Here is a 72,089-nt window from a genome sequence, read left to right as displayed (position 1 = left end):
CCATAACCCTAACCTTTACGCCAAGCCTAGCTAACGTTAGCCACCTAGCTAGCTTAGGTAACGTTAGCCACAACAAATTGGAATTTGTGTAATGTACACGAATGCGTTATGAAGAAAGAAAAAATGCTTTGTGATGAAAATAAATAGGATTTTTTTTTTGTGATAGAGTGTTGGGCTCCCCCTAACCAGACAGCAGATTACTGGACGGGAAGCAGCCACAAACTGAACGGTCCCATGACACGCACAGGCCGCTATCAGAACTCTCCCATTCCATATTTCACTAAATTGATCAATGCAAACACCATATAGTCCAGGGGCCTTAGAAATGCCTYCCTAAGAACTCTAAAGATGTATTTTCTAAAGCTGCCATCCCAACCTTGTAGTATTGTTGTTTTGCACAGTTGAAGTCAGAAGTTTACATACAATTAGGTTGGAGTCATTAAAACTAGTTTTTCAACCACTCCTCAAATTTTTTGTTAACAAACTATAGTTTTGGAAAGTTGGTTAGGACATCTACTTTGTGCATGACACAAGTCATTTTTCCAACAATTGTTTACAGACAGATTATTTCACTTATAATTCACTGTATCACAATTCCAGTGGGCCAGAAGTTTACATACACTAAGTTGACTGTGCCTTTAAACAGCTTGGAAAATTCCAGAAAATTATGTCTTGGCTTTAGAAGCTTCTGATAGGCTAATTGACATAATTTGAGTCAATTGGTGGTGTACCTGTGGATGTATTTCAAGGCCTACCTTCAAACTCAGTGCCTCTTTGCTTGACATCATGGGAAAATCAAAAGAAATCAGCCAAGACCTCAGAAAAAAATTGTAGCCCTTCACAAGTCTGGTTCATCCTTGGGAGCAATTTCCAAACGCCTGAAGGTATCACGTTCGTCTGTACAAACAAGAGTATGCAAGTATAAACACCATGGGACCACGCAGCCGTCATACCGCTCAGGAAGGAGACGCATTCGGTCTCCTAGAGATGAATGTACTTTGGTGCGAAGTGCAAATCAATCCCAGAACAACAGAAAAGGACCTTGTGAAGATGCTGGTGGAAACAGGCACAAAAGTATCTATATCCACACTAAAACGAGTCCTATATCGATCATAACCTGAAAGGCCGCTCAGCAAGGAAGAAGCCACTGCTAGCCACTGCTCCAAAACCGCCATAAAAAAGCCAGACTTCGGTTTGCAACTGCACATGGGGACAATGATCGTTCTTTTTGGAGAAATGTCCTCTGGTCTGATGAAACAAAAATAGAACTGTTTRGCCATAATGACCATCATTATGTTTGGAGGAAAAAGGGGGAGGCTTGCAAGCCGAAGAACACCATTCCAACCGTGAAGCACRGGGGTGGCAGCATCATGTTGTGGGGGTGCTTTGCTGCAGGAGGGACAGGTACACTTTACAAAATATATGGCATCATGAGGGAGTAAAATTATGTGGATATATTGAAGCAACATCAAGACATCAGTCAGGAAGTTAAAGCTTGGTCGCAAATGGGTCTTCCAAATGGACAATGACCCCAAGCATACTTCCAAATTTGTGGCAAAATGGCTTAAGGACAACAAAGTCAAGGTGTTGGAGTGGCCATCACAAAGCCCTGACCTCAATCCCATAGAAAATTTGTGGGCAAAACTGAAAAAGTGTGTGCGAGCAACGAGGTCTACAAACCTGACTCCGTTACACCAGCTCTGTCATGAGGAATGGGCCAAAATTCACCCAACTTATTGTGGGAAGCTTGTGTAAGGCTACCTGAAACATTTGACCAATGTTAAACAATTTAAAGGCAATGCTACCAAATACTAATTGAGTGTATGTTAACTTCTGACCCACTGGGAATGTGATGAAAGAAATAAAAACTGAAATAAATCATTATCTCTACTATTATTCTGACATTTCATTTTCTTAAAATAAAGTGGTGATCCTAATTGACCTAAGACAGGGAATTTTTACTAGGATTAAACGTCAGGAATTGTGAAAAATGAGTTTATGTATTTGGCTAAGGTGTATGTAAACTTCTGACTTCAACTGTATATATTGCATATTGCATATTTTAACATGATATTATATTAAGTGTTTTGTTAGTTGAAGATTTTACTATTTGATAATTACACTGAGTATACAGAACATTAGGAACACCTTCCTAATATTGAGTTGCACTCCCCCTTTTCCCTTAGAACAGCCTCAATTCTTCAGGGCATGGAATCTACAAGGTGTCAAAAGTGTTCCACAGGGATGCTGGCCCATGTTGACTCCAATGCTTCCCATAGTTGTGTCAAGTTGGCTGGATGTCCTTTGGATGGTGGACCATTCTTGATACACACAGAAAACTTTTGAGCGTGAAAAACCTCAGCAGCACTGCAATTCTTGACACACTCATACCGGTGTCCCTGGCACCTACTACCATAGCCTGTTCAAAGTCACTTCAATATTTTGTCTTGCCCATTCACCCTCTGAATGGCACACATACACAAGCCATGTCTCAATTGTCTCAAGGCTTAAAAATCCTTCTTTAACCTGTCTCCTCCTGTGTATTTACACTGATTAAAGTGGATTTAACAAGTGACATCAATAAGGGATCATAACTTTCACATGGATTCACCGAGTCAATCTATGTCATGGAAAGAACATATTTAGTACACTGTGTATATACAGTATGATTGATGTTATAGTTGTAAATTGGTTTCCAATTCAGTCTATGACTGAGGAACCAATAACCTACTACAAAACACAGCATATGAGTGGTCTGCTAATGTACCTTTCTTGAAAGATTAGTGGAATCTGTGTGGGTAGCTGGACAGGTAGGATGACTGACAGTGAAGGTGAACAGGTGGTCACGTGTCAGGTGACAGAGGAATGGATGAGACTGAGGCAGGAATTCCTTTAACCATAAAGTGGTATATTTACTGAGTAGTGTGGATTCATGGACCCACAGAACTTCTGGAGCAGACAGAGTTAAGGAGGAGACAGCAGCGAGATCAGGCGATGGCGTTTTCCTCCTTTTATGGGGATGAGATCTGTCGGTCATTGCCACCTGACCTAATTAAAGCGCCCCTGGCCCAGCTGAGTAAGTGGCCATGAATTAAAGGATTATTCTACCAACTCCATGGGCCTTTTCTAAATTTCTAGACCTTCAGAATTGTTAATAGACCCATAACTGATCCAAATGGTTGCATAATGAGGCCTAGGCTGTATGCAGTTATTTCGGCATGAAACAAAACAGGATATTTGAGCTGTTATTCAAATTAGCCTTCATCACTGCAGTTCACAGCCTATACACATTAATTGTGTACTCACTTGATAGCAATAATAAATTCCTCATTGCACTGTGTTGTTGCCTTAGGTCGTTTTTTTTTTTTTTTTAGGTAGTCATTTTCTTAAACGTTGGTCAATTCAATAGCCTAGTGGAACTGTGCGTGCCCGCAGAGTGCAGCTTGGAGGAGATCTGCAATTTCATAATCTGTTTTTTTCACTTTGACAAGTTAATATTTCTAGCCCTAATATATTGCTAGTGAATGGCCCAATATATAGCTAATAGCTTCTTACTACAGCTACACATAGGATATAGCCTCCCTCTTCCAGCTATTCCCGTGCGTAATAGGCTATTCCTCTTCTCGTGAAATCCCAGGAAAAGCTGTGCTGTTTGTGCGACGCGATACTGTCGTATATCACATAGACTGTTAGGAATGGTGTCACGGTTGTCGCAAGAACTGGACCAAGGCGCAGCGTCCGTAGAGTTCCACATCTTTATTTCCAAGTGCAAAACAAAAACAATAGACGAACAACGAAACGTGACTAAGTGTTGCACAAACACAAAACAATATCCCACAAACACAGGTGGGAGAAATATCTACTTAAATATGATCCCCAATTAGAGACAACGATTACCAGCTGCCTCTAATTGGGAATCATACAAAACACCAACATAGAAAATATAAACTAGAACACAACATAGAAATATTAAACTAGAATATCCCCTAGTCCCAAATGATGACAAATGATCTGAGCAAACTGAACAGAATTCATACATTTTGTGTTTACTTAGAGAGCATCATAAAAACTATAGGACATTTTTGTTAAAACAAATTATACTATGCCTAATAGCCTATTTGAGGAACGAAGCAGGCTTGCTCGTGCTTATTGGTGTATATAAAACAAGGCTACAGCATAGGCCATATTAAAGTTGAGGGGAGAAAGTGCATTGGTATTATGATCACTTTGGTCGGTTATGATAATATTGTTGCACTATTGAATTGCAAATAGTTGCAGACAGAGAGATGAGCACAGTGAAATAGTGAAATATAGTGAAATATAATAATTGACAACCATTAATAATAATAGTAATAATAATAATAGATGTAATATATGTAGTGCTTTTCATTACAAACTGAATCTCAGTCACTTAAAAAAAACACAAAAATAGATGCGCAGGCTAAATGGCGTTTGCTGTTGAATTGCTCCATTTAAATGCAAGTTTTTATATTATTATTCATTTAAAAAAGTATTCATACCCCTTGACTTATTCCACATTTCGTTGTTGCAGYCTGAATTCAAAATGGATTCAATTGATTTTTTCTCTTGTCCAGAGCAACTTACATTGAGTGCATACATTTTCATAAAACATTTTTTGTACCTACTTAAGTATTCACACACCTGAGTCACTACAAATTAATATCAACTTTGGCAGCGATTACAGCTGTTAGTCTTTCTGGATAAGTCTCTAAGAGCTTTGCACATCTGGATTGTACAATATTTGCACATTATTATTTTTTAAATCTTCAAGCTCTGTCAAGTTGGTTGTTGATCGTTGCTAGTCAGCCATTTTCAAGTCTTTCCATAGATTTTCATGTTGATTTAAGTCAAAACTGTAACTAGACCACTCAGGACCATTCAATGTCGTCTTGGTAAGTAACTCCAGGGTATATTTGTTTCAGCTTATTGTCCTGCTGAAAGGTGATCTTGTCTCCCAGAGTCTCTCTCTGAACCAGGTTTTCCTCTAGGATTTTGCCTGTGATTAGCTCTATACCGTTTATTTTAATTTTAACGTTTAAAAAACTCCCTAGTCCTTGCCGATGACAAACATACCCATAACCTGATGCAGCCACCACCATGCTTGAACATGTGAAGAGTGGTACTCAGTGATTTGTTGTGTTGGATTTGCCCCAAACATAATGTTTTTATTCAGGACATAAAGTTATTTTCTTTGCCAATTTCTTTTGCAGTTTTACTATAGTGCCTTACAGCAAACAGGATGCATGTTTTGCAATATTTTTTATTCTATACAGACATCCTTCTTTTCACTCTGTCATTTAGGTTAGCATTGTGGAGTAACTACAATGTTGTTGATCCATCCTCTGTTTTCTTCTATCACAGCCATTGTAACTGTTTAAAAGTCACCTTTGGCCTCATGGTGAAATCCTTGAGTGGTTTCCTTCCTCTCTGGCAACTGAGTTTGGAAGGACACCTGTATATTTGTAGTGACTGGGAGTATGCTCAAAGGGATATTCAATAGGTGTCCTTCTTTGAGAGGCATTAGCAAACCTCCCTGGTCTTTGTGGTTGATTCTGAGTTTGAAATTCACTGCTTGAATGAGGGACCTTACAGATAATTGTATGTGTGTGGWACAGAGATGAGGTAGTCATTCAAAAATCATGTTCAACACTATTATAGTACACATAGTTTTTATTGTACACAGTATTATGTGACTTGTTTAAAAAATGTTTACTCTTGAACTTATTTTAGGCTTGCCATAACAAAGGGGTTGAATACTTATTTCAGCTTACATTTTTTTTATTAGTTTGTATACATTTCTAAAAACATAATTCCACTTCAACATTATGGGGTATTGTGTTTAGGCCAATGACACAAAATCTCAATTGAATCCATTTTAAATTCAGGCTGTAACACTACAAAATGTGTAAAAAGTCAAGGGGTGTGAATACTTTCTTAAATATTTTTTGCAGTGAACACATGACAATGAACACACCCTGAAAGCACTGACTGATCTTGTGTTAACACCTTATTAATATGTCTACAACGTGTAGTAGTATGCGCTGATCAGTTGATTGACAGGTGTACTGTAGAATGATAAACGCTCTTATGGAAAAGTGTTTTTTTCACATCCATCTATGTCAACATTTGTAATTATCTGATGAAGAATTAGTTCCAGGATATAATCACTGCCACCTGTTGAGGTTAGCATAGGGCTAACATGTGCCATGGTATCTGATGGGACGAGCTACAATTTAGTGTTTTGTCACCAGCAAGTAAATTGACGATTTTAACTGGCTGATAAACATTTTGAGCCAGAGAAAATGGGTCCAGTGTGGCTCAGTTGGTAGAGCATGGAGCTTGCAACACCAGTGACGTGGGTTTGATTCCCATGGGGGATCTGTATGAAAATAGATGCATTCACTACTGAAAGTCACTTTGAATAAGAGCTTCTGGTAACTGTTTACATTTAAATGTTTGCAAGTATGGCCCCCTGGTGTGTTCTGCAGTGAGTTACTCACAAGGCACCGGTCTCTCATGTTTCATAATATAAAATAATGTGACAGGTGAAATAAAGAACGCAAKCTGCAGGTATTTACTTAAAAAGTAGCTACAAACATTCACCTTTATAAAAAATGTCATATAAATAGTCTCAAAGGTTTTGACGGTATTGAGAACCATCCCGTGGCTATTTTCAAATACCCCGGTATACAGTATATATGGTATACCGCCCAAGCCTACCAAGGTGCATTGAAGCTGTTCTGGCTCGTGGTGGTCCAACTCCCTATTAAGGCGCTTGATGTTAACGTTTCCTTTATTTTGGCATTACTTGGCAGTATTTTACTGTAGTTGCCAGCTTGCAATACAATATTTCAACCACTAGCAGATGTGGTATGCATGTTCTGCAGGGAGGTGAGCACATTCTCATGTCTACTTAAATATACATTTTAGAAATGCCCATTTTTGCGTGAAAACTGGCACACGCACATTTTGGGGTATATTTTGTACGTTCGCACAGTTTATAAATCAGGCCCCTGCACACTGACTATGGTAAATTTGGTTAGACTTTTGATATCCCGATGGGGCTAGTTAGGGACCATCAGTAAATTACGCAAAGTACATGGGACAATATAAAACAAATTAATTAGCTCCAAATTTAAATTAAATAAAAACCTCAAACCAACTATAAATTGCAGAAATTCATATAGCTAGCCTAGGCTATTTCCAGACATTAGATCTGGTTAGACTGTTTCAAGTTATCTAGAAGGGTGAGTGGCTGTAACTGCGTAATGTTTTGGCAGAGTGATTGTACAAACGCTTCCCACGTACAAACACACACAAACAAGAGACACCCACATCAAAGCACGCTTCCAAGACCCAAATCTCATTCTCAGTTGCACTTCCTAATGAGTTTGATTGAAACCCAGGCTAAATCAGTAAGTTAAGCCCCCCTTTAAGACAATACATTACATATATCGTAAGACCTTACTTTGAAGGCCTAGGTTTTCACATTACGCTAGCTTGCAAATATGTTTAAACCCTATAGGAATCCAGCCAGTGGGGATATCAGTTAGAACTTTTATTCACCCACAGCCTGAATTCAGAATGACTGCTAGGGCAAGAAAGATTACTAAATGAGACTACCACCGTCTAAACTGGAACAACCATTTCAGTAATGGGTGCAATAAGTCCAACTAACAGATTAGATTAGTTTAGAAAAATGTATGTTATTTATCTTTGTGTAGCCTAAGATTCATTAATCAATCAAAGCACAAAATAATGAAACCAACAATTCAAAAAATAGAACTGCAAAGAGCATGCTGGGAAATATGATAATGATTGGTGAAGTTTTTGCCAGCTAGACCATGCTGGTCAGACCAGCTTGACCAGCTAGAAAAGCATGGACCAGCTTGGTCACCAGCACCACCAGCTTGACCAGCTAGTCGACCAACATAACCAGCTAGACGATGCTGGTCAGACCAGCTAGATCATAATGGTTGGCCAACATATATAATAACAGTCAAAAGTTTGGACACACCTACTTATTCAAGGGTTTTTCTATATTTTTACTATTTTCTACATTGTAGAATAATAGTGAAAATATCAAAACTATRAAATAACACATATGGAATCATGTAGTAACCAAAAGTTATATATTTTAGATTCTTCAAAGTAGCTACCCTTTGCCTTGACAGATTTGAACACCTTTGGCATTCTCTCAACCAGCTTCATGGCGAATGATTTCCCAACAGTCTTGAAGGAGTTCCCACATATGCTGAGCACTTGTTAGCTGCTTTTCCTTCACTCTGTGGTCCAACTCATCCCAAACCATCTCAACCATCATCCCATCCCATCTCTGGGTTGAGGTTGGTTGATTGAGGAGCCCAGGTCATCTGATGCAGCACCATGACTCTCCTTCTTGGTCAAAAAGCTCTTACACAGCCTGGTGGTGTGTTTTGGGTCATTGTCCTGTTGAAAAACAAATGATAATCCCACTAAGCACTAACCAGATGGAATGGCGTATCGCTGCAGAATGCTGTGGTAGCCATGCTGGTTAAGTGTGCCTTGAATTCTAAATAAATCACAGACAGTGTCACCAGCAAAGCACCCCCACACCTCCTCCTCCATGCTTCACGGTGGGAACCACACATACGAAAGATCATCCGTTCCCCTTTTTAAACTTTTTTTTTCTTTTGATTCACAAAGACAAGGGGCGGTTGGAACACAAATCTCAAATTTGGACTCACCAGACAAAAGGACAGATCTCCACTGGTCTAATGTCCATTGCTCATGTTTCTGGCCCAAGCAAGTCTCTTCTTATTATTGGTGGTCTTTCGAGTGGTTTCCTGCAGAAATTCGACCATGAAGGCCTGATTCACGCAGTCTCTCTGAACAGTTTGATGTTGAGATGTTTCCGTAACTTGAACTCTGTGAAGCATATTTTGGGCTGAGGAGGCAGTTAACTGAGGAGCAGTTAACTCTAATGAACTTATCCTCTGCAGCAGAAGGTTAACTCTGGTTCTTCCTTTCCTGTGGCGGTACTGTATGTGATACAGTAGGTCAGAAGAGGAGTTTATTGCCTCTATATCTCTGTTTTGTCTCTCTCTCTCTCTCTCTGTATTTCTCTACTCTGTATCTACTGTCTTTCTCATACTGACACACAAGCACACGCACACGACACACCACACACGCAACACACACACACACACACACACACACACACACACACACACACACACACACACACACACACACACACACACACACACACACACGCACACACACACTCACTCTTTCCCTCTACCCATGTTAAATGCTATATTTCAGAGATTTATAACGGTCGTTGATTCCTGTAGCAATGAGAAGCAGAGTCGCTCCATGGCGTCTACTGTCTGTGGCTCTGTCTCTGATATATATTCCGTTGACAGGACCCAAACAGCCACTGTTGCTTAAAAAAAAAACATATGGTCATGCTTAAAATATCAATCCCACAGAGATAGAGGATTTTCTTTACCACAACAACAATTACATCCCAACATCTCTATACCAACACAGTGTGTATTGGTTAGGACACCCCAGGGTGGAGGACTGTGGAGAGACTAAGGTCCAGGGCTAAACAAATCCATTTCTGTTCCCTCAGCCTTCCTGCGTCCCCTTACAACCCTCATGCCTCCTACATCTGGAGTATGTGCAAGTTAGACTGTAGGCCTATCTCTTCGTTATAGCTGGTGTTGAAAGCTACAAGCGAAGATATGATAGCAGCATTGTTGGCGATTACAGATTTATTGCCCTGTTTTGTTTTCAGTGGCAGTTTCCTTTCGGTTGAGCTGGTTTCAGTGGCGTTAGAATGAAATTGGGTCCCTGGCATTGGTAGCAAGTGACCATGCTGGGTCTTACAGTACACTAGGTGCCTGTGGCCTCTCAGTCCCTTGCCCTCCCCTGTGCCTACACTAGCTAGCTATTCCAACACACACACTTAACACAGGGAGACGTTGCCCGGGCTACCATTTATTAATAGCAGGTAGGTAGGTTGATAGGTAGGTTGATAGGTAGCACCACCTACTGTTTTGATAGGTAGAGGCAGGTAAGTAGGTAGGTTAATATGTAGCACTCCCTACTTTTTTTAGGTAGAGGCAGGTCATTTCAACCTGTATCATAGTTTACATGAGTCTAACAACTAAGGCAGAGCTGACCGGTTGACGTTTGTGGAAATGCATTTTGCCCTYATTTACCATTAAACTTTTTTACTCCCTTTGCATTAAATACAAATTCATTATAACAAACGTAATAATGCAAGTAGGAGGAAACCTGTTATGCTTACTGTGTTTCTTTCCATGTGTGAAATAAGTATGGAGCAAATGTGCCCCCCTCTGGTCAGGTAATGTAATGGCTATAGGCATAACACAAATACTGCCATACATGTCCCATTCAATTGTTTATGGCTGATTATCACTGCAGGTAATAACTCTGGGAGAGGGGTTGTCTACATTACCTTGTCTTTGTATGTTTGACCTTTTTGGCTTGTAGGCCCTAAAAATTGTCAAAGACTCCAGCCACCCTAGTCATAGACTGGTTCTCCTGCCTACCGCACGGCAAGGTCCAAAAGGCTTCTTAAAACGCTTCTACCCCAAGCCATAAGACTCCTAAAACAGCAAATCAAATGGCTACTTGCATTGACCCCCCCCCCCCTTCCCGACACCGGTGCACCGCATATTGACTCTGTACCGGTACCCGCTGTATATAGCCCAGCTATTGTTATTTACTGCTGTTCTTTAATCATTGCATTCTTATCTCTTTTTTTTTTAAAATAATTTCTTAAAACTGCATTATTGGTCAAAGGCATATACAGTGAGGGAAAAGATACTTGATCCCCTGCTGATTTGTATGTTGCCCACTGACAAAGAAATGATCAGTCTATATTGTAATGGTAGTTTTTTGATACAGTGAGAGACAGAATAACAACAAAAAAATCCAGAAAAAGCATGTCAAAAATGTTATAAATTGATTTGCATTTTAATGAGGGAATAATTATTGAGCCCCTCTGCAAAACATGACTTAGTACCTGGTGGCAAAACCCTTGTTGGCAATCACAGAGGTCAGATGTTTCTTGTAGTTGGCCACCAGGTTTGCACACATCTCAGGAGGGATTTTGTTCCAGTCCTCTTTGCAGATCTTCTCCAAGTCATTAAGGTTTCGAGGCTGATGTTTGGCAACTCGAACCTTCAGCTCCCTCCACAGATTTTCTATGGGATTAAGGTCTGGAGACTGGCTAGGCCACTCCAGGACCTTAATGTGATTCTTCTTGAGCCACTCCTTTGTTGCCTTGGCCGTGTGTTTTGGGTCATTGTCAAGATGGAATACCCATCCACGACCCATTTTCAATRCCCTGGCTGAGGGAAGGAGGTTCTTACCCAAGATTTGACAGTACAAGGCCCYGTCCATCGTCCCTTTGATGAAGTTGTCCCGTCCCCTTAGCAGAAAAACACCCCCAAAGCATAATGTTTCCACCTCCATGTTTGACGGTGGGGATGGTGYTCTTGAGGTCATAGCAGCATTCCTCCTCCAAACACGGCGAGTTGAGTTGATGCCAAAGAGCTCCATTTTGGTCTCATCTGACCACAACACTTTCACCCAGTKGTCCTCTGGATCATTCAGATGTTCATTGGCAAACTTCAGACGGGCATGTATATGTGCTTTCTTGAGCAGGGGGACCTTGCGGGCGCTGCGGGATTTCAGTCCTTCACGGCRTAGTGTGTTACCAATTGTTTTCTTGGTGACTATGGTCCCAGCTGCCTTGAGATCATTGACAAGATCCTCCCGTGTAGTTCTGTGCTGATTCCTCACCGTTCTCATGATCATTGCAATTCCACGAGGTGAGATCTTGCATGGAGCCCCAGGCCGAGGGAGATTGACAGTTATTTTGTGTTTCCTCCATTTGCAAATAATCGCACCAACTGTTGTCACCTTCTCACCAAGCTGTTTGGCGATGGTCTTGTAGCCCATTCCAGCCTTGTGTAGGTCTACAATCTTGTCCCTGACATCCTTGGAGAGCTCTTTGGTCTTGGCCATGGTGGAGAGTTTGGAATCTGATTGATTGATTGCTTCTGTGGACAGGTGTCTTTTATACAGGTAACAAACTGAGATTAGGAGCACTCCCTTTAAGAGTGTGCTCCTAATCTCAGCTCGTTACCTGTATAAAAGTCACCTGGGAGTCAGAAATCTTTCTGATTGAGAGGGGGTCAAATACTTATTTCCCTCATTAAAATGCAAATCAATTTATAACATTTTTGACGTGTTTTTCTGGATTTTTTGTTGTTATTCTGTCTCTCACTGTTCAAATAAACCTACATTAAATTTATAGACTGATCATTTCTTTGTCAGTGGGCAAACGTACAAAATCAGCAGGGGATCAAGTACTTTTTTCCCTCACTGTAAGTGAGCATTTCACTGTAAGGTAACTCACCTGTTGTATTTCGGCGCATGTGACAAATAAAATGTCATTTGATTTGATTTGAACACCTCAAAACAAGACAACAAAGCTGAAACGAGCCACATACGATTCCCACTTGCAGAGGCTTCTTGTCATACAGAATCATGTAATGCACACCTTCCGGCCACATCATTGCATGCACATTTGTTTCGAACGGCCATGATGGTGACAACACACCACACACACACAACACACACCACACACACACACCACACACACACACACACACACACACACACACACACGCACGCGCACGCGCACGCACACGCACACGCACACACACACACACAGGCCCTGAGTGTAGTCTGCTCTGTTCAGATGGAAACACAAGGCTCCATGTTCCCTCTTTATAGACTAAGTCATCCACTGAGATGTGCTCTTATTAAGCCATAAAGTCTTACAACAGAGACGCTGGTGGCTCCAATAGCTCTGTCTGAGAGCAATCAGATGTCTTATCAGTTCATGGAAACGGCTGGACACGTCACAACACACATTATATAGGCATATAGGCTATTCACTGTAATACACTGCAAATAAAGACAACCCAGCCACCAATTAGAGAAAAGCATGCCAGCATAACATTAAATAGGCTATAAAGTTATATTTGTCATAACTTCATGAAGTAACAAGAAAAAAACGTTAGGTGATTTAGGTGCTCTACATGATACACTTACAGAGCAAATGTGCCCCCTCCTGGTAACTTCCTGGATCACTTGTCTCTCTGTGTTGATACACTTGTCATTAGCTAATATATATATATATATATATACACACACAGGCATTTATATATATTTATAAACTGGGTGGTTCGAGCCCTGAATGCTGATTGGCTGACAGCCATGGTATATCAGACCGTATACCACAGGTATGACAAAGCATTTACTTGTACTGCTCTAATTACGTTGGTAACCAGTTTATACTAGCAATAAGGCACCTCTGGGGTTTGTGGTGTATGGCCGATATACCACGGCTAAAGACTGTATCCAGGCACTCCACGTTGCGTCGTGCTTTAGAACAGGCTTAAATATATCATATTCAGTTTTCATCACAAATTGCATGATGCTACTGTGGGCAGGTTGATGTCTGCCTATGTTATTGTGTGTTTAACAGTTGAGCAATGGTAAAACTTCAGTGCTCTCTGTGTGTTTTTATTGGCCAGTAAGGATCTTGGCTCCTGAGTGGCACAGTGGTCTAAGCCACTGCATCTCAGTGCAAGAGGTGTCACTGCAGTACCTGTTTTGAATCCAGGGTGCATCACATCCGGCCGGGATTGAGAGTCCAATAGGGCGGCTCACAATTGGCCAAGCGTCGTCCGGGTTTGGCCGGGGTAGGCTGTCATTGTAAATAAGAATTTGTTCTTAACTGATTTGTCTAGTTAAGTAAAGGTTAAATAAATAAAACATATTAAAATCTTCCAGAGTACACAACARATGTTGGCCATTGGCCAAACATTAACAGCTGCGTTTCATAACTCCGCCTCCCTGCTCTGATAGAGGCTATTTTGATCAAAGGCTGAAGTGCAGCTGATCTTCACAAGTTCATCTTTAACCTAACGGTGCTCCATTAGCTACCTCACCYACAGTGTAGACCTAGTCACTCAAAGTGGACCGTAGATATGTGGTTCTCCAGGGTTATGTTCACTAGGCACCAAATGGAAGCAAGCGGCTGCATCAAGGCATACTATCTTAACGTGTCCAATAACAAGAAACTCTCGTTGATGTYGCAAAATGTTGTGCTACTGTTTGCTATGGTGTGTACTAATGAATACACCCCTGATTTCCATAACTTCAACAGCAGATCTTCCGTGTCGGCTTTTGAGGTGCCGCTGTTGCTAAGCAGTAATTGGCCGGGGAGCTGAGGAGTCTCCTGAATGGTTCTGTTCAGGCGATGGAATGGAACATTGTCTAATAGAGACTCCTCTCCTCTCTCCTATGCCCTCTGCTCACATCATAGTAGACACAAAGAGGTTGTATAAATCAAACACTGACTAGTAGTCTATGTTTTCCACTGAGACCTAGGAGGAATTACCTGAAGTGGTCTTGTATCTGTCAATCTGCACACATACTGCAGAAAGACGGACACACACATACACACTCATTATATTCTATGCACCTTAGACCATGTTTTTCATGGCATGTGTTGGCCGTGTACTGGAGGCTGGACTGAAAACAAGATAAAATGTCTGGGTGTGTGAGAGGTATACATCCAGGAGCCCTGTGCAGGATGACCACAGTGCTGCACTATTATATGCAGCAAGGCTTGGGTATCTCAGGCAGAACAGACCTCTATTACAAAATAGATTTTATTTCAAGAGAATAAATACCTGCGTTATCAGGTTCTTCGATTAATKATGTTATTTCTAACCAGGAAATGCAAATAAAAGGGAATCCTGAAGGGAATATTGTTTTATATGCCTCGGACTGCTAAGAGAGAAGGGCAACAAGCAGTGCAGCTGAGCGGCAACAGCAAAATGACACACTGGTTTTTATGGCATGGAGCAAAGAGAATTTATGGAATGGAGAAAAGAGATCCATACCTCATCCAAAGTTCCACCCTTTAAGCTGTTGTGGTTGATMTCTATCAGAAGAGGGGATAGTGCATGGTGTTTCATACAGACAAGAGGGAGGAGAAAGACGTGGCAACACACTCACTGACACACCGACACACGCACCTGTCTCACATACAGTACATTCATGCAGACATTACCGTCACTCTCTCTGTGGAATCGCTGGTGGCAGACAGTTTGTGCCAAGATGCCCTTTTCTGACTGGCTCCTGGTTGGCACTCTTCTGGCACTTGGAGGTAAAAGTTTAGTTCTAACTTCCTGTGATGATTGATGTATCCATATTAATAAGTGCACAGTGCATGATTTTTGTGCGAAAGGCTATGCGAGAGGCTCTTGGTTGGTATAGGGTACATTAGAATTTGCCATCTGCTGTTTGTTTCATSCCTGTTGGATTATTCATTGGAATAGCTTTGAATGTAATTTGCCTGAGAATGAATCTAATGAGAATGACACTCTTATCAAYGATGATGCATTCTGACATGTTGTTTAGAAGTCAATCTTTGGATTGCTTCTATTGTCTTGTTTGAGAGAACTATTGTGTTGCACTTGGATGTTATGAAAGGTATTATTATACACGATTTGTCTGGCTGCTCTCTTCTTTCTCTACTTGCAGAGATTCTATAATTTGTCATTTTCTCACCATTGCATTTAGTCCTCATTTGCCCCTGGATGAAGTTACATAGATTTTTGGGGACAAATCACAGCGCTTACTGTAATGTCTGATTAAAATCAGTAACTGAACAACAACATTGATCTAGGAATGTGCTTACACAGCACTTTAATTGTCACATTCCAAGGTCTCTTCCTCATTTGTTTTTTTTCCCATTTCAGGAAGCTGGAATGTCATTCATGCAGATGGTGGGTCTGAGAGGAACTGCTCTAAAATCCCGCCGGTATGATGATCTAGCCCAGATTTAGTGCTGTTATACCATGTGTCCTTGTATACCATGTCCCTTCTGGGGACTCAAATAAATGTGTAGTGAATGAGYGTCAGATCAGTCAATATGTAATCAGGTCAGACACACAGTATGCAGCCCTGTTTTTACAAATCTAAGGTTCACTCATTGGCATATTTAGCCTCGACCCATATTTATAAAGAGACCCAGAGCAGGCGTTCTGGTTAGTATCAGGTCCTYCCTGTCCATATCATTTGATGAATTAATATTATTATTATCGAAAAAGGAAAAACTGATCCTAGATCAGCACACAGGAATCTACACTAAATATCACTCAATTCCACTGTTGTTTTACTTCACTCATTCAGTGTGGACATATATTGGGGAACTTGAGTTTTGGATCCCAGGAAACTCTCTATTTTGAGAAATCCACCCATCGTGACTCTGACTATCACGTTAATCATGCATTCATGTCAGTAGGCGATTCACATTTTAAGGTTGGAATTCAGCCCTCTGACTCCCTCCACTGTTTGTTCCAGTACCTGCCCTCCACCGTGGTCAACACCACCCTACGGCTGCAGGCCTTGAGGGAGGCTATGAGTTCCTTCAATGTCTCTGCCTATATCATCCCTGGGACAGACGCTCACCTGGTAGGAGTGTGTGTATGTACGCATATGTGTGCGCTTGGTGACCAAGTGTGTGTGTGTGTGTGTGTTGTGTGTGGTGCTGACAACATGTGTATCTCCTACAGAGTGAGTACATCGCCCCACGTGATGCACGGATGGCTTTTATGACGGGTTTCACAGGCTCTGCAGGTAGATCTCTAGATGTCCTTTCCTCCCTTCTTTTTTCTCCCTTCCTTTCCTAATTCTCCTCCCCTCAGTTCTAAAATACCACACTCCCTTCCTCTCCTCCTGTCTCAGTTTTAGTCCTTCCCATTCATCTCACCGTTCTACTTCAGTTCATTTCTCACCCCCCTCCTCCTCTTCCCTCCTCCTCCTTAGCCTCTCCTACCTCCTAGTCCCACAATCATTCCACTCCCGTCCTCCTCTCCTGATACCCTCTCTTCCACTCCTCCATCTTCACCGCTTCTCCTTCGCACATCCATCAGCTCCCTGCCCCCTCCCCCACCCTCTCAGAGCCATTGCTGAGTGACAAATGAGCTGTGAATCAGGGAGCTTCCACAGACCGATCAGCCTGGTCTCATAGACTAGAAGTAACATAGTAAACTCAAATCTGGGACACTGAAATTAGTTTGAGATGTTACATTTGGTATGGTTACATAAGACAGAAGGTWACTTAAGGCAAAAATTAAAGGAGGGTGTTGGGTCAGGGTGGATAGGTGGGTATATAACGTGAACATCTAGAAACCCAAAGGTTGTCTGTTCAAATCCCATCAAGAACAACTTGAACAATTGAACAAATTAGCAAATTTTCAACTACTTACTTATTTTTAGCTACTTTGCAACTACTTAGCATGTTAGCTAACCCTTCCCCTGACCTCAACCCATTAACCTAACTCCTAACCTTAACCCTATCCTTAACCCCTAGCCTAGCTAACATTAGCAACCTAGCTAACGTTAGCTTTAGCCACCTAGCAAACATCAGCAACAACAACTTTGGAATTCGTAACATATCATATGTATTGCAAATTCGTAACATATTGTACAAATTGCAATTTATAACATATCATACGAATTGTAATTTGTAAAATATCAAATGAAATGGTTGATGGACATCCACAAATGAATACATATCATACTAAATGGAGGGAGACAGATTTAGGTACACTACGTTAAGTCTACCCTTGAGACCAGGTTGGACAGATTGATGGGGAGATCTATTCCTGCACTATTGCACGGAYATAAACGGATGATCAATGCCATTTCTGTACTAGAGCTCAGGCAGATGAATAGATCATTCCAAGCACAGTTAAAAGTTCTCCCCTGTGAATAAGAAAAKGTATTTTATAGTATCTTTTTTTTTTTATCCGGCAAATGTTCAGATTAGTCTGAGTCTGGCAGTTTGCGATATGTCAATAGAGGTCAACACCAGTATTACAAAGCTGTTATGATTGTGTTATGAAAATGCTTTGAATAATTTGGTACATTTTGTGATCATTGGTACTGTTGTACGTCCCTCTGGTATGTACTTGTCATATAAAGTGCCTTCGGAAAGTATTCAGACCCCTTGACTTTTTCCACATTTCGTTACGTTACAGCCTTATTCTAGAATTGATTAAATCGTTTTTTCCCCCCYCATCAATCTACAAACAACACCAAATAATGACAAAGCTAAAACAGTAAAAAAATATATATATTAGATTTACATAAGTAATCAGACCCTTTACTCAGTACTTTGTTGAAGCACCTTTGGCAGTTGATTACAGCATTGAGTCTTCTTAGGTATGCCACTACAAGCTTGGCACACCTATATTTGGGTAGTTTATCCCATTMTTTTCTGCAGATCCTCTCTAGCTCTGTCAGGTTGGATGGGGGAGTGTAGCTGCACAGCTATTTTCAGGTCTCTCCAAAGATGTTCGATCGGGTTCAAGTCCGAGCTCTGGCTGGGCCACTCAAGGACATTCAGAGACTTGTCGCGAAACCACTCCTGCGTTGTCTTGGCTGCGTGCTTAGGGTCGTTGTCCTGTTGGAAGGAGCACCTTCACCCCAGTATGAGGTCCTGAATGCTCTGGTGCAGGTTTTCATCAAAGATCTCTCTGTACTTTGCTCCGTTCATCTTGGCCTCGATCCTGACTAGTCTCCCAGTCCCTGCCGCTGAAAAACATTATGCCACAGCATAATGCTGCCACCACCATAATTCACTGTAAGGATGGTGCCAGGTTTCCTCCAGACGTGACGCTTCGCATTCATGCCAAAGAGTTCAATCTTGGTTTCATCAGACCAGAGAATCTTGTTTCTCATGGTCTGAGAGTCTTAAGGTGCCTTTTTGCCAAACTCCAAGCGTGCTGTCATGTGCCTTTCACTGAGGAGTGTCTTCTGTCTGGCCACTCTACTATAAAGGMCTGATTGGTGGAGTGCTGCAGAGATGGTTGTCCTTCTGGAAGGTTCTCCCATCTCCACAGAGGAACTCTAGAGTTCTGTCAGAGTAACCATAGGGTTCTTGGTCACCTCCCAAGGCCCTTCTCCCCCGATTGCTCAGTTTGTCCGGGCGGCTAGCTCTAGTAGGAGTCTTGGTGGTTTCAAACTTCTTCCATTTAAGAATGATGGAGGCCACTGTGTTCTTGAGGACCTTCAATGCTGCAGAAATGTTTTGGTATCCTTCCCCAGATTTGTGSCTTGACATAATCCTGTCTCGGAGCTCTACAGACAATTCTTTCGACCTCGTGGCTTCGTTTTTGCTCTGAAATGCACTGTCAACTGTGGGACCTTATATAGACAGGTGTGTGCCTTTCCAAATCATGTCCAATCAATTGAATCACCAGTCAAGTTGTAGAAACATCTCAAGGATGACAAATGGAAACAGGATGCACCTGAGCTCAATTTCGAGTCTCATAGCAAATGGTCTGAATAYGTATGTAAATATTGTAAGGTATTCTGTTTTTGAGGATTTAATACATTTGAAAACATTTCTAAAATAATGAGTGTGATAGGGACTGGGAGATTAGTCAAGATTCAGGGAAAGTTGAACGTAGCAAAGTACAGAGAGATCCTTGATCCAGAGCACTCAGGACGTTGTCCTGTTGGAAAGGTTCACTTTCCAACAGGACAACGACCATAAGCACATAGCCAAGACAATGCAGAAGTGGCTTCGGGACAAGTCTCTAAATGTCCTTGAGTGACCCAGCCAGGGGACAGAGCTTGAAAGGATCTGCAGAGAAGAATGGGAGAAACTCCCCAAATACAGGTGTGCCAAGCTTGTAGCGTCAAACCCAAGAAGACTCAAGGCTGTAATCGCTGCCAAAGGTGCTTCAACAAAGTAATGAGTAAAGGGTCTGAAAACATATGTAAATGTGATATTTCAGTTAGTTTTTTTATACATTTGCAAAAATTTCTAAAAACCWGTTTTTGCTTTGTCATTATGTGGTATTGGGTGAAGATGGTTAAGAAAAAATGTATATTTAATCAATTTTAGAACAAGGCTGTAACTTAACAAAATGTTGAAAAAGTCAAGGGGTCTCAATACTTTGTGAATGCACTGTACGTTGCCTATGCATAAAAGAGTACAATAACTCTGACATGACCACACATCATTGAAACTGAACACAACCCCCTCCATGATGTGTAATGTAACCCTCCCTCCCCAGGCACAGCAGTGGTGACCCTGAACAAGGCGGTCCTCTGGACAGACAGTCGCTACTGGGTCCAGGCTGAACGCCAAATGGACTGCAACTGGGAGCTGGAGAGAGATGGTAAGATGCTTTGATGTGATTCATTAACCGATGCCAATGGAGACAGCTCGTCTTACTGGGGTCCGACATATAACCAGAAATACGTTACAGACAAAAGTCTTTACAATTGACATACATTTAAAAGCATTAACATGTCCTTTGTGTGTGTCGTTTGTGTGCATGAGACTGTATTGCAAAGAAGAGACTAGAGCTGCAGACTGTGTTGACTAGACTAGAGCTGCAGACTGTGTTGACTAGACTAGAGCTGCAGACTGTGTTGCTTTCCTGTCTGCCTGATCCTCTCATTTCAAATCCCCATCTCTATCTGATGAAACTACGAAAGGAGAAAGGAATTCCAGTCACAAACACATACACAAAAAAAGTGCACGGCGATAGGCATCCAAGCCATCAATTAATCAATCAAATTAATTTTATGAAGCCCTTTTGATATCACCAGCAGCACAACGTTCTTTACAGAAACTGTACCCAGCCTACAACCCCAAAGAGCAAGCAATGCAGATGCAGAAGCACAGTGTCTAGGAAAAACTCCCTAGGACGCAATAACCTAGGAGAAACCTAGAAACCTAGTCTTCTTCTGGCTGTACCAGGTGGAGATTTATGGGTACATGCTGTAAGGCCAGATCTTTTTTTTCAAAACGCTCAAACGTTCATAGATGACCAGCTGGGTCAGATAATAACCATGGTGACTGTAGGGGTGCAACAATTCAACACCTCAGGAGTCAATGTTAGTTGGCTTTTCATAAACAAGCATTCAAAGTTTCAAAGTGAAAGGTGCGGAGGGGGTTTAGCAGGAAGCAGCAGCAGGTAGGAAGTGAGGGGGTCGAGCAGCAGGTCTGGGACCTTATCAAATATAAGTCTGAACAAAAACATAAATTCAACATGTCAAGTGCTGGTCCCATGTTTCATGAGCTGAAATAAAAGATCCCAGAAATGTTCCATACACACAAAAAGCTTATTTCTCTCAAATGTCGTGCACAAATTTGTTTACATCCCTGTTAGTGAGCATTCTATCCTTTGTCAAGGTAATCCATCCACCTGAAAGGTGTGGCATATCAAGAAGCTGACTTAACAGCATGGTCATTACACAGGTGCACCTTGTGCTGGGGACAATAAAAATACACTCTAAARTGTGCAGTTTTGTCACAACACAATGCCACAGATGTCTCAAGTTGTGAGGGAACCTGCAATATACATGCTGACTGCTGGAATGTAAACCAGAGCTGTTGCCAGATAATTTAATCTACCATAAACAAATTATGATTGGTTGCGCCCCTGCCCAGTCATGCGAAATCCATAGATTAGGGCCTAATGAATTTATTTCAATTGACTGTTTCCTTATAAGAACTGTAACTCAGCAAAATATTAGAAATTGCTGCATGTTGTGTTCTTTTTTTTATCAGTATATTATTATAATAGAGCTATGATAGAGGTAACCTTAAACAAACACATTGCCACGGCTCCCAAATGTCAAACATTCGTTTATGTAATCTGAACAAATGAAACTGTCTCGGCAAGGAAGATGACTGTTGTGACAATGTTTACCCAAGCAAATGTCTGGTCKGTACAATTGTTGCTTCTGCTCCACAGTGTCCATCAGCAGTATAACTGACTGGCTGATTCGGGAGGTCTCGGACACTGACAACATCGGCTTTGACCCCTTCCTCTTCTCTATCCGTAAGGCAGCCCATAAAGATCCATGTCATACTTGATAGACTATGGCACTTTGGTTTAGCAAATAAGTATTCATGTACTATCAAATACATGGCACTATATATGCCACTTAGCAGATGCTTTTATCCAAAGTGATTTAAAGTACAGTAAATGCATACAGTATATGCTGTGTATGTGATCCCTGCAGGATGTACTACTGTATAATGGTTGTCTTTTCCAACCCCACAGAAACCTATGAGTCCTACAGCTACAACCTAGTTCCAGCCAAGCTAATGCTGAAGTCCATCCCTGACAACCTGGTGGACCGAGTGTGGACAGACAGACCCCTCATCCCTCCTGATAACCTCATCCGCCTGCCCGACAGAGTCGTAGGTGTGTGTGTGTGTGTGTCACTGTCTATCCATGTGTGTGTGAGCGTGTGCGTGTGATGAGTGTGTGAATGAGCGAGTAAGTTACTGTGCAGTTCCCTTATCTCTGGGCTGATGAATAGATAAATACCGGCAAACAGTGCAGAAAGCCATAGGCTCACAAACTGTCATAAACATCCCCTTTAACTGCTTATGGCTGGTAATCATTGCAGATTATTACTCTGTGGAAGGGGGAAATGAATGGGGTTGTTTCCATTAGTCTTGTCTCTGTGTGTTTCCCCTGATAATAAACACTTATAGTCCATGCCTGACTTGGTYCAGAGCTGTCCTGAACGTGTACCAGCAAATCTAATTGTTGGGGAATTGCGTACCAGCTCCTCCATTTCAAACAAAGTAACCTATCCCTGTCCCAGATTCACACACTGAAGCAAAACATGTTGATCAAATTGGAATGAAGACAAGATCTTCATTGAGTAGGAGCGTGGGCGTTCATTTACTGATTTCGCTTTGTTCTACTTTATTTGACGCTAGTGTGTGAATCTGAGAGGGACAGTAGGCTGTCCTGGGTGTGCAGGCTTTTGTTCAAGCCCTGGTCTAACCACATTGTAGGCTAAACATCATCTGCTYAACAGRACCTTGATAAGCAGACTTGAGTGTTTCAGGTCTGGATCATAAGCCGAGCCTGCACACCCAGGAGCTCTCCAGATGGAGGGTTGACCACATGTGGACAACATGTGACTAACTGTGCAGTTCTATGTGGGGGGCTAAGTGCCTTTATCAAGGGAACAATGCCAGGTGGTGGTAGGTCTACACGGGATCAGACACAGCAGCTTCCCAGTGTCAATAATGCTTACTTTTGAATGTAGGCTATAATAATAGTCATGAAAATTTGGTGAAAATGGAGAAGTCGTGGAAAATGTGTTTAAACCATTAACAGTGAATAATCAGAGAGCTCTATAGCATAATGTCATTGGTGAATTTTGGTAATCGTAGTCTAATGGACCGACTTGGAAAAAGACAGCTCCTGCACTTATTCCATCCCAAGACATGCACTGCTGAGAGTTCTGTTTTACCTTTTTGTTTTCTATTATCATGATTAGACAGCAGTAGGGATGTGTGAGTAAAATCACTGGGGGAAGCCAAACCAGGGGAAAAAGCCATATTACAACCTATGTGTTGTGGTAATTGCGTTGTTTACTCTATAACCTGGTAGTTCATATGCCTTTCGACCGTGATATACTGTATAGGCCTAAGGCGGAGAGAATAAGAAGACATTGGCAGAATAAATTCAACCACWCCTTTGTTTCATCACTAAACCGGAGAGCAACATCTGTCCGGTGAAGTCCACAAAGCGTATTGCATGTAACAGACAGTTACATGACCTACAGCATGGTCAAGCAAGTTAATGTTTCCAACAATGTTGGACCACGAATTTCAATTTCAACATCATCAAATCACGTACGCTTAATCTAATGCAGTGACAACTAAAATATACCAAAAGCAATTTAGTCCAATCAACGTAAGCTAAATATGATGTGGCTGTTCGTGGTTCTGATTTCTCTGTGTGTGGGTGCGTGCGTGCAAGTAGAAAAAACACGTCGACCCACCCTACTTGTAGAGAAACGCGAATGCCACCCTCCTCTCTTTCGTGTTGCCGAAACGATCTGTCACTCTGTCATACAGTACACGCTTTTATTTTTTGTTGTCCTAGGGTATATCTGGCTAAAATGCTTGCTCGCTAGCCTAACTTCCTTTCATGGGCAACGTTAGCTAGTTAGCATTAGCCTTCTACATTTAAATTTGAGTCATTTAGCAGACACTCTTATCCAGAGCGACTTACATCTAGCTACATATTCAACTTCCATCCTCTCAGGCCAGGGGCACATTGTATGAATGTATGGTTGGATCAGAATCACCGTTATAATCATTGGCCATTACGGAGAATTAAAGGTTAAACATTTTTTTAAATTATTAAGTAAAACCACAAGTCCAAATCCCTATCTCCATCTATTGCTAATTTAGGAAAGGGCCTATTTTAGCTAGCTAGCTAGCCAGTTTACTCTAGCTCAACGCTGATAGGCTATTCTTTTATACTTTTTTYYYCAAGGAAGGCCAAAGCTCRCTGGCTTCCCGTGCATTCAATGCTACAGGCGGCAACAATGTCATACTCTTTTTGACCAGACAGAATCAGATAGATGGCCTACAAATACAGAAAAAGAGAGGCACTATTTCACTATCTCGGATGCTTTCCCCGGTGAGATAGATTCAGCCTCTTAGAAATTGAAGGAAAATCATGAAACACAGAGAGATGAAAAATAAATATATTGGTCAATTTGTTGGGGAAACCTGGCTTCCCTTGGCATCCATGAATACACTCCACTGTTAGACAGTAATTTTATGGAGGGATCATAAAACAAACGGCCTTTATGGTGACCCAGAGTCTGATTGTGTTTTCTCATCTGGCGCCGACACACACCTGTTTGACAGAGAGGACCTGGCAGATGAAAGTGGAACACATACGGACTCAGATGACAGACAATCCTTACAAGCCCACAGCGGTCCTGCTCTCTGCTCTTGATGAGACTGCCTGTAAGAATGTCAAACCTGGAAACTCCTTATTCATATTCATTCACTTAACATTTCATTATTTGAAGTCCTCATTTAAGTCTTCTTATCTGCTCGGTTTCAGGGCTATTTAATCTGCGTGGTAATGATGTCCCCTACAATCCCTTCTTCTACTCCTATACACTACTGACCTTGAATGAGATCTGGTGAGTCTGAAGTCCTAGTCYGCACTGCTTTACAGTGCTCAAACGTGCCCCTTGTGTACCATAAAAGTTGTTAATTAATTTGTCTCTCCCTCTCAGGTTGTTTGTACACAAAGACAGAGTGACAGAAGACTTGAAGTTATACCTGAACTCCACTTGTTACCTGGCACACTGTGTGCAGTTGTTAGAATATGAACGGGTGCGGGTAATGCTGAAGAACTACATGGCCACACCTGGTGTGAAAGTGTGGATTGGAACAGAGTACACCAACTATGCCCTGTATGAGCTCATCACTCCAGAGGTGAGGACAGGGGTGGGATATAACCTATTATTATACTCCTCACTGACTGGTAATGGTCCATTCAATGTGTGGTATATTCATTTATCACACCTCCCTACACTTTACTGTGGAAGAAAGTTGTTGTTGTGTCGCATTTCATGTACATGAGTATGAACTGAGAGTATTAAAACCATATCGCTCTACCCCTTTGTTTTAGGAGAAGTTACTGACCAGTGCCTACTCTCCGGTGCTGACCACTAAAGCGGTGAAGGACGAGACAGAGCAGCGCATCCTGAGAGATGCTCATGTATGTGACTCACACACCATTCAAAATCCTATTTTTCCTCACCCCTAACCCTAACCCTTAACTCTAACCTTAACCACAAATCCTAAACCTAACCCTTAAGCCTAAAATAACATTTTAACAAATTCAAAGGCATGAAAAAAGTCCTGACTTTTCAAAACTATTCTTGTTTTCCTACCTTGTCAGGACATCTGGTGACTTGTCAGGACATTATGGTCCTGATAAGGTAGGAGAACATGTACGCATGCGCACACACACACACACACACACACACACACACACACACACACACACACACACACACACACACACACACACACACACACACACACACACACACACACACACACACACACACACACACACACACACACACACACACACACACACACACCACACACACACACACACACACCACACATCGAGACGAAGAGAGCTGGAAACTCAAGACTCCCTATTCCCTCTCTTTATTGAGTTGTGCTCTTATTAAGCCATAAAGTCTTACAACAGACACGCTGGTGGCTCCAATAGCTCTTCAGATGTGTTATCAGTTCATCTCGACAAGCCATACTTTTCCATATCGGGATTGTTATATTGGAGGCAAGATTGCATACGTTAGCATTAGTGCTTTCAATACCCTTCATGGGACATCCTGTCTAAGATACCCTGATTTTATCCATGACCACTAAAGTCAGTTTTTATGATTGGCACCAATAAAGCCCTTAAATGTATGGTTCTTACAAGGGTGTGTTATTATAAATTCTTCCGTTCCTGCCGTCATGGCTGTCAGCTAATGGGGATCCAGATAAAGATACAGATCTGAGCGCGGCAGTAAGATATGACAGACTGTTGTCATGGCATTCACATTTAATATGGGCCAAAATGTCAATGTGTTTGGATGAATTATGACTCTGGATGGACGTTGTCCTTTGAATCAGATCTAGTAATCAGCTTACACACCCTAACCTCAACCATTACACACCCTAACCTCAACCCTTACACACCTTAACCTCAACCATTACACACCCTAACTTAAACCATTACAAATCCTAACCTCCACCAGCTTGAAAATCCTAACCTCAACCACTGTGGGAAAAAACGGAATGCTGATCTGAGATCAGGTGCCGTATGTATCAAATATCTCAGAATAGGAGTTCTGACTTAGGATCAGTATTATATTTTAGATCACAATTAATAAGATTACATGAACCTGATCCTAGATCAGCAGTYCTACTTTGAGACGCTTGAAACATACAGCCCCAGAGTTAACGTCATCCTACTGTCAGTTGTAATAGGAGAATACCTTGTGTGGTTTGATTGTCCTCCCTTGCTCTCCGTAGGTGAGGGATGCCGTTGCAGTCATACAGCTACTGATGTGGCTGGAAAAAGTTGTACCAGAGGGGAAAGAGACAGAGATGACAGCAGCATATTACGTCAATGAGTGTCGCAGGTGGGGAGAAGACACACACACACATGCATGTATGCAAGCACTTAAGCACACACACACTTAATCGCTAACACTATCTTTGACACTTGACAGCAAGCAGAAGGACAGCAGGGGGCCAAGCTTTGAAACCATATCTGCCAGTGGGCCCAATGCTGCTCTGGCCCACTATAGGTATCTAGAGCTTTTCTTTTCCACCTTGTCTCCTAATGTTTTTGCTTAGTATCTGCCTCACAGTACCACTAACTATTGTTTTGTCACAAACATTGTATTATAGCCCTTCTAATGCAACTAGCAGAAAGCTTACTGTTGATGAGATGTACCTGGTGGACTCTGGTGGCCAGTATCTGTGAGTAGAGAAGCTCATTCACTATAGCTGAGAATGTAGTTATCACCATAGAATTACAAATAACACATTAGATTAGTAACTTAATAGGATCTCTATGGTAAATATTTGCAGTTTATTCTTCAGTGATTATCCACATTGATTAAAATGTGAGCCATGACTTGTTCTTCTTGTGACCATAGAGATGGGACCACTGACATCACACGAACTGTTCACTGGGGGACCCCCACCGACATGCAGAAGGTACAGGTGGCCCTATGKGGCTAAGTAGCTTTATATATATACAAGGGATGGGCAACTTTGATGGGGGTGGGGGCCACAAAAAAATCTGAACTCATCACGAGGGGCCGGAGTGGCTTGCGGGTCTGCGCACCCACATCCATACCCGCAGTCTGAGCCGGCCCTAGCCTTTTGGGGGCCCAAGTGAAATTGTGTTACCTCCGTCAAATGAATATGTAGATATATACCTTTATACCTGATATATAACTTTATGTCGCCTATAGTTATTTCATATGTCTATTCTCATCATTTCAAAYCAATTCTCTGGTCTACACTGTTCTTTCACTCCAAAGGAGGCCTTCACTCGTGTGCTCATGGGAAATATTGAAATCTCTCGGACCATCTTCCCCTCAGGGACAAAAGGTGAGTGCAATGCAATGTACAACTGCACAGAAGCAGATGGTCATTCACGTCACACTGTCAGAGGCTACTACTGGTAGATATGTAAAAGCATACGTGCAATGTTCTATACAACCACAAGAGGGCACTCTTTTTCACTAGTCCCTTAGCAAGGAGATTTTGTGCTTATTTTACACAAAGTACATTGTGTCTGTTTGAGGCCCTGTTTGTTGAATACTTTGAAAATACATCTTTCCTTCTTTGAGATCGCTGATCTCACATGACTGAAAGGTATATTACAAGCGTTTCGCTACACCCGCAATAACATCTGCTAAACACGTGAATGTGACCAATACAATTTGATTTGATGAGGGATTCTTTACTTTCACGGTTGTGTTAAATCAGTGATTACTTCAAGAGAGGAATGAAAAATACATGTTTTAAAGTATGCCAACAAGACGTGGTTGTAAAGGGTTGAAGGATGTTTGACACCAGGGCACGTTAACGCTTTTGTTTATCAACAGGTGTAAACATGGAGATGCTGGGGCGCCGGGCATTGTGGGAAGTGGGTCTGAACTACGGCCACGGGACGGGTCACGGCGTGGGAAACTACTTTGGCGTCCATGAGTGTATAATTGCTTGACTTATTGTTTATTTTGAATCTTTAGTATCGTTTTATGATACTGATAGTCAGAGTTGTTGTKATTTCATTGTAGCAATCACACTGTATTATTTTCACAAAAAAATTTAAATTCTTAATGCTAAAMAAAATCCTTGAATCCACTATTGAAAATAACGGAAGGAAATTAAAGTAGCTGTACAGTATGTGACCATATATGTTTGGATTTGACTAATCTCAATTCCGTCACAGGGCCTGTTGGCTTTCAGAGCAATAACATTCCATTCCGGGAAGGCATGTTCACGTCTATAGGTAAGATCTTACCAAATCAAATGTGTGTCCTTGTCTTCAATTAACATCTTGAGGATTGTCACAAGGTTCATTTAGATTTTTTTTWGCTGCCTTTTTGACTTGAATGAATAGGAAGAGAATGGAGACCTTTATTTCATGAGCAGGTTGTATCTCTTGCAGAACCAGGATATTACAAGGAAAATGACTTTGGGATCCGTATTGAAGATGTTGTCGTCATCGTGCCAGCTCACACAAAGGTAGATAAACTATTGAACTACTATTTAACATGTGGAAATATCAGATAAGTGTGGGTAAATATGAATAACATTTAACAATGATGGGGATGTTTTAAAGCTGTGGAAAGATTCTAGCTATCCATAATATGACGTCAATTGTCAGATGTAAAAGGTCTGACAACTACGGTGCATTTGCAAAGTATTCAAACCCCTTGACTTTTTCCACATTTTGTTAAGTTACAGCCTAAAATGGATAAAAAAAATAAAAAAATCCTAATCAATCTACACACAATACCCCATAATGACAAAGCAAAAGCAGATTTTTTTTTTCTTTTCACATTTATTAAAAATAAAAAACAGAAATACCTTATTTCAGACCCTTTGCTATGAGACTCCACATTGAGCTCAGGTGCATCCTGTTTCCATTTATCATCCTTGAGATGTTTCTACAACTTTATTGGAGTCCACCTGTGGTAAATTCAATTGATTGCACATGATTTGGAAAGGCACACACACCTGTCTATATAAGGTCCCACAGTTGACAGTGCATGTCAGAGCAAAAACCAAGCCACGAGGTCGAAGGAATTGTCTGTCGAGCTCCGAGACAGGATTATGTTAAGGCACAAATCTGGGGAAGGATACCAAAACATTTATGCAGCATTGAAGGTCCCCAAGAACACAGTGGCCTCCATTCTTAAATGGAAGAAGTTTGAAACCACCAAGAATCTTCCTTGAGCTGGCCGCCAGGCAAAACTGAGCAATCGGGGGAGAAGGGCCTTGGTCAAGGAGGTGACCAAGAACCCGATGGTCACTCTGACAGCAGAGCACCAAAGTTCCTCTGTGGAGATGGGAGAACCTTCCAGAAGAACAATCATCTCTGCAGCACTCCACCGATCAGGCCTTTATGGTAGAGTGGCCAGACGGAAGCCCCTCCTCAGTAAAAAGCACATGACAGCCCRCTTGGAGTTTGCCAAAAGTTAATTAAAGACTCTCAGACCATGAGAAACAAGATTCTCTGGTTTGATGAAACTGGGACTGGGAGACTAGTCAGGATCGAGGCAAAGATGAACAGAGCAAAGTACAGAGAGAGATCCTTGATCCAGAGCACTCAGGACCTCAGACTGGGGCAAAGGTTCACCTTCCAACAGGACAATGACCCTAAGCATATAGTCAAGACAATGCAGATGTGGCTTCGGGACAAGTCTCTGAATGTCCTTGAGTGGCCCAGCCAGGGGACAGAGCTTGAGAGGATCTGCAGAGAAGAATGGGAGAAACTCCCCAAGTACAGGTGTGCCAAGCTTGTAGCTTGTAATCGCTGCCAAAGGTGCTTCAACAAAGTACTGAGTAAAGGGTCTGAATACTTATGTAAATGTGATATTTCAGTTTAGATTTTATACATTTGCAAMATTTCTAAAAACCTGTTTTCGATTTGTCATTATGGGGTATTGGGTGTAGATTTATGAGGGAAAAAATGTATTTAATAAATTTTAGAATAAGGCTGTAAAGTAACAAAATGTGGAAAAAGTCAAGGGGTCTGAGTACTTTCTGAATGCACTGTATGTGTCTCCAAATGTGTGATTTTTTTACATGTGAAATGTCAGAAAATCATGTGTCTCACGTGTGAAATCGTCTTCGTGAGACGTGACTTTTCCATAAGGGATGCCAAAGGTTGTGTTCCAGGCTTCATGCATTGTATCAACCAATAGTTGTGTGTCACGTCATCAACTATGCAGTCCGACATCAGATTGCTATATTATATGCTGATACGTTAAACACATTTGTATTGATTAGCGATCCCCATTAGCTGCTGCCGCTACTCTTCCTGGSGTCCAAACACATTAAGGCACTTACATCACTGGCATGTTTCTGCAATGTAGTCCGCTAGGAATGCGTCCAAAGACTGTGACAATTGTTGACGTTCTGCCCTTTGTGTATTTTTCTCCTGCAGTATGGCCATAATTACCTGACCTTTGAGACCRTATCATTGGTCCCGTATGACAGGAAGCTGATTGACACCTCTCTCATGAGCCCTCAACAGGTAAGAAACGCATGGTGTGTTGACACTTAACGTGTACACTCTGTCACGAGGCCTACTTACTGTAATGACAGCCGATATCGTAAACACATAATCAGCCGTCACGATAAAACATCCTCACCGCCATCACAGCTAGTGTCAGCTCAATTAACAACTGAACCTAGACTGACATGACGCCCATTATTCAATWACATATTTAATTTCCTTCATTCATTTCCTTTATTATATTTGTTATTTATTATATAGAATCCCACTTTGTAAAATGGCAAAAAGGGGTCAGTGGAGACTGGGTCAGTGGAATTACTATGTATGTATTCTGATATGATCTCTGTTATGCACGTTCGGTCGTTATTATGACTGCATTATAGTATRACTGAAGGTTCAGAAAACATTGAACGGTTCAATTCTCTGGGACATCTAGTACGATAGCATGAGGTAAATACACATTTGACTGGCAGGTTGAGGTGTATTCATGCTGACAGTGTGGGTTTCCTCTGAAAATCCCCCTCGTAGTTTACAGGCAGCTTCCAAGACCTGCACGTTTTTTTWAATWTTKTTTTTAGAAACCACRTATGACGTTTATCAGCAGTGATATTACTAACTATCTGAGGTCTCAGAGAAAACAAAGCCAGCACTTTCATTTTGTACATGTAGCCTGATCTGTAATCTATTCGTGTTTATGTTCAGCCGTGCTACTTTTTTTATTGTATCTTGGTCATTTTAGAAACAGTGCTCATATATTATTGCAGTTTGAATTAAGTACACCTGTCACTCAAAGTGAATCTCACACTACTTCTGTACACACACGTATGACTACCGTGAAAGCCAAAACGGGTCACATATGACCTACAGTACCAGTCAAAAGTTTGGACACACCTACTCATTCAAGGGTTTTTCTTTATTTTGACTATTTTCTAAACCATTTCTAACTAGTCTAAAGAAGGTGAGTTTTTTGCTTCTTTAATCAGGACAACAGTTTTCAGCTGTGCTAACATAATTGCAAAAGGGTTTTCCTTTTAAAATTATAAACTTGGATTAGCTAACACAATGTGCCATTGGAACACAGGAGTGACGGTTGCTGATAATGGGCCTCTGTACGCCTAGGTAGATATTCCATAAGAAATCTGCCATTTCCAGCTACAATAGTCATTTACAACATGAACAATGTATACACTGTATTTTTCTGATCAATTTGATGTTATTTAAATGGACAAAATATTGCTTTTCTTTCAAAAACAAGGACATTTTTAAGTGACCCAAAACTTTTGAACGCTAGTGTATGTGGGAACTCTGTTGGAAAACTGTTAGAAAAGAATTCCAGGTGACTAATTCATGAAGCTGGTTGAGAGAATGCCAAGTGTGTGCAAAACTGCCATCAAGGCAAGGGTGACTACTACTACTAAAATATTTTTGATTTGTTTAACACTTTTTGGTTACTACTTACTACATGATTCCATATGTTTTATGTCATAGTTTTGATGTCTTCACTATTATTCTACAATGTAGGAAATAGTAAAAATAAAGAAATTAGAAAGAAATTGGCCTGCCATATAGAAGGCTTCTGTCTATTTGAGTTGGTCAGTCCGTGTTGGTAATCCTGACGAACGCGGCTTTAAAAAATATATATTGTGTAGTGGAGCTGCATAAGTGTTGCTCTCCACTTTCTGGAGGATCGAGTTTTGAAATCAGTGGAATTAGAGTATGACAGCTAAAGAGATGTTAGAAAACAACTGTCTCTGGATTACATCTTCAAACTAAGGGCAACTGTGGCATGGCATCCGTGACAGGGAAACGCGTCCATCATACATGATGTAAGATAGTCTAGCTAGCTACATTTTCAGATATTATTCATTTCTAATTTTGACAGAAAGTGGTTTCATTTCATGCTAAAGTGTACTGTTAGCTAGCTAGCTAACGTTTAGCTGGCTAGCTCCCTAGCTAACATTATGTGTATGACATTATTATTCATATCCCAAAACCATTTGTTTTTGCTAGTTAGAGCCCTAATGTTGCTAGCTATTGTGATCACTGCATCCAAAGGGTATCGGATACAGCTTTCGAACAAAGTTTTACATCATTAGTAAAAATGTGATCAATGTGGATGATCTTGTTCCAGATTCACAGATTAACAGGCACGGGTTCACAGTGAGAAGTTTCTTCTTGGTGGACAGCTTGATGAAAACCAGTCAATATTCAGGTCCCAAGAAATTAGACCTCTATGTTTACATCACACTACATTATCAAGCATTTCACACATTATTTAGATACTGACTGTTAGCACTTGGTGGCCTATAGCAACACCCCAAAAGAAAGACTTTAGATGTGCCAGGTGAACCTGCAACCTCAACACTTCAATAACACTTGACATAACTTCTTCTCTAAGCATTTAGGGCTCCCGAGTGGTGCAGCGGTCTAAGGCATCTCAGTGCTAGAGGCATCACTACAGACCCTGGTTAGTCCCGGGCTGTAACACCACCAGCCGTGATCGGGAGTCCATGGGGCGGCGTCAAATTGGGCCCAGAGTTGTTTGGGTTAGGGGAGGTTTGGCTGGGGTAGGCAGTCATTGTAAAATAATAATTTGCTCTTAACTGACTTGCCTAGTTAAATAAAGGTTAATAAATTACAGGGATATGTCTCTGAATTGACTGGCCTTCATCTCTTAAGTAAAATGATGGACTGTCGTTTCTCTTTGCTTATTTGAGCATAATATAGACTTGGTCATTTACCAAATAGGGCTATCACCCCTAACTTGCCACAACACAACTGATTGGCTCAAACGCATTAAGAAGGAAAGACATTCCACAAATTAACTTTTAACAAGGCACACCTGTTAATTGAAATGCATTCCAGGTGACTACCTCATTGTAACAATGTGCGCTGAGAGTGAGTGTTTTAATAAATAAACATAACATAAACAATGCACAGACATAACACAGAAACAATAACGCCTGGGGAAGGAACCAAAGGGAGTGATGTATATAGGGAAGGTAATCAAGGAAGTGATGGAGTCCAGGTGAGTCTGATCACGCGCAGGTGTGCGTAATGATGGTGACAGGTGTGCGCCATAACGAGCAGCCTGGTGACCTAGAAACCAGAGAGGGTGCACACTTGACACTCATGAAGCTGTTTGAGATAATGCCAAGAGTGTGCAAAGCTGTCATCAAGACAAGGGGTGGCTACTTTGAAGAATCTCAAATATAAATATATTTTGATTTGTTTAACACTTTTTTTGGTTACTACATGATTCCATATGTGTTATTTCATGGTTTTGATGTCTTCACTATTATTATACAATGTAGAAAATAGTAAAAATAAAGAAAAACCCTTGAATGAGTAGGYGTGTCCAAGCTTTTGACTGGCACTATATACAGCAACACCTCACCCATAAGCATTCCTGTCTCTTCTATAGATGTTATATCCGTGTATTGCTACTGCGCTGTCATCAAATGAATTATCTAGTGAGTCCTAGAAATGGCTAATATATGAATTTTATCTTATGTTAGCAAGTTATTTATTTCACTAACCTTATTTCTAAGGCTACATATATTAATATGGGCTATTTTCAGCCCTTTCCTGGGTAACTTATCAGGGATAGACATGGAAAAGAGCAAACAAAGCAAGATAAATATATATATATACATTCATTGTGTGTGTACATGTGCGTGCATGACAGTGGCTGTCGGTGTCGTTTAAGAAAAGGGAGAACAATTATTTTTTCATGAGCAAGGCCTTATTTCTATTACAGCATATTGGATGACTGTCATTCATATTCCATTCACCCAGCTCAATGTAACATCAATAGGTTTAGGCTACTACCTGATACTCTCATTTTCCCTGTACCCATCATGAGGTTACTACAACCTAAAAAGTTTACAACGTAGGTGTATTGGTCGAGAGAAACATTTTAGTAATCGAGGTGACAGACAGTGACACATTTAATACTGCCTTGCACACTCTTGCCTGCACCTAGCTGATCTAGGGTGTAATCATTAGTCCAGCAGTTCTAAATGAGAGATTCTATCGGACAAATTCATGTATGTTTTTCCCCATTTCTTTCCATTTGCTTCCGTTTAAGAAACATTTTTCAACAGAATCGGTGGAATGAATACACCCCTGATCACATGCAAACACAGTTCACTTYCATAGGAGCCACATACTGTACAAACAGCGTGAACATTTTGCTCATTGTAGAATTCCTTCTTGCATCTACGCGCTCTGGCAATACAGTTATAAAACCAAAAGCTTACCTTGACTTGGAAGAGTTCCAGTGTTGGATAACCATAGCCGGCTAGTTAAATAGCATCCCTCTTTGTTTGAGCCGGGTGTTTGAGTAGGATAAACTAGCTAGTTGCATTCGTTAGCTAAGTGAAAGTAAAACAAAAATACAATGAAATATCTATTTTGCTTCTCCTTTATTTTTAAAGAAATGTATTTGTTCAAAACTGTTCCTCTATTGTCTTTCTCTCTCTTTGAGTCAACTACTCTCCAGATTTTATGCACTGCAGTGCTAGCTAGCTGTAGYTTATGTTTTCAGTACTAGATTAATTCTTTGATCCTTTGATTGGGTGGACGACATGTCAGTTCATGCTGCAAGAGCTCTGATAGGTTGGAGGACGTCCTCCGAAAGTTGCCATAATTACTGTGTAAGTCTATGGAAGGGGGAGAGAGCCATGAGCCTCCTTTGGTTTTGTATTGAAGTCAATGCACCCAGAAAATGACGGAATCGACCTGTCCTCTGGTTCCACCATGGTGCTACCCTACAGAATACTGTTGAGGCTACTGTAGACCTTCATTACAAAACAGTGTGTTTTAATGAATTATTTGGTGACGTGAATATATTTAGTTTAGTTTTATCTAAAAAGGATAMCTTTTTTAATGTTTCAGTATTTTTATGAAATTCACTGAGAAGGATGGTCCGTCCTCCCCTTCCTCCTCTGAGGAGCCTTCACTCGTGCATGTGGCACGTGTGAGTGCATGTATGTGTGTCCGTGCCAGCTTACTGTGGTGTGTGGCACTGGGTTGCTGCTCATTTGTGTCTGTGCCCCCCTGACCCAGTCTCCATTGTTCTCCYCTTCAGCTGCAGTGGCTGGATAATTATTACCTGACCATACGTGAGCTAATGGGGGTTGAGCTGGACAGGCAGGGCCTGATAGAGGAGAAGAAATGGATGCTGAAGCACACAGTGCYTTTCCAGAGTGCCACTGCTTCTGCTGCCGTCTCCTCCCTCAGCCTGACCCTCACCGCCTTGGCCACCGCCCTCCTCCACAACCTCCTCTGAGGAGCCTCCATCCCTACGCTCCACTTCTCCCGCCATCTCTCAGTCCTTCTCTCCCTTCATCTCATCGCACTCTCATCGCATCTGTTATGGCTAGTATTATTATCTTAGCTGTCAGCCTGTGCAGTGCCTGTGCATAGTAAATGTATTGTTGTCGTTCAATGTTTGATTTGAATGAATGTTTTGCTTGGTACCTTTTAGTTTWTTTCAATTTGTTTATTTCATTATTTGGTGAATATGTTCAGCTGGTTTGTTTTGACATTTTTTGATGTGTCCAACCTCTCTGTGTTTCGAWTCAGTTTTTTTTATTTGCATCCCAAAAGGGGGTCTTGGCTGTAGRCAGTGTAAATTGATTTGTAATTTATTAAAAGAGGATTATTTGAACGTTTGAGTACCATTTTGTTAACTGACCTGTTGTTCACTACTTTACTTTCTGTGTAGAATGATTGAAATGTATATCAAGCATAYTGTACTTTGTCCCTGAAGAAAAAGTTTAACCAAACAAACTCAATAGAAAACACTGCATTACAAGACGGCCATGATGACAGGGCAAGTGTTGTATTGTAATCTGTGCCTGTTAGCACTTTGTGAGGGACAGATAATTGGGGTCATCATCACATGCTGTGTTAATCAGTGTCTCTAAAAGCAGATATTGTCACTGTCTGATATGAGTCTCACCCCYCATCCAACCATCTGAACAGCTCTTGAGGTTCGTCTAGCTTTACCACATGTGAAGAACTAGTGCCAGCGAGATGGGGGCCGTTGCTTAGCAACAGACCTGTCAAGAGCTGCAAGAAGGTGTGAATGTGGCTTTTACGAAGACGTCCGCCCTGCTGCAGGCTTTTTTTCGACTTGCATCCCTCCCGCATAGGAAAACAAGTTTTCATAAGAAGAGAAAGATGGCTTGGCTGTGCTGTATTTCCAACACACTCTCTGTGTGTTTGAAATGGTTGGGTCTGTGGCTATGGCCACTGGAAAAAGAGGAACAATGCAATTACTAATTGATGTTGAAAATATGAGCTCATTGTCTCTGTGTAAGGAAAATATTTCCCTGAGACCTGAACACAGTTCTAGTAAATGTACTATATCTTAACTTTCACATTGTCCCTAAATGAAGTGTATACTGTTGTGTATACTGTACGTCCTCTTGGATTGCTACTGTTTATTCTTTCAATGAAACCAGTATGTCTTATGCTGAATATTGTTTATTTATGCTTTTGTCCCTCAAACGTTTGTACAAACACGCAAAAAACCTCAAACTTGTTGCCAACCTTCGGAAACTAAACTAGGGCATCCTCCAGTCATGTCGTTTGCCAACCCTCCACATATCTATAACACATATCTACTTCCTTTTATGTCTATTACCGCATAGGCCTACTAATGCTTGTTTTGTCCTACATGCAAAGGTAAAATGTATACGCATTTTCCTGTGGATTCTATTTCTAGTATTTTCTTTATCATCCATTAGTTGTTTTTATTGGTTGTTATTGGCTCAAAGTCAAAGTTGCCCTTGAGTTGCAGGGTCAGGGAGATGTCCCTAACCACTGAAGCAGGGATCAATATGTTCTATCCCCCTAATGGTTAAAGTTAGTATTGAGGGGCAGGGTAATCTGGTCCTAAATCAAGGACAACTTCTACCTTGAGCCAATAACAACCAAGGAAATCAACCGATGGACGATAAAGAAAATCCTAGAAATAGAATCCACAGGGAAATGTGTGATTTGACAGACCACTCTGTATACCTTATCAAGGATCAACATGGATGTGTTTCTGGTCGGGCAGGCTGTGTGTTTCTCCTGTGTCAGGGATTTACACCTGCCCAGCAGCTTCAGTTTCTAAATGTGTCATCTCTTGTTGGCTTTCACTTCCAGGGTTCAGGTCTGCTCTGATAAAAATACTTTGGGTATTTTTGTGAAGCTGGCTCAGTGCTCGAATCCTCAACTAGCATCTCTATCATACACAACCTCAAGTAGCACCTCTATCAGACAGAAATCACTATAAAAGGTGGACGTCATCTTCTTCTGGCCAGCAGTTCGTATGACTGGCATGACTTGTAACAGTGCCCAACAACAAGTGAATAGCACTTTGAAAACTCTAATGATGAGCACTCATAGCAGATAGGATGTGGAGGAGTGAATGCCAAAAGGGATGGCAGCTTTCAAGCCAGGGTTGGGTTTTACTCCCGACCCCAGTACTGTATTTCAGTAGGCCCCTACTGTATGTTAGGGTTAAGAGGAAGAAAACCTCCACTACTTCTTTTACATGCAAAATATGATTCATTTCTTGCACTCTGGTGGATCTGCCTTTCTTGTTTTGCAAGAGGTAAATATAGACAGGAGGGAGGCATGAACTTGTTTAACCCATTCATAGACACTAACTGCCGTTAGTGCCTTTTGAGTGTATTCTGGGGAGTTTTGTTAAGAGCCCCGATGCTTGTTCTGAACGTTAAAACGCGTCACTTGCGGTAACATTTTGGAAACATGAATCCATCATCGTAATTGCAGGTTCGAGAAAAATTGCCTTTAATAAACATTTCATACAATTAATACCACACAAATTACAGAAATTACAAGCTAAGAATGGACACAGATAAAATCAAATCAAATTTTATTGGTCACATACACACATTTAGCAGATATTGTGGGTGTAGCAAAACGCTTGTGTTCCTAGATCCAACAGTGCAGTAGTATCTAAAAACGATTCACAATAATACACACATGTAAAAGAATGGAATTAAGAAATATAKAAATATTAGATTGAGCAATGTCAGAGTGGCATTGACTAAAATACCGTAGAAYAGGATACAGTATATAAATATGAGATGAGTAAATCAGTATGTAAACATTATTAAAGTGACTAGTGTTCCATAAATGTATATTTAACTAGGCAAGTCAGTTAAGAAGAAATTCTTATTTACAATGATGGCCTAGGAACAGTCTGCATTGTTCAGGAGCAGAACGACACATTTTTACCTTGTCAGTTTGGGGATTCAATCCACCAACCTTCTGGTTACTAGCCCAATACTCTAACCACTAGGATACCTACCACTTCTGGCCATTAAAGTGGCCAGTGAGTCCAAGTCTATGTATATAGGGCAGCAGGGTTGCGTAACCCTATGTGTTCATCGTATCATATTTCTCCAATGCCAAATCAGTGTGTGTTGTTTGATACGAAACTGTCCCTGTTTGCAAATAATTAAATCTGAGACATCATTAGGAATCTGAGCATGGTACTTTTGAAAGTTAGGCCTACCTTCCCACCCCAGACAGAGTAGGCCTACCTTCCCACCCCAGACAGAGTAGGCCTACCTTTCCACCCCAGACAGAGTAGGCCTACCTTCCCACCCCAGACAGAGTAGGCCTACCTTCCCAYCCCAGACAGAGTAGGCCTACCGACACAGAAMAATTGTCATCTTTAACTGCTGGCTACTCTTGTTTTCCATGGCTTAACACCTATTTTATGTTAGCTATCCCCTATTTTAGACAAATTTGATTAGAACAATTACTTTTTCTGACTATATCAACCAGTGGAGGCTGGTGGGAGGAGCTATAAGTGGACAGGCTCATTGTAATGGCTGGAATGGCATAAACGGAACGGTATCAAACGGTGTCGAACCAGATGTTTGACTCTGTTCCATTTATTCCATTCCAGCCATTACAATGAGCCCATCCTCCTATAGCTCCTCTCACCAGCATCCACTGATATCAACCATTAGTTTTGTGAACTTAAGAGATGAATCGCCACTTTCACCAACAATGTACGTCCAAAAAGCCTGGCACGCAAGTTTATTAAAATAATGAAAATGGAGAAGAAAAAAAATAAGCAAATGTTGAGTTTCTCTGTCAAACCCAAACCAAAGCGCCTACAGAAGTTTGCTTCTCCACTTCCTGTGTGGTCATGTGTCTTCCTCTCAGTCTCTGTGCTCCACTCTGTCAAACAGGAAGTCACTCTTTTTGCCTCTACTGTTTTGTCAGAGTTCTCTAGAAGTGACACCAGAGTGACAGGAGCTGCTGAAGTCTGCGTTGGTGCCCGTCTCTCCACTGTTTGACCAGAAATAATAGCAGGAGGAACSATAGAGGAACAATGTTACGGCGTAAACCTTCCAATGCCTCAGAGAAAGAGCAGGTGCAGGAGAAGGTGCAGAAGAAGAAGGTGAGGAGGTTCGGCGTGTCTGTGTTTGGATGAGAGGATTGTGTCTGTGAGTAATGATGATACAAAGTGCAATGACAAGAGGAGAAGCGCTGTCTGAACACTGCAAAAAAGGGCTTTGGACTGCAACTTTTTTTTCTTCAAAATGAGCAGTGAAAAATCAAGTGAAAAAAATGTTTTTTGCTAAAACGAGAACAGCACAACRTGTTCATCTTATTGATCAATGACCACATGATGGACAGTAATTTAGAGTGCTACTTTCTCTGGCTCGTCCCCTTGTACTAACTCAAACACTGATGRTGGTGAGAGGCACATTAGCCTATTRTCTGTATGTGCAGCAAACACTGACAGGTTTTGCAACACAGGCTTAGAAGAAGAAACCTTTGTGGTGACCTGAAAAAATTCTTCTGAAACTTAGAACTGAAATAGATGGAAGCCTTGGTTGTCASGGTTAAAAAGACAAAGTATTGCATCTCATGGCACTAAACCTTAGTTCCTCTAATATTGCTGTATGATTCATTGCTATTGGCCATGGACGTAGCAGCTACATTCAGTTTGAGTCATTCTTAGGCATTTTGTGGCTTCTCGCTCTAAAGCTCTACTGGCTTGGTTGGGTAAMARCTATTCTCCTGTGTTTAACACCAGTGCCCTTGTTTTCCATCTGCATGCATATTCTACGCTTCTATCCAAGTTTCATCATTACACATCTCATCACCTCACTGCTCCTCACCACCATGACACGCAATAGTTGAGAAATAGATGAAAGGTCAAACTGAATGCAAAGACTCTATTGTTCAGGAGCAGATATACTGTATCTGAAAAGTGGGCTTCGGTGGGTTTTGATGCTAGACAAGGCAAATTATTTGCTCCTCAGCAAGATCACCTAATGGATATTAGACGATACTAATGCCTATCATAATAAACTACACAAACTCTATCTTCTCTGAGAAGTTGTTCCCTCTAATTCAGTGGCATCAGGGAGAGACGACATMGACCACTATTGCCACCAAGGCTGTCTAGACACCTGCAGCGATTGGATGCTGACAGTTGCCCAACATGTACCCACAATCTGTGGATTTTTAGATAGGGGCAAGAAGGAGAGGTGGATATCAACATAGGCCATGGTGTCATATGGAAAGTAATGGCTGCTTAGGGTATAGTGGGGTAAGTTGAGACGCCCTTGTTTCTAGGAAACCATACACACAATGTTTAATAATTTCATGGAGTCTGTGAAGAACAAAACATGAAAAAGGGGTCAGCAAGTTAGGTCCAAAAAAGAGTTAGAGGTTTCATGATGGTTAATTCTAAAGCATAGTAGATATTTAAAAATATTTCTATACATCAGTTGGTGTCTCTAAAAGCTTCAATATGAGGTCCTWAAGCTAGCATGAAAGTCCATCMTTGTACTGTAGCTGTGTGGGCTAATATAGTCCAAATGTTTGCCTTGGGGTAAGTTGAGCCAATAGCAAATTGAAGTGTTTTCTTCCCAGGCGTAATGCAAGGCATTATTGCTAGGATATGAGGTAAAAAAGGGCCTGGACTATGTTAAGTGTTTTTAAAAAGTAGTAAGTGTTTGTTTGGTGTTAAGCCTGTGTTAAAAGATTCTTAAAATGAATAAAAGAGCAAATGGGGCCTCCCGAGTGGCGCAGCGGTCTAAGGCAGTGCTAGAGGCGTCACTAGAGAYCAGGATTCGATCTCGTGCTGTATCACAACCGGCTGTGATCGGGAGTCCCATARRGCGGCGCWCAATTGGCCCAGCGTCATCCGGGTTAGGGGAGGGTTTGGCTGGGGGGTTTTACTTGGCTCATCGAGCTCTAGCAACTCCTTGTGGCAGGCCGGGCGCCTGCACGCTGACCTCTGTCGTCCAGTTGAATGGTGTTTCCTCCGACACATTGGTGCAGCTGGCTTCCGGGTTAAGTGRGCGGGTGTTAAGAAGCGCGGTTTGGCTGGTCATGTTTCGGAGGACACATGACTCGATCTTCGCCTCCCAAGCCCGTTTGGGAGTTGCAGCGATGAAACAAGATCGAAATAGGGGAGAAAAAGGGGGTGTGATTGCGTTGAATGGTGTTTGAAAAATAAATATAGACATGGTTTTAAAAAGGTAGTGGTAATATTTCATTCAGTACAGAAATTTGTAGGCGGCTTAACTTACCCTGTCCGGTGGCTCAACTTGCCCCATATACCCAGGATAAGTTGTGCCAAGAGACCACCTTTTTTGGACAAGTTATGTTTTCAAAACTGTAATGTTTACATTMATTATTATTTCCAGGGATACACAACATCCTGAAATTTTAGGTATGTATTTTTGTTAGAAAGAATACAATAATTCCCTTCCCTCATCTCTTGACGGAGTGAATGTAAAAAAATMATTCTCAACTTACCCCACWCTGCCCTATCGCTATAGGGAACTCCAAGTGGAAACTGTTCGACCGCATCAACGATTTCTGTATTGATTCTCAGTACAGTATCAAATTGAGAATCAATCATATGTGTAATCACAGATGGGAATATTTTTGATTCATAACTGAAGTGTATAATTAGAGATGAGAACAGATGTAAAGGCTAAWTAAGGGGTGTATTGAAATGCATTGGAGAGACTAGAGATGGAGGCATTGAGCAAATAGAAGCATACTAGTCTATAAAACAGCAGACATGACTTCAGCTTTTATCTTTGCCATATTTTGGGAACAGTATTCTATAATGTTATTGAYTGCGTCTAAGCTTTGTAGATCTGTGTAAGCCGTGTCTCATGCTGCATGCTGGTACAACCTGGTTGGGATCAGCCCACTGTATTGATTTGTGATCCAGGAAAGGTACAAAATGCACTTTTTAATACAGTCACCATCTGTGCAGGCAGCTTTGGGAGCAGCAGTGTCCTTTTGACCTGTAGTCAGATATTGATCAGGATATACTGTAAGGATACATATCCCATAATATATGACTAAATATCCCATGACGACCTGYCGAGCTAGCGTTATGACTAAGCCTGTCTGATATAGAGATTTATTCTGTGAATCTCGACTGATAAGGACGTGATACCACGTATAGTGAAACATCAGTGTGAAAAGTACTAGCTCAGGAGTGATTTCAACCAACAACCCAAACAATAAACTCTGTACACAGCTGTTTCTAATGTTCTGAGAAATGTTTATCAGGTACATTTAGTTGAATGTAGGCGCTTCATAAAATAAGAGGAATCGGTTTTGTTAAGGTCTCATTTTAATAAACTTGATGATTCAGAGTTTGTCATTACTGTAAGTGCTCAACAGGAGGCCTGAACCATAACCAGGCCTAAACCCCCAAAGAGTGGCCACAGTGACATTTTGGCTCTTCTTCTCAGCTGTATCTGATAGTTTCTTCTTCCTCAAATCTAAAAAAAAAAAGTTTCCAAAATGATAAATGCAACCATGTGTTCTCTACTGTATTTAGACATCATGCCAAGGTTCTATCTCCTCCTGGCTCATTGTCTCTATTACAACTGTCCGCGTATTTTACGAGGAGAACTCTCTGGGTGCCAAAATATCGTTTTTAAGACCACATGACTTGAATGTCGAGATGATCTTTTTTATGACTAAAATGTGTATTTCTCTAGGTCTCCCCTACATGAATCATCTGTGTCCTCCCTCTGTCTCCACAGCTCACCCTGCAGAGGTCCAGCAGYTTCAAGGACTTCATGAAGCCCAAGTCCCCAGTAGTGGTGGACAAGGAGTTCAACTTGGACTACACAGTAAGTTCACAGTGAGACTGACTGGCTTTGAACCCGGGTCTCCAGTATGCTGTGTTAGCCCTCTGAGCTAAAGCAATTCTTCAGGCCTTAGGGAAGGTTACATGAGCATGGTTCACCAAACTACCTCTATTAAAAACAAAAGCCTCTCCTGTCTTCCATTGGCAGCCATATGTATTCACATAATCCCATCAGGTTACAGTTTAATAGCAAAAATKGATTAAATAAATACAGGGAGGTTTCACAATTCAATCTCTTAGTTTACTGAAATTCTAAAAGTACTTGTTCCTCGACGGAGGACATACTGGTTAACGTTCATGCAACAACTGAGTTTCAACCATACCCACATTCACACTAAATTGTCTATTGAACACAAAGGGAAAACTGACATCAGTGTTTGAATCTTTAACGATAAATGGAAGTTTGCAGTTCATGCTTCCCAAAAATTGCTAAAAACAAAGAACTGTCGACAACTGATACCAACTATAGCCAAGTTCTGTACTTCCTCAGTTTCACGTTGATGACAATATAATCAAACTTGAATGGATAGCATTTATTTCTCTACTGTATTTTAAAAACAGTACGACTGGAAGTTAGACAGACGTAGAAGTTTAGAAGAGGTTTTCAACAATGAGAGGAAGTTCAGAGGATGAAGCTTAGAGCTGCGTGTAAATCAAACCACATTGAGAGACAGAAGGACAGAAATACCAGAGCAGGATGTCCTCTGTAAAAGCTAGTCAAGCAGAGAACCGCTGGCTGCTGTGTCTTCCAGACAGTCTGCTGCTTTTCAGCCAGATCTCATTCACTACAACTAATCCACCTCCGGAAATGATTAAATAATGAGATATGCAATGTTCTAATGATTTTGTAGGTGCGTGCGTGCATCCATGCTTTTGTATGTGTTTCTGCATTTATTTTCAAGTTTTGCTCTGTATGTATGTGAGAAATCTGCAGTATGTGTTTACAGCACGTGTGGTGATGTGGTCTGTTGTGCTGAAGATGGGGTTGTAATCTTCCATGTTCACCATACAGCCATACTGACACAGCACTGTAGCCCTGTGGGGAGGAGCTAGTATGACTCACTGTGCCATGCTCTGCTCTTCTCTCTCTCTCTCTCTGGGCCTTCTGCCGGTGACACACACACAAACTGTCATCACAGCCAAGCTTCACTGAAAGTACTCTCCCGACACAGCATCCCAATCACTGATTCACGTCAAACACTGCAATCTGTTTGTGTGTGTGACGCGTGTGCATGAACCATTCTAGAGCACATCATCACACAAGTTACATTGATCACTTACATTTTTGTGTATGAAATCAGTTAGGTTAGGTGTAGGGCTGTTATGGTGACCGTATTACCGCCACACCACAGTCAAATTCCACGTGACCGTTTAGTCATGGTAACTACGCTTCTCCAAGCTCTGTTGCTGATGGTCATAAGTAGCCGGCCAAACTTGCTTACTGCCTGGTACTCAGCACTCTATTGTTCTTCTAATCACTCTGGCGTCAATGCAAATGTGATCGAAAATCAAATCAAACACTTYATGAGAGCCCATGAACTCATGTTGCGCAACATTTATATAGGCTATGCAATTGCGTGAGAAAAGAGTTGAGATGCCTCTTAAAAAAWMMCATCAGCTTTCTATAGGCTATAGACTATATTTATTTCTCAAGTTTCCTAATGTTAAGCAYATTGCTTATCTTTTACAACAGGAGTATAGCCTACCTGGGTGGCATGAAAATGAACCATGGGAAAAGAGTCCTACATTCGCTTTTTAAGTTAATATTTTATATGTATTTTTTCCCCCTGCCCCTGTTGCGTGACCGGTGTATGATAARGGTTCATTCTAAATCAAACWAATTTCACAAATATATTATTTAGTAAATGTAAAGACAAGATTAAATTAATAATAGTCTGATGGATGACAATATTAACCTATCACTTATGAATGATGCCCAGCTTGTTCAGTAAGGCAAGAAACAGTGCATGACTTTTTACTTGGCAACTTTTTCAAATCATAGTCGCCCACTTCATGTAGCTTAGCCCATAGTCCTATATGTCTGGATAAGGTTTGTATCACAACTAAGTGACCAAATAACTTCTTAAAATAAGTAGATTCTGGGGCCTCCAGAGTGGCGCAGCGGTCTAAGGCACTGCGCTTGAGGCGTCACTACAGACCCGGGTTTGACCCCAGGCTGTGTCACAACCGGCCGTGACCGGGAGACCTATAGGGTGGCGCACAATTGGCTCAGCATCGTCCGGGTTATGGGAGGGTTTGGCCGGGGGGGCTTTACCTGGCTCATCGCGCTCTATCGACTCCTTGTGGTGGGAAGCGCACCTGCAGGCTGACTTCGGTCGTCAGTTGGGTGGMGTTTCCTCCGACACATTGGTGCGGCTGGCTTCCGGGTTAAGTGGGCGGGTGTTAAGAAGCGCGGTTTTGCTGGTCAAATTGGGGAGTAAAAAATATATAATAATAATAATTAACCAGAGCCTACCAGTGTAGAGCCTAATTGGCATAGATAGGCCGCACGTGAGTTTCAAGTTTGGGGAAGTCCATTTTCACCATAAAAATGCACCTTTATAATAAAGCATTACATGCAYAATTGCATTTGCGGTCACTTTTGAGAACAGTGTTTTCCAGGTAATTGATTGCATTTTGGAACACTTGCGCTTATAGCCTACTGCCGTGTGCACATTGCTGCGCTTATAATGTGAAGAAATAGCCTAATAGTTTAAAAACTTATTGGCGCACAGATCCCGATTACGGGATCATTTTCCTAAACAACCACTGAATTGCAGAGCGCCAAATTCAAAAATAATACTAAAAATATTTATAATCATGGAATCACAAGTGAAATATACCAAAACACAGTTTAGCTTGTTGTTAATCCACCTATCGTGTCAGATTTTGAAAATATGCTTTACAGCGAAAGCAATCCAAGCGTTTGTGAGTGTATCAATCAATGCTGACACAACAGCTAGCCTTAATTAGCTTGGTCACGAAAGTCAGAAAAGCAATAAAATTAATCGCGTACCTTTGATAATCTTCGGATGTTTGCACTCACGAGACTCCCAGTTACACAATAAATGTTATTTTTGTTCGATAAATATTAGTTTTATAACAAAAAAACGTCATTTGGGTTGTGTGTTATGTTCAGAAAACCACAGCCTCGTTCCATTCCTGAAAGGCAGACAAAATTCCCAAAGTATCCGTAATGTTCGTAGAAACATGTCAAACGTTTTTTATAATCAATCCTCAGGTTGTTTTTAACATACATAATCGATAATATTTCAACCGGACGGTAACCTATTCAATAAAAGAGAGAAAGAAAATGTCGAGCTAACCCTCTCGCGCACAGGAACTAATCAAAGGACACCTGAAGTTCTGGAAAATCTCGCTCATTTGTCAAAATAAAAGCCTCAAACTATGTCTAAAGCCTGGTCACAGGCTGAGGAAGCCATTGGTAAAGGAATCTGGTTGATACCCCTTTAAATGGAGAGGGGCAGGCAACGGAAACAGGAAAATTTTTTTTTAATGCACTTCCGGGTTGGATTTCCTCAGGTTTTCGCCTGCAGAATCAGTTTTGTTATACTCACAGACAATATTTTGACAGTTTTGGAAACTTTGGAGTGTTTTCTATCCTAATCTGTAAATTATATGCATATTCTACGATCTGGGACTGAGAAATAGTCCGTTTACCTTGGGAACGTTATTAAAAAAAATAAAAAAATCTGGCCCCTAGCGTCAAGAAGTTTTAAGAGAGTGGTTGTATTACTTTGGGATCTATCGCATCCCACAACAACTGTCCCAGAGCATGTTTGGAATATTTATTTCTCGCACACAGGGACAAGGTGACCAATAGAATAGGTACATTTTGTACTATGGGGGAKAGCAGATTGACATAGGCTAGTGCTTTTGCTGTTCGTAAGGTCTACTCATCTTGTTGGCTGACAAAAAGTAAATGTGGACAGTTCTTCTCACATTTTCAATATGCGCCTCGGAATTTGATAAGGAGGACACGCACAGTTGCGTCCCAGATGTGTCTGTCTGCACTTGTAGCCTACTTCGGAGCTGAGATGCCTGTGAGAAGGACCAGATCACGTGATGGGCATTGGCTAATTAACAAATAAGGCACAAGGGGTTGTGGTATATGGCTTAATACCACRGCTAAGGGCTGTTCTTAGGCACGATGCAACTGCTATTATAAACTGTTTACCGATGTAATTAGAACAATAAAAATACATGTTTTGTCATGCCCATGGTATGTGGTCTGATATATCACGGCTGTCAGCCAATCAGCATTCAGAGCTCAAACCATCCAGTTTATAATAAGAATTGAGATATCTGAGAGAGGTGCTTTGAAGCACAACGATTGGTAGCCGGGAGAAGGGAATTCTAATTATTATATTCAGACCAAGAGCACAACGGCCACTTTGGCCACAAAAGGCATGGATTTTTTAAAGGGGCATTATGGCCACACAAGGGGGATGCCGCCAGGAAATTCTTGCTTGTCAAATTGTGAATGAGAGACTGATGAAGTGTGTGTAGCCTGCACAAGAAACAAAGCAGAGCTTTGCATGCAACYTTTTTCAAATCACCATTAGAGTAGCATCATGCAGCCTTAGAATGTATTCAATTGTATTGTTCATACTATAAAATATAAAATAATGCCACGGAATTCTAAGCAAGGTGTCTTGCCTTCTAAATGAACTAGTGTAGCTCACAATATGGTATAGCCAGATCAGGGCCTTTATAAAAGGGCATCTCAGAGTATGCTAATCTGTTCTTCTGAAATAGACTACATTTTATTCATGTCATGTTTTTTTAGACTTGTCTGAAATAATGAATGGATTTGTTGTGATGGTGTAGGMTATTTTAATAGGATTTATTAGACTTTTAAAATGTATGCTAGATGTTCCAAAGGTCTGCATCAGTGGCTTATGCATGGAAGACAGGAGATGCTAAACCTGTTTTATGTTAATTAACGCTCAATTACCGTGAGACCGGCAGCTATTTGCTTGACAATCCCCGGCTGACATAACTTAATGACCGCCACAGCCCTAGTTAGGTGACCCTGTGCACTTCATTTGTGATCCACATAGATAAAAACAGCACACAACACCCACATCTTGCRAAGACAAACTTAAGTAAATGTTGAAATGGTAACCAAAACGAACCTTTTAGGTGCCAGAGGATATGCCTGTGGACGATGCAGTGAAGAGTGGCAGTAAGCAGGGGAAGAAGTCGTGGCGTAACGTCATCTCACGCACCATGACCCGCAAAACTTCCAAGACGGTACAGAAGGCCCTGGCAGAGGAGGGGGTAAGTGTAGCGTGATATACTACAGTGCCCATAATGCTATATGGTTTGGTCTTACCAAAGATCGTTCCAAAGCTTACAACGTGATGTCTGTCTCCTTACCAATAAATCATCATAACTGACAGGTTGTCTAATAAAATGGCAATTAAACTCAGCAAAAAAAKAAACGGCCCTTTTTCAGGACCCTGTCTTTCAAAGATAATTCGTAAAAATCCAAATAACTTCCCAGATCTTCATTGTAAAGGGTTTAAACACTGTTTCCCATGCTTGTTCAATGAACCATAAACAATTAATGAACATGCACCTGTGGAACGGTTGTTAAGACACCAACAGCTTACAGACGGTAGGCAATTAAGGTCACTAAAGAGGCCTTTCTACTGACTCTGAAAAACACCAAAAGAAAGATGCCCAGGGTCGCTGCTCATCTGCGTGAACGTGCCTTAGGCATGCTGCAAGGAAGCATGAGGACTGCAGATGTGGCCAGGGCAATACATTGCAATGTCCGTACTGTGAGACGCCTAAGACAGTGCTACAGGGATACAGGATGGACAGCTGATCGTCCTCGCAGTGGCAGACCACATGTAACAACACCTGTACAGGATCGGTACATCTGAACATCACACCTGCTGGACAGGTACAGGATGGTAACAACAACTGCTCGAGTTACACCAGGAAAGCACAATCCCTCCATCAGTGCTCAGACTGTCCGCAATAGGCTGAGAGAGGCTGGACTGAGGGCTTGTAGGCCTGTTGTAAGGCAGGTCCTCACCAGACATCACCGGCAACAACGTCGCCTATGGGCACAAACCCACCGTCGCTGGACCAGACAGGACTGGCAAAAAGTGCTCTTCACTGACGAGTCACAGTTGTCTCACCAGGGGTGAGGTCGGATTCGCGTTTATCGTCGAAGGAATGTGCGTTACACCGAGTCCTGTACTCTGGAGCGGGATTGATTTGGAGGTGGAGGGTCCGCCGTGGTCTGGGGCGGTATGTCACAGCATCAACAGACTGAGCTTGTTGTCATTGCAGGCAATCTGAATGCTGTGCGTTACAGGGAAGACATCCTCCTCCCTCATGTGGTACTCTTCCTGCAGGCTCATCCTGACATGACACTCCAGCATGACAATGCCACCAGCCATACTGCTCGTTCTGTGCGTGATTTCCTGCAAGACAGGAATGTCAGTGTCCTGCCATGGCCAGCGAAGAGCCCGGATCTCAATCCCATTGAGCATGCCTGGGACCTGTTGGATCGGAGGGTGAGGGCTAGGGCCATTCCCCCCAGAAATGTCCAGGAACTTTGGTGGAAGAGTGGGGTAACATCTCACAGCAAGAACGGGCAAATCTGGTGCAGTTCATGAGGAGGAGATGCACTGCAGTATTTAATGCAGCTGGTGGCCACACCAGATACTGACTGTTACTTTTGATTTTGACTCCCGCTTTGTTCAGGGACACATTATTCCATTTCTGTTAGTCACAAATCTGTGGAACTTGTTCAGTTTATGTCTGTTGTTGAATCTTGTTATGTTCATACAAATATTTACACGTTAAGTTTGCTGAAAATAAACGCAGTTGACAGTGAGAGGACGTTTCGTTTTTTGCCGAGTTGTTAATATTGTAAACATCAACATTTATATTGCAAAAATCWGATATAGATTCATAAATGTGATATATTTTTGTGGGGCATAGATATTTAGTTTAACCCTGAAAATGACAGTCACTTTMTTACCTGTATATCATATGACAACTCAAGTAAAGGCAACATAGACATAAAGTATCTTAGTAGGGTGTTAGGCCACCAGAACAGCTTCAATGCACCTTGCCATATATTCTACAAGTGTCTGGAACTCTATTGGAGTGATGTGACACCATTCTTCCACAAGAAATTCCATAATTTGGTGTTTTGTTGATGGTGGTAGAAAACGCTGTCTCCGGCACCGCTACAGAATCTTCCATAAGTGTTCAATTGGGTTGAGATCTGGTGACTGAGACGGCCATGGCATATAGTTTTCATGCTCATCAAACCATTCAGTGACCACTTGTTATCTGTGGATGGGGGCATTGTCATCCTWTGAGGGCATAGCCATGGTAGACAAAATAATTGCCTGCCCAGAATGTTTATACATGACCCTAAGCGTTATGGGATGTTGATTGCTGAATTAACTCAGGAACCACACCTGTGGGGAAGCACCTGCTTTCAATATACATTGTATCCCTTATTAACTCAAGTGTTTCCATTATTTTGGCAGTTACCTGTGTCTAAATACTGTACACCTTTTATATGAATATTTTCAAAAGGTTGATAGTGCCTCCCCCTAGTGGTCACATTTCAAATAGCATCCAAACAAAGGCTTTCACAGCTATAACTCATTCTACCATACAAGGCTCAGTGGTGTAAAGTACTTAAGTAAAAATACTTTAAAGTACTACTTAAGTCGTTTTTTTGGGTATCTCCCGAAATAAAAGGTTTTTTTCAAGTGGCGCAGCAGTCTAAGGCACTACATCTCAGTGCTAGAAGCTTCACTACAGACCCTGGTTCGATTCCAGGCTGGAACTGGCTGTGATTGGGACTCCCATAAGGCGGCGCACAATTGGCCCAGTGTTGTTGGGGTTTGGCTGGGGTAGGCTGTCTTTGTAAATAAGAATTTCTTAACTGACTTGCSTAGTTAAATAAATAAAACAATTACAATGTACTTTTTACTCCATACATTTTCCCTGACACCCAAAAGTACTTGTTACATTTTTTATGCTTAGCCGGACAGAAAAATTGTCCAATTCACACACTTACAAAGAGAACATGTCGTCATCCCTACTGCCTTTGATCTGGCGGACTCACTAAACACACATGCTTTTGTAAATGACATCTGAGTGTTGCCCATGGCTCACTTTCCGAACAAGAAAATGGTGCTGTCTGCTTTTTCTAAATGTAAGGAATTTGAAATGATTTATTCTTTTACTTTTGATACTTAAGTCTATTTAGAACCAAATACTTTTAGACTTTTACTCAAGTAGTATTTTACTGGGTGACTTTTACTTGAGTCATTTTCTATTAAGGTATCTTTACTTTTACTCAAGTATGACAATTGGGTATTTTTTGCACCRCTGACAAGGCTACGCTACAGCACAGTATACTTTGGAGTGACTTTTCTAATGTGGGGTCCCCAGACAGCTGTCTGTGGGTGTACTATAGCCCCATGTTAGGGCCAAGAGATATAAACTAAATATATGTATATTCACAACACACTTTTTTTGTATAACGAATATATGTCTATGGTTAGGGCATATTTTGACCTGGAGGCTCTGTCTGTTATTGAACACCTAAATAATATTCTTTATGTATACAGGGGGAAAGTGGTGAGGAGAGTTCCCTGTCTCCCACCACAGACTGGATGTCAGGCCTGACAGCAGGCAATAGGACATCTGTGTGCTCCAATGGCTCCGAGGACACTGTCCACAGCCCCATCTCTCACCAACTCTCTGGGTGTAAGTTAAGATATAGTTTATTTAACCTATCTAACCAAGCCAAGTATCTAACCAAGCCAAGTGATTTCCAGTGATTRTCTGACTATGGGTGTTGTGTATTACAACAGGTGGGGACCGCCAGAGCCTGGACAGTGGCTACAGCCAGAGAGACAGCATGAGGCTGGAGGAGWCCAGTCCTCCCTACACAGGCCCTTTCTGTGGTCGTGCTCGTGTCCACACAGACTTCATCCCCAGCCCCTACGACATAGAGTCCCTCAAGCTCCAAGTAAGTAGCCTGGTTTAACCAGACTGATGGTCCACTTAGCCTCTTTGGGCTAGGCGTGCCGCTAGCGCCCCACCTCGACAACAACCGGTGAAATTGCAGAGCGCGAAATTCAAAATACAAAATTCGTAATATTTAACGTTCATGACAATTAAAGTGTCTTACATCGTTTAAAAGCTTAACTACTTGTTAATCTCCAGCCACTTTGTCATATTTCAAAAAGGCTTTACGGCGAAAGCACACCATGCGATTATCTGAGGACAGCGCCCCGCATACAAACGCATTAAACATTTTCCAACCAAGCAGAGGCATCACTTAATAAGTCAGAAATGGCGATAAAATAAATCACTTACCTTTGAAGATCTTCCTCTGTTTGCAATCCAAAGGGTCCCAGCTACATCACAAATGGTCCTTTTGTTCGATAAAGTCCTTTATATCCCCAAAAAGTATGTTTAGTTGGCGCGCTTGACTCAGTAATCCACCGTTTTTTCTCGTTCAAAATGCATACAAATGAATCCCGAAAGTTACCAATAAACTTCGTCCAAACAAGTCAAACAATGTTTCTAATCAATACTCAGGTACCCTGATATGTAAATAAATGCTAAAATTTAAGAAGGAGAATAGTATGTTCATTACCAGAGATAAATAACAAAGTGTGCGCCCTCACCGACGCGCACCACAATACTACAGCCAAAATGGGAGCTACATACAAAAACTACAAATTCTAGCTAATTTTTCAAAAAACAAGTCTGAAACTCTTTCTAAAGACTGTTGACATCTACTGGAAGCCCTAGGAACTGCAATCTGGGAGGTATTCCATTCATATTCCCATAGACAGCCATTATAATGAGTGGTGAGCTCAAAAAAATAAAATCCCRGATGGATTCTCCTCGGGTTTTCGCCTGCTATATCAGTTCTGTTATACTCACAGACATTATTTTAACRGTTTTGGAAACTTTAGAGTGTTTTCTATCCAATACTACCAATTATATGCATATCCTAGCCTGAGTAACAGGCAGTTTACTTTGGGCACGTCAGTCATCCGAACTTCCGAATACTGCCCACTAGCCGCATTCAGACTGGTTTAACCAGGCTACCAAGTAWGGCCCTCCTGAAAGAACTTGTTAACAGATTGTGAAATAAAATAATGATTCCTTAGTCATCATCCWTGGCTGAATCTATATAGGGGCCAATTGTACTGAGCGCTGACCAGATTAGACATGTAGCTATTATTAGAGTAGCTCAGTGAAGTATAGAATTACACAGACCGACTTCACATACTGTATACCACAAAATGTATGTGATCATATACTACTTAACTGGAATGCAGATAATGCTTGGATCGAGGTAGTCATCCACTGTTTCTCCTGCAGAAAGGTGACAGAACCACTTCACATAATACTACAAAATGTACAGTGCCTTCAGAAAGTATTCATACCCCTTGACTTAATCCACATTTTGTTGTTGCAGCCTGAATTCAAAACTGATTAGATATATGTTTTTCTCTCACCCATCTACTCACAATACCCTATAATGACAAAGTAAAAACATGTTTTTAGAAATTTCTGCAAATGTATTAAATGAAATTACAGTCCCCCTGTGGCCAATTCAATTTTTTGGACAGGATTTAGAAAGAAACACACCTGTCTATATAAGGTCCCACAGTTGACATTGCATGTCGGAGCAGAAACTATACCATGAAGTCCAAGGAACTGTCTGTAGATCTCMGAGTTAGAATTGTGATGAGGCATATATCTGGGTAAGGGTATAAAACAATTTCTAGAGTGTTGAAAGTTTCCAAGAGCACAGTGGTCTTCCTAATTGGGAAATTGAAAAGAGTATTGAACTACCCAGACTCAGCCTAGAGCTGGCCGTACGACCTAACTGAGCTACCGGGCAAGAAGGAACTTGGTCAGGGAGGTGACCAAGGACCCATGACCACTCTGACAGAACTTGGCTGAGATGGGAGGACCTGCCAGAAGGACAACAGTCTCTACACCACTTAACCAATGGGCTTTATGGGAGAGTGGCCAGACACTCCTGAGAAAAAGGCTCATGACGGCACATGAGAGATTCTGTGGTCTGAAGAAAACCAGGCACAGCTCATCRCCCGTCTAACACCATCCCTACCATGAAACATGGTGGTGGCAGCATCATGCTATGGGGATGCTTGTCAGTTGCAGGGCCTGGGAGACTGGTAGGGATAGAGGGAACAAYGAATGGAGCTAAATACAGACAWATCCTTGATGAGAACTTTCTTCCGATTGCAAATTACCTTAGACGGGGAGMAGATTTACGTTCCAACATGACAATGACCCCAAGTATACAGCCAAAGCAATGCTAGAACAAGAATGTGAAAGCCCTTGAGTGGCCCAGCCAAAACCCCAGACTTGAATCCCATTGGAAATCTATGGAAAGACTTGAAGATTGCTATTCAATGCCACTCCCMATCTAACTTAAAGMTGCAATATGTCACTTTTTGGGTGAACCGACCAGTTATAGATCTGTCATTCTCATTGAAAGCAAGTCTAAGAAGCAGTAGATCTGTTCTATGTGCACTATTTCTATGCTTCCCGTTCTTAAGTTTCATTTTTGCATCTTTTACTTAYGGTTTTGTACACCAGCTTATGGAAAATATATTTCACTGCGTTTAAGATGGTACAATGATTCTCTACACTATACTTGCTTGTTATGTCATAWAAACTGAAATTAGCTATACTATTAGCATTTTAGCAAGCAGGAAATGGAGGAAGAAAGAAAGGGGAGAAAATYCCCTAATCCAGATGTGTGAAGCTGACACAGACATACCAAAGATGACTCAAAGCTATAATYGCCGTCAAAGGCGCTTCTACAAAGTATTGACTCAGAGTGTGTGAATACTTATGTAAATTAGATTTTTGTATTTCATTTTCAACTAATTTGCTAAATAATCTAAACATGTTTTCACTTTGTCATTATGTGGTGTTGTGTGTAGATGGGTGAGACAAAAATCTGTCATCCATTATTTAATTCAGGCTGTAACATAACAAAATGTGGAATAAGTCAAAGGGTATGAATACTTTCTGAAGGCACTGTATGTGGTCACGTTGTATTATATATCGAGGTTTTCATCATCCACTGTTTCTCCTGCAGAAAGGTGACATCATCCAGATAATTGAGAAAGACCCGGTGGGCACATGGACAGGGAAGCTCAACAACAAGGTGGGCACCTTCAAGTTCATCTATGTCAACATCTTACCGGACGAGGCCACGCCGCCCATGAGGAAAATGTGCTCCAGCAAGAACCGCTTCTCCAAGGCCAAAAACAAGCCCCAGACCCTGGAGGAAGTTCTGGAGAGGATCGGTCTCACCGTAAGACAGTCATATCCTCTTAATCTCATACAGATTCAAATAGACAATTGGCTTAGAGAACGCAATCAAAGAGCAATCATTATTAACTTAGATCAGTTCAGATTTGGAAAAGGATTAAAACAGAGTGCTGTATAAAGACATTAGTGAAACTGGATAAGTATCTGACAAYGCATCTCATATAATTGCGTTGGATTCGAAGCTCTCAGAAATCCCTGTTAAATAAACAACATTTATTTTTGGATTATTGTGCAATACTAAYGCTAATGTGATGATTCTCTCTGTTGTTCAGGAGCTGGGCTCTCTGCTGTCTATGCACGGCTTCCAAAGCCTGGAGGACTTTGGCGGGCTGAAGGAGTCCCACCTCAACGAACTCAACATCACAGATGCTGAGCAACGTACCAAGATTCTGACTGCTACTGAGCTGCTGCGTGACTGTAGGTCCACACTCAATTCTATATAATAACATACTAGATCACACAAGAAACACTATAGGGGGCCCATGATCACAAAATAATCACAGAAAAACTAAGCACACAGATGCAATGCTTTACTACAGGTAGATGATGCYATAATGTACCTGTAAGCGATCACCCCATTGTATGTATTCATTTCTCATTTACATGGGAGCATAGCCTCCTATGTGGTACTTCAAGATGTAATGTGATGCAGGACATTTTCAGCAAAGCCAGTGCCATCTTCAGCTTTCTCTCCTTTCTTGGAAAATTGTTACCTAATTAGCTTAATTTCATGAGCCAAACTGTACAGTAAAGGTACAACATTCCACTCACAAGTTACTGCATTGGCCTGTAGGAAACCCCATTTGGCCCTCATAAACACTTTGATATGGGAGCTCTCTTCCCTCCAGTCAGATAATTAGCCCTCATTTAAACACCTGTTTCCGACCAGTTATGATCCATATCATTATGGCTGTTTCCTCTGTTCTGAACATAACTGCTTGGTTGGCTGTTARCCTGAGGGGCTAGCAGCTTCAACGTGCTTCCCTGTTTTAATTACGTACACTACGACTGGGATTCAAAGGAACCACACTGCGCTGACGTYGCACTRCACTTGMCTTTAAAGGCAATTTCCCTGACATTAGAGGCACATACATACTGAAACAATGCATTTGGACCAAAACTGAAATTGATGGGATCGTTATCTATGCTGTATTGATGCTGATGATTGTTTTGTCTTTGTCCCCCTCAGCGGATGACGAGTCTGAGCCAGAGGAGGAGGGAAGTAGCACTGAGGAGAAGGGTGACGTACCCAGGGACTCTGGCTGCTTCGAGAGCACAGAGAACATGGAGAACGGGCGCCATGAACCAGAGGGAGAGCCTGGTATGGAGCAGAAGTCTAACCAGGAGCCAGAACAGCAACAGAGCGAGGATGATCAGCTGAGTTCTGTTGAGGAGCAACTGCAGGAGCTTACAGTGGATGAGGAGATCTCCTGAGAACTGAAGAGAACCTTGGTTGGTTGACTTTACTAATGGACATTTATCAAAAGCCAAYGACAATTGGTTGATTTATTCAAACCATCAGAATAGTGATGAAATCAGGATTAAGCCATATATACTGCAAGGGAGTGTCTTTTCATTTGTTGCCCCCATACTTTTGAAACAAAAGAGCCATAGGGACTGCAACCGTAGCATGTGCTCCACCAGTAACTATTGATAATGTTTTGGAGGAATGCAAGACCTTTTGAAAGTATCTATTTTTTGTTGAAAGCTTGGTGTGGTCAGGCTGTAAATACAAAAGTGTTATCCTTTTCCCTGATACCATGGCATTTGAGCAGCTCTGAGTGGATTTTATATATACTGAGAGAATTAATATAATCTTTCCAGGGCAATATTAAGACGTTATTAAGGGCATAAAAACTGTAATATTCTTCTGTGTGTTTYGGACTTGATATAGTCACGCAATTCCTATTTCCATCAATGGACAGGTAAGAAATTACTTTCTTGTGTCTTTTTCTTAATCCTTTATTCTGTCATCTTTAATCTATTACTTTTGAACATTTTAAATGTTTTAATTGAGTTTTCAATGTGTAATGCTTTTGCTTGAATGTTTTTTTTTTTTTGTTCAACCGTTATTTTGGGAATAGACAACCAATTCTTGAATATGACCTATGAATGAATGTTTCGATAGTATGTGGACTGTATATAACGTTTTAGACATTTGACAGCACAAAAGTCATATCTCATGTGTTCAGAGTTGCTGTATATTTGGTTTGACCTTTTTGTTGTGTTGATCAAAGTTAATATCTGTATGTCTGTCATAGTTGTTWRGTTSACKTTTCTGTATTCAATTTGAAATAAAAACACATTTTTATACCAGTGTAGATTATTAAAAKAACTGATTGTGATCATATCTTCCTGGCCACCACCGAAAAAAGGAATTGATTGGTTGGATAGGCTATGGCGATCATGACATCAGCCGGTCAGGAACAAGGGCAGGGGTAAAAATACATGTCATCTGTATGCACTTGAATAGTGAATGGAGGCCACTGGCTAATCCAGTTATTTCTCTCCACCCATCAACCCATAGCTTCTGTGCGACAGATGCTATTCTGCCCAAACTCTGCATGCCATTGGCTGTCCAACCTTGTTCCTGTAGCTTCCCAGTGCTTAATTTGGGAAACCAAGTGAAAACATCRATAGTAACATTTTCACAACAAAACGTTGAATCAAACTGTTGACAGCCCCTCTGCACGTTTGAGAAAGGAATAGAGGAGATGGAAACACACGGTGGTAAAATATTCTGCCAGCCAATTAATTATGAAAATATAAAAAATGCCCTTCACTAAGACTTTTCTGTAATCTCAACAGTAAAAAAAACACTAGAATGCACAGTATAGATTGTGCCATACTGGATCACCGCCGTTTTACAAGCTCTTTTTAATTTATTTTCACAAAATGTATCCGCTTTTATTTCTTTCAACCGACAAGAACTTTTGAAAATCAGATCAGCAGTTACATACCCCAATTCCGGCTTCAACTTCGACTCATTTACCTTGGGCTCTATGTAATTCCAATCAAATTTTCGGGCTACCCAAGAGGAAATGCCGGTGTTACAGAGGGAAGGGGGTCCTGGTAAAATTAAGGCGAAGGGAAAAACAGCCACCTATTTCCCTCTGCCAATGTACACGATAAGATAGATGACCTCCGATTGCGGATTTGCTACCAACGGGAATCTCAAAACTGCAATATTCTTCGATTTTCTGAAACATGGCTTCGGACAAGATGCTATTCAACTCGATTGATTCGCCATTCACTGGGCAGACAGGACAGTGGAGTCGGGGAAATCGAGGGGGGGAAGGTTTTGCCTCTACATCAACACCAACTGGTGTGCTAACCCCAGTGCGGTGGAAGTGTCAACCCATGGTTCATCTGTCTTGGAATACCTGATGGTCAAATGCCGACCCTTCTACGTCCCGAGGAAGTTTTCAGCTATTATCGTGACTGTTGTATACATACCACCTCAGGATAAGAAAGATAACAAGCTGGCTCTTAATGAAGACCCAGACCACTGATATTCTACCAACAAGCAACCATACAAGACCCTTCCTCGTCCGCCATTTGGCAAATCAGATCATGACTCCGTACTCCTGCTTCCTGTTTACAAGCAGAAACTCAAACAGGAAGTACCTGTGACTCACTCCGTTGAGAAATGGTCACCAGAATCAGATTATGCTACAGGACTGCTTTGCTAGCGCGGATTGGAATATGTTTCGGACTCCGCAATAATTTGATGAGCTAACCACCTCCGTCACCGGTGTCGTGACTTGACTTTAACATTATTCTGAAGACTTATTTATCTAATTACCTAAATATGTCTAATTGTTACCCGATAAATGAATCATTAACTCATTAGGATCTGGGACACCGAGAGTGGTTTTTTTAACTTCTCTAGGGTAGGGGGCAGCATTTGTGAAACATACCCAGATTAAACTGCCAGTTACTCATCGCCAGGAGATAAGATATGCATATTAAGTAGAGATGTGGATAGAAAACACTCTGAAGTTTCTAAAACTGTTTGAATATGTCTGTGAGTATAACAGAACTTATTTAGCAGGCGAAACCCAAGGACAAACCATTCAGATTTTTTTTGTTTGTTTGTTTGAGGTCACTGTCTTTTCAATGAGTTTTCATTGGGAAACCAGATTCCTAAGCAAATTCCTTGCAGTTCCTACGGCTTCCACTGGATGTCAACAGTCGTGAGAAATAGGTTGAGGTTATTCCTTTGTGTAATGAAGAAATACGGCCATCTTGAAGTCGAGGCACTCCTGGTGTCCTAGACATGCGTTTCAATCAAACAGAAGGCATGCTACATATCGTTTTAATCCTGTATTGAACACCATATCATCACGTCTTCAATTTTATCGATTATTAACATTAAAAAATACCTAAGTATTGTATTACATAAGTAGTTTGACATTTTTTGGCAAAGTTTACAGGTAACCTTTGATACATTTTGTCGTCATGTTTGAGCAAGTTGGAACCGGTGTTTTCTGATTCAAACGCGCCAAATAAATGGACATTTTGGACATATACCGACGGAATTAATCGAACAAAAGGACCATTTGTGATGTTTATGGGACATATTGAGTGCCAACAACAGAAGCTCGTCAAAGGTAAGGCATTAATTAATTTTTTATTTCTGCGTTTTGTGTCGCTCCTGCAGGGTTGAAATGTTTTCTCTCTTTTGTTTACAATGGTGCTATGCTCAGATAATAGCATCGTATGCTTTCGCTGAAAAGCCTATTTGAATTCTGACATGTTGGCTGGATTCACAACCAGTGTAGCTTTAATTTGATATCTTTCATGTGTGATTTAATGAAAGTTGGATTTTATAGTAATTTTCATAGTCATTCATTTTAATGTGGCGCTATGCATTTTCTCAGGCTTTTTTTGTTGTCTAAACTCAGATTTTTGGATATAAATATGAACTTTACCGAACATAAAATACATGTATTGTGTAACATGAAGTCCTATGAGTGTCATCTGATGAAGATTATCAAAGGTTAGTGATTAATTCTATCTCTCTTTCTGCTTTTTGTTAATGCTCTCTTTAGCTGGAAAAATGGCTGTCTTTTTCTGTGACTTGGCTCATATACCTTACATAATCGTTTGGTGTGCTTTCGTCGTAAAACCTTTTTGAAATCGGACACTTTGGCTGGATTTACAACAAGTGTAGCTTTAAAATGGTGTAAAATACTTGTATGTTTGAAGAATTTAAATTATGGGATTTCTGTTGTTTTGAATTTGGCGCCCTGCAGTATCACTGGCTGTTGATGAGGTGGGACGCTAACGTCCCACATACCCTAGAGAGGTTAAAGAGTTACCATCTCCCGAATTAAACACTAAAAGGTCTTTACCTATCACATCTATAAACAGTCAACTTACTAATCATAACCTCGTATCATATCATCATTCTGAACAGTCGTAACCTTGCATCTGCAAAAACCTGAGCCTTACTTATGATTCAGTACTACACAAATTGGTTTAATTATTTATTTACTAGCTAAATACAATGGTAACACAGGCTAAACATACACACTTAATATGTTAGAAACAGGTCCCTAGCGGACTGACAACAATATGGCTAATTGTTACAAAAGACATGGAGCGAGAGGGACAGAGACACTTAACGTTGGTACATTTAGAAACTACTCTAACTTACAGTACTCCTATACTTTGCACACRAACCGTYGCCCGCTTGGYRTATGAAATCATGAATGCATTTACGTGAAATGCCTTGGTTCGCCGTGTATCTCCCGGAACCGGGCCGCCTTGGAAAGGGGGTTGGGCCTTTTTTGCGGCACGCTTGTAAGGCTCTGATTATCCACAAGGGTTCCAACAAGTATTCTACTGTTGTTCTTCTCTGAAGTTGTCCGGTATCCGGTGTCTTGTCGTGTAGTCCTGAACAGAACTACAGAGTTTATTCTCCTTCCAYTCACTCCGGAAGATGCTTCTTTGAAGATGGGCTAGCCAGCCCAGTTGCAGTCACCAATGCTCTGGATAACATAAAAACAGCCTAACCAGCTCTGCTAGGGTGAGTAAAATTGTCAGAGTGAGCTGTTCTCTCATTTGTGTCTGGAAGTAGCTAGCCAACGTTAGCCAGTTAGTTTGGGTGCTTGTTATGGGATTTTTATGAATAAATGACTAAAATATGTATACATTTGACTTAGATGTTACTGTATGAATGAAACTTATTATAATCATAATGCTGAGTGTAATATGTTCCTTGTTAGAAAGAATGGGTTTATCTTCAGACAGGCTTGAATGATGTGTCTACCCAGGGAGGGGAAAGACCTTGGGTTGGTTGCAGATAGTTTAACAGGTGGCAGACAGTAATGAGAACRCTAACTATACTGCCATTGTATCCGAGAGGAGGATGGACATTAAAACCTATGACATCATTTTTATTATATAACCTGATGTAAATTGTACTATGATTCAGTACTCTCGAGAATAAACGCTATTGATTGATTGATTTTGAGACTGTTTTCTGACCATTTTATGTTGATAAGTATCTTACAAATTCTTATGTATGGACAGAGTGTTTTAATTGAATTGGTTGATAAACATAGGAATTAAATTCCTTTAACAGTGCTTGACTGCTGTTGTTAGGTCAGAATGCTCGGATCAACCCTACTCCTCGGCCMGAGTGTCCAGTGTGCACTCTTAACGCTCCGAGAGCGAAACGCTCTGAATTTACGAATGGACAATCAGACACCGCTTTGAGTTTACAAACATCCAGAGCGCACTCTCTGGCACTCCAGATTAAATTTACGAACACACCTGTAGTATAAACCAGCCTTAACACCCTGACTACACCGCTCGCGTCACATGCRTTGCAAAATAAATGTAGAAATCTATATTATTMAAATATTGCACCCACACTGCTCGTGCGCGTCAACGASTGTCTGCGYTGCCAAGGGATAAAWTAGAAGTCAGTTTTATTTGTGAYGCAGATCACGCTGCAAGTYCTGCCTCTCCCATCTCCTCATTGGTTTATAGAAGCAGATACCCACRTGCCATCTCCTCATTGGTTATACCCACGTGGGTGATTGAAAGACGAACAGTGTTGTCGGTCGTCGTGGTAATACTATGAATGTTTAGATGCCAATCACAATATAARTTCAAAGAAGAAAAAGCCTGGAAGGAGGAGAGATGACTAGAAACAATTCAATTGACCGCTTTATGTGTGGATTCATTGTCGGAGTAGAGGACCTTGTGCATTTCAKGTAAAATAACAACTCAATGTTTATATCCCAGGACAAATTAGCTAGCAACAGCAAGCTAGCTAAATAGGACAAATTAGCTAGCAAGTGCAAGCTAGCTAGCTAAATTGCCATAAATGTTTAATGCTTTTCGACCTGTCCCCAAATTANTTCAAAGAAGAAAAAGCCTGGAAGGAGGAGAGATGACTAGAAACAATTCAATTGACCGCTTTATGTGTGGATTCATTGTCGGAGTAGAGGACCTTGTGCATTTCAKGTAAAATAACAACTCAATGTTTATATCCCAGGACAAATTAGCTAGCAACAGCAAGCTAGCTAAATAGGACAAATTAGCTAGCAAGTGCAAGCTAGCTAGCTAAATTGCCATAAATGTTTAATGCTTTTCGACCTGTCCCCAAATTAWTGTAATTGGTTCGGAGTTTGTTTTTATATTTTAACCTGCGTGTCGTGATCGCGTTTGGTGTGGGGGGACAAAACCAATGTATACACGATGGTTCGCAGCCGGTTTGGGTTCCGTGTTAGTCTTTAAATCTTTGGTTGTTTATAACATGTGAATCCTTAAAGAGATGGGTGGGGCTAAGGCTTTAGAGGGTGTGAACGATGCTGAATGGGTGTAGACAAAGAAGAGCTCTCCAGTTGGTGTTCCAAAACATTCAAAGGCCATTTTCACAAAAGTGAGGTTACAAGTTTATCAACTTTCAAAGCAGAATGACTTTCCCATTGTTCCTCAACTGTAGTGTATGAAATACCGTTTTCTAGCTCTGAGTCTCTACTTTTATCCAATGTAAAAAACACAATTACATATTTTGCTACATAAGACCGATTCGAGCCGGTTAGTCACATATACAACTTGCACACCCAGACGTAAACGTACGTAAGTGGTGTAAAAAGTATTACGAGAAATTAATAGTATAATGGGTTACTAGATTTGATAAAGTAACAATGTATGAATGTATAATGGGTTACTAGAGTTTAACTTGCTAGGTAGAGACTTAGTATGGACAGAGCACGCCATTTATAGGGGACTGATCTACAGTGCCAGCCCAATTATAGTGAAAGTTGATCCTAGAAAGAGACTCTAGTCTCGAGAGCAAATTTWAAAAAGGATGCTCCCTCCAAAGTTTCTCTTCCCCTCTGAAATGGCAGTATTTTATAAAARTTCAGCGCATTACATTACATAAATAATAGACATGTAATAAGTGTGAAGCAGAAAGTGAATATCCTACAGAAATAATTATATAGAGTAACATTGTTAGGGTAGACTAAAATTAAAAACAATGGCTTCCAATAGTGACAAAGTTATATTTTTAAACTTTGAAATCGGGGGAAAAGCAGAACAGTGTTTGAGAGTGAAATTAGTGCATTAGCAGTAGAGATTGAGAAGGTCTTCCTATTGGGAAAGAAGGGAGTCCTAGTTGAAGGAAACATAGAGACAAATGAAAGTAACAAAGTGAATGGTAATATTAGTGGCTTTCAGATAGCACTCTAATAATGCAATATCTTTGTAAATGTTTCATTATAAAAAGGTCACATGATGAAGAGAGGGATGGAACATTGGGACTGATGTTAAATTAGAGGCCGCCATCTGGTGTTTGGGTTAGAGATAAGTTTCCTGTGGAACAATAGATAGCCGCCAGTACTCACTGAACTCAAACAGGCGGTAAGGGTCATAGTGAGACATTTGGGACTGAGGTATGAATAATTGAATAAGACACGTTTTTGACAAGTTCCAATTATTATTACTCAATTGTATAGTTTGGGTAGCACAAATTATTTAAGTAAGAAGGCAATATCATCTACAACCATAATAGTTTCCATTACGTGGAACTGTGTCCAGAATTGAAGTACACTCAAGTAAATGTTTTTAGTACCGACTATTGTCTTTTTGAAGGTCTTAGCAGATTTGTTAAACAGGTTTCATATTTTGACTAGTTTATGTCCCAGGGACAGTTAGCACAGAACTGTATGTCAACGCAACAGTTCAAAAAGATTACAAGAGGGGTTCTGGGATTGCTTACTTTAGAAGGTGCCTATTCAGCTTTACGGGACATCRTATCAGCTGATGTGTCTGAAGTTTAATTCGGTATATGCATGGTTTTATTAAGACTTCCTGCCCAATATRCAGTAAACTCAATTAATGATTAAGAATGTTTAGGACTGATTAAAATGTAGCATAGTGAAAACTAACTACATGTTTATTTTCTTTCTTCAAAGGCTCATGGAATGTCCGCTACCAAGTAAAAAAAAAAAAAACTTTTATCAACGATTCTGTATCTCTCCTTTGAAATGCTTTCTGAGAGTGGTGCCTTGGAGTTAGTATGAAGGTAACTGAATCCGGCTGGAAAAGGAGCCCCAAATAAAGTAAGGCCATTTTKTTTGTTTTTACCTGTCATTGAATATTTGTTAGTGGTGTTGATACTGATTTATTGTGTGGGGTCTTTTTATTTTAGTGGATTTTTCACAGGTTAGAAAGGATGCACCTTAAAGGGCACACAAAATAACTTTTCTGAAGTATCTATTGTCCGAGTTTTGGTTGCACACATGTCAATTATCTTGATAAGAAATGTACTGAAAAACCCAATGTAAACCTGATACACAAAATGTTTGAAATATTGTTAAATAATGTGAGGTACAGGGAAAGAAACACTCACTTAAATCAGGATGAATGACCTTTGACCTCTGTTCTGACTTTCTGGTGAGGCCTGATCACTATCACTAGAAAGACTAGACATTGGGTGAGATTTAATGGGTTATGTAAACACTAATAATTAGGAAGAAGTTTATCATTTATCATCAACAGGCCTGTGTGTGATTTGAAACATGAGGATAGAGAGAGCGCTGACCCTGAATGAGGGACACCTGTCTCATCTACTTTACCATTACCTTATGGGAGACAGTTAAGTTAAGATGGAGTCATCAAGGGTTGTAATTGTAATTTATTTGTTATGTTGATTTAACAGGCAGTGTTGTTTTTTTTGGGACGCATGAATCACGATGCGAGTCGTGTCCAAAAGGGGAATTACCAATCCCCTGGCGCCCTTTGCTAAATATGCAAATTCATTTTCTTCCCATGCCTCCCTGTAAAAGGAAAAAAGGCATGTTGTTAATGATTGACAGTTACTCCAAATTGATTGAAGTTTTCCCCACCTCGAGTGATATATGAAGAAGTGTATTGCTGTTGTTTTGTTTTTGTCTTGCTTCAATACAAATCTCATCAGATTGGGTTTGCTGGATGGTCGGGATTTCTCCCTAAGGATTAGCCCTCTGACTCCCCGACCCTGTAACTCTGCGGTGAGATCGCCAAGATGATAGGGGAGGGGTGGTGGGGGGGGGGGGGAGAATGGTTTCAACTGTGTGTTCTTCTCTTTGACATTTGTATTAAGAATATTGGTAGTAGTACTAATTTAGCACTGTAATAATTACAGTACTAGTAGCACTGTACTAATTACAGTGAATAATTTGTCATAAATAAATAAATAAAGCAACCTGTATACAGCATCCAGTCGAGGCTACCAACTGCTTTTTCTCTCATGCCTTTTCTCTCAGGAGTGCGACATGGGTCCATGTGGAGTGAGCATGGAGAGAGATCCCGTCCAAACTTCTCTCATGCTGCTGGTGTACTGGTAGGAAAATGGAAAATACATAATGGACTGTAAAACACAGTTGTGGCTCAGGTGAGAGAAATCGGGACATTATCAAGGGCCATCCACTTTGAACATGTGCCATTGGGAGGATGAACTGAAACACCAGAAGAATGAATGCTGGGAGGGAGGAGGGTGKTCAACCATGCCCGTAATTAATTTAGGCTTATCCAAAATTGTTCATTTGGGGTATCAGGTTAATTGTGGAGGTCTGCACACTGCAAAATGTATATTACTTTAAACTAGAAATACATTGAGATACCGATCTTTCATTAATATGCCACTCGCGACAAAAGCTCCAGCTGAAATGTCATTGCCAGAATCCATAAATGAAATTGTGTAATGAAGCATATATGTAACTGTATGAAGCAAAGGTCTAAAGCCATGGTTTTACAAGAAGGATTGCACAACCCAGAATGAAGGGTTTGAAATAACGAAGTGTCTGGTTTTGTGTTGATTTCCCTTWCTTTAATAGGCGTACATAACCTTTTGATAGAAGCTATAATCTAAYGTTTAACTTAAAATGTAATGATACTTAATCACAGATTTTTTAAATGTTTGTGCTTTTCTAATAACCAATTTCTGTGTTCATGCAAGTGACTGATTGCAGATACTGATGGTGTGGATTCGTTCAATTTGGCAGTTTGCCCAGACCCTTGTTTTGAGAACGAAATATCTGTTTCAAGGGCTCGGCTTAGGGAGAAGAGGCCTCGTGCGGTATTGGTCGGTCACATGAATGAAGCAAACGTTAATGATGAATTAATTATAAATGATGAATAAGCTAAATCATACAAATAATAACTTGTCTGCAGAATATAAGATAAAAGGGACTGCCCCGGTAGAGCTTCTGACAGACGTTCACAATGGTGCATCAAGTTTGTTGGAACCTCTCCTCACCTCTCTGTAGAATTTCCACGACAGAACGTTCAAAACAATATTGTGACGAAAGATGCAACCCATGAATAGGAGGACGGGCTCATTGTAATGGCTGGAATGGAATAAATGGAAGTATCAAACAAACATATAGAAAGCACTTTTGTCTCCGTTCCATCTATTCCATTCCAACCATTACAATGAGCCCGTCCTGCTATAAATCCTCCCACCAGTCTCCACTGATGTATACCCTACCTACTTCACTGTGGAAAAGGGGTCACAATACGTGTCATGTTATGATTTTCAGTTTGCTTCCTTCCATGACTGGTTTTTGCATTCTTCTCCAAGGATCATAAGGAAAGAAATCAAACAATTGCTATGTGTATTTACAATCCCCTTCTCCAAAAGGATCGCTCATTCWCCTAGCGCTTATCAATTTATAAATTACAGTGCATGGATATTCTATCAGAAAATATAAAGTAGATGCTTTTTCCACTTGTAACTATCAGGTTTGCGCGACCTTGGGCTCTATTCAATCTGTAAAGCTGCTTACAGATTCCACAAAAGAAATGTAACGGTAATTTCCGATTGAGCTGACATATGSAGTATTTACCGTGAATGCAGTCTCTGCTAAAGCAGAAACATTGCCATTAAATTTCAGCCCCTTATTCCTGGTTTCCTCACGCATAAAGGTGGTGGAATTATTAGGGAATTAAGTCCAGGTCAGAATATGGCATAGCTGTTGCCATACCTCCGCTACACCTTCATTTCTTAGATATCCACTCCAAACAAATGGCGGGTGAATAGTCACTGAGATAGGGACCAGAGGGTCAATCTTGCTGATGTCCTTGTCAAAGAATGTCTATTTATAGMCCTGGTTACACCTTGCATTAACATGTGGTTTTCATGATCTGATCAAGATGATCCAATTACTATCTGTTCAAGGTTCTGTGTCKACTCATGGTTTTTAAAYGTCTCTTATCCTTCCACTGTGTCTGTATTGTGACCAGATTTCCTGGTCCCTCCCCTGTATGCAAATTATTTGACATATTTTTTGGCAGTCAGCAGTCAAAATCCTTTCCATGCAATAATTCAGAGACAAGATGATTAATAATAATGACAATATCATTCAATTACCAGACATGTCAATCAATCATGTAAAAAGAAGTGAGAAATATCATGAAATATACGTAATCACAATGTTATTACTAAACAAAGTGAACATAAATAGTATTCCATCAGTGGTATTGTATCTACTGTATAATGTACRGTGTTATGTAGATCAGAGCATTCAGATCGGAGACCCTCGTCACGTACTTTTCACACTATAAATCAAAATCATACATCCAAACATTGAGAGAAAAAAGTCCAAACTTACCAAGTCATTGTATAGACTATTACTATATGCCCATAGCGATAACATTAATAGTACAATGGTCCAATTTGTTCAATTACCTTTCAACCAGCTTAAACTTTAACATGAACATTCCCTTTTTCATTTGTTAAATCACAATCACCAATACGGTCACACTTTCCATTGACATCAATGCAGCAGCACAGTTATCTACTGAGAGAGAATTTTTACAACTGGCTAGAACTTAATACTATTCAGGGGGAAAAAAACAAATCAACTTAAATTGATAGGATTGGTTTGAGGGTAGACTTAACAACTGCTCCGAAAGACAAAAATAGATCAAAAAAGAAAATGAATACATTTCCTGAAAGTCCTTCTCAATACACACACAAATTCAGGAAATACTGTACACCACTATTTGATTAAAACATCCATTTGTTGTCCATTTCACAAGGCGGCTTACATTCTCAGCAGCTCCGGGGTAAAACTTCCCCTAGGTACAGATCTATAGTAGGATCGGCTTCCCCTCCCCCAATCCTAACCTTAAAGGGATACTTTGGGATTTTGTCAAGGAGGACATTTATCTATATCCCCAGAGTCAGAAGAACTCATGGATACCACTTGTGTGTGTCTGCGTGCAGTTTGAAGGAAGTGGCTAACTCTAGTTAGCATTGCCTAGCGAAACTACCTCCAACTTCATTCATACTGGACGCAGAGACCATTGGTGGGGCAAATTCTAAACTGACCCTGACCAGCGTCTAGGGGCAACGGCACAAGTATCCTTCCAGAATCTGTAGACTACGCAAGTGAATATGGATTTGGCTTTTATCTTTCCTTCCTTAAAATAACCCCTTCCATGACTGTCACTGGATTGTTTGATAGTCTACTCCAGATTTAAAAATAAAGTGATAAAAACACTGCAAGGGCCTAGATGGAAACAACTAGTAACTCCCCTACTCACATTTCCAATACAAATACACTTTTTCACTGGAAAGGAGAATCTTTGTGAAATGAAATCAACAAAAGTATAAACACACTGCTTGGCCATATACAGTAGCTCCGCCATCCTTTTCATTCATTAAATCGGATTATTTCAGTATCATTCTGTTCCGGTCATATATAAATAAGGCAATAGTAAACATGTCGTCCCCCACGAATGATGCACTGCCCTCATTTGGGCCAATTGAGAGAATGCGTGTGACTAAACACATTTTCGCTTTGGGCCAATCAGTATAATTTAGTAAATACTGGATCTCTATGGCAAGATACATCATTCACCAAAGCTTCATCAAAATAGGGCCAGTGCGGTCTGAGATATCGCGTGTGACTAACGTATGAATGAAAGGACGGAGACAGATCTGCAGTTCCCTCTTCATCGTGSGGTACAATTATCTTGGGCATATGAAAAGGCTGAACGACACTGTCAACGTTGTTATACTAATTGTTTCTACACAAGTAYACATCACAATTACTCGGCCTTGCATACAACACAAAGCGCAATACAAACTCTCTYCAATCAATATCAGTTTAACATATCAACCCAACAGTCAAGCAAGCCAGTCTCACTGACTATCCCTTTGTGAATCCTTGTCCCTTCGAGTTGTCTTGGGCTGAAGCACCTGAAATTCTCAACCACCTTGCCCACCTCTCACAAACCCCCATAATCCTCTGCTCCATTTGGTGTGAAATGAACAGAATGTGTGGAAAGGAGAAAGAGAGAGAAAGCAGCTTCAGTCTCTTGATTTTTCGGTTTGATAATGAGCCTGTCACGGATGGCTTTGGCCGTGACTCTGTTGCCTGGGGAACTGAATATCTTCCCCGGGAAAGATGGAGCGGGAAGAAAGGASGCGAAAGAGCGAGGCATGGAGGAGTTGGAAACAATGAAAGCTTTCCTCATCAATGGATCATGACATGGAGCAAGGACACCACGTTGACAGTGAAAGCTAGGAGGACAAATTCAGGAGTTGCATGACTTGCAAGAAGCAAGGCAGGCCTTCATACACAGGCAAATATCTAACATTGGACACATGCACTTTCTAAAAACAGAGAATCTTCATCAGAAATAGATCCAAGTTTGTTTTTTTAACACCTACATATGGTATGTACATTTAA

At 41.0% G+C, this 72,089-nt stretch overlaps 2 protein-coding genes across 2 annotated transcripts; both read left to right on the top strand.

Moving 5' to 3' along the window:
- Positions 1–15,108: 15,108 nt before the first annotated feature.
- xpnpep2 (X-prolyl aminopeptidase (aminopeptidase P) 2, membrane-bound) lies at positions 15,109–36,963 on the top strand. The gene is made up of 21 exons (XM_023992770.3): positions 15,109–15,292; positions 15,888–15,949; positions 16,492–16,602; positions 16,704–16,767; positions 20,220–20,324; positions 21,912–21,998; positions 22,224–22,367; positions 24,851–24,952; positions 25,053–25,134; positions 25,231–25,432; positions 25,629–25,718; positions 27,056–27,165; positions 27,256–27,333; positions 27,437–27,508; positions 27,688–27,748; positions 28,078–28,147; positions 28,648–28,752; positions 28,995–29,054; positions 29,214–29,290; positions 31,218–31,307; positions 36,382–36,963. The coding sequence occupies exons 1-21, from the start codon at positions 15,184–15,186 to the stop codon at positions 36,580–36,582; spliced, it is 2,082 nt and encodes a 693-aa protein (XP_023848538.1). The 5' UTR covers positions 15,109–15,183; the 3' UTR covers positions 36,583–36,963.
- A 3,597-nt stretch (positions 36,964–40,560) lies between these two features.
- Positions 40,561–58,792, top strand: LOC111967607 (SAM and SH3 domain-containing protein 3). Its single transcript, XM_023992769.2, has 8 exons — positions 40,561–40,731; positions 44,366–44,455; positions 49,639–49,776; positions 53,115–53,253; positions 53,361–53,518; positions 56,648–56,866; positions 57,156–57,300; positions 58,073–58,792. Exons 1-8 carry the CDS (start codon positions 40,663–40,665, stop codon positions 58,315–58,317), a joined length of 1,203 nt encoding a protein of 400 aa, XP_023848537.1. The 5' UTR covers positions 40,561–40,662; the 3' UTR covers positions 58,318–58,792.
- The last annotated feature ends 13,297 nt before the right edge of the window (positions 58,793–72,089 follow it).

Source organism: Salvelinus sp. IW2-2015, linkage group LG8 (assembly GCF_002910315.2).
Source record: "Salvelinus sp. IW2-2015 linkage group LG8, ASM291031v2, whole genome shotgun sequence".
Taxonomy (NCBI): Eukaryota; Metazoa; Chordata; class Actinopteri; order Salmoniformes; family Salmonidae; genus Salvelinus; species Salvelinus sp. IW2-2015.
This window is presented reverse-complemented; position numbering and strand designations above follow the sequence as displayed.